Below are 72,089 nucleotides of genomic sequence, written 5' to 3'. Positions count from 1 at the left end.
TATTCCTTATCCAAGTATGTACTTAAAAGTTCAGGTTCAGATTTACTAAGATTTTGCATTGTGGGTTCACCACTTTTTAGTGCAACCACAACAAAAGATGTATTCTGAGAATTACAATGCCATGCGAAGACCGATTTGTCAGGCTTTGCATGGCCTTGTAAAAATATAGTAACGTGAGGCAGGGCATAGTGCTCCCTCATATTGCTTTGCTCTGGTTAGATTGTGGGCTTTCCCATGTATTCCTCCATGTATTTTGATGCAAACCCAGGTTACCAAATGGTGCACCTAATCGATGCTGGCGTAATGAGGATACATAGCTTTACTTCTACACATTACATTCTCTTGGCATGTGTGCTGATTTCTGCATATCACACACAGAAAGGGGAATAAAACCCCACGAAAAAAAATGTTGTCACAAAGTTCTCTCTTCCTGCTTGAAAACTATTCCGACTACAACACAGGCACCTGTGCGTCGTTGCACAAGGGTGCCTGCATTTGCACTAGGCTGCCACAAGTGCTCACGCTCAAGGAGAGTGTAGTGTGTATCTTAATAAATATGGCACATTTCTGTTCTCTCACTTTCAAGCAACGGAACACAGCAATTTCCTTTGATGTGGTGCATTGTGTTAAAGTTGAGTAAATCTGGGGTTCAGTGTTTTGCACTCAAAGCCATTTTAAAAGCCTCCAGTAATCAGTGAAAGGCGGCAGCATTCGTTTTGGCCCACTGCCCGACCCTGTGTGGTGACTGTGTGGACACTATACAGGGATTTGTACCACTGACACTCACTTCTCTGTATATTTCTCCAAAGAAGGTGGATTTCATAGACTGAATGCTAGGAATGAGAGCATCATTATACCATTATCGTGCAGATACATTTTCCTGGAACCTTTCAGCATCCATCTAATGTCAAAATAGACAGTATGCAGTGCCATGCTTTGCTTCTATCATGAGCATGACGGACTTTAATTTCAGTCTCGGTTCATGGAGAACTTGTTAATGTTTTAATGTCAAGGTTATGTTGCATTGCCATTTATGTCATACACTTCGATGTTATTGGAGTGGAGCAATAATAAATGCAATCTCCCTTATAATTAGGAGGATACAGCAAGGAGAATTGATTAGCTTGTTTAATAAGCAAATCCCCAACATGTTGACAATGGGAATATGAAAGACTAATTACACGGCTATTAATCTGAAACCTTTTCCAGCTACTATTGCAGTCATTTTTTTTCTTCCACGGGACCTACATAGGCAAGCCGCCAAAGGAAAGCCGGTGCCAGAAATACAACAAACAATTTCTAGATGTGTTAAATATAAGCTTCCAGGTTACCATACAATGTGCAATGACGTGCTCTGACCATCCTATTCCAGGACGCGCAATGCTCAATAAAAAACAAGCTGCAAACTCGGTGCCAAACTATATTCATTTCAGTTAAATAAGTGGCAGCTTGCATACATTTTGTAACGCTTCAGTGCAATTTTTTAACTACATTTCTGCCATCTAATCTGTGTAAACCTATTTGACAACGAGTGCTCAACCTAGGTTCGTGCACCAAAAATGTCAGTTTTTGCACTAGTTAGTGCAACCGTCAGTGCACAATTGCACTCTGTCACTGCAGTGTGGCACAATCATAAACCACCTCTCAATACATTGAGTACAAGTGTCAAATGGAGAAAAAAAATTAAAATGGAAATCTATTCTTTCCCAAGATACATGTAATGAATGACACACGACAGAAGAAAAATATCTCATTTAAATCACTCTCACCTGTTCATTTTTTCAACACATTACGTTGCTTGACAAGCAATCTGGACCTTTCAGTTAAGTTTACAATGTGCCAAACCTTTTGAACCATTACTTAACATGTAAACCTATTTCATCTTCATGTTTGCGGAGTGTTGATTTACTGTTCATTTATGGAGCCGTAAACTGTCAGTGTCGAACTCCAAAGCCTCCTTTCGACGAGATTAGCTGCCCCTGCCACCTCTCTTAAGCTTGTCGTCTGATTCACCCCTCTGTAGATTTTGAGCATGCAGACTTGTGCCCGTGTGTCCATCAGCTTCTTTACCTTCACCGAAGCTTGTGCACTATGTTCCGCCCCACTTGTTACGTCAACTCAAGACGCTCACCTCAGATGGTTACACGCCAGTGTTTTAAATGGGCCGAGACTGTCTGTGGTATTCTGCTCTGTCAGGATACTTGCCACACGTGGTTGGCCGCAGGTTCGAGCCGGATGCAAATGAGTGACACAGACACTATGTTTTACTGCTCGGCCAAGACCTCAAGCGGTACTGAGCCCCTTTATTTAAACCCTTGGTCGAGCCCACCATCGGGGTGCGTGCGTGCATGTCTTTGAGGCGTGCGTTGACTGGCCAGGTGGCACCGTCACTACATCCCTCCAATCTTTTCGATTTCAGGTTTGTGTTCATTCTTCCTTTGTGCACCACGTAAAGTCTCTCAGTCTCTGGCTGGGGGTTGGGTTCGGCCGGAGACCATACCTCTGGTTCCGGGAGTTCTTTGTTGCTTCTGACCCCTCCACTTCTCTTCCTGCTTGGTGTTCCCTAGGCTCAGGGCTGCCAAGAGGGGTGTCTGCGGTGACCACCCCTTCCTCTTCCTCTAGGTCTTCGGTGGCTGGGTTGGTCGGTGGTGGTCCGCTCACAAATTTCTTGAACCATGAGGTATTCCTCGTGACTACGCGAGTCCCATGCATGGCCGATACCATAGTGCCATGCACATTGACGACCTCTCACACCTCAGGCTCATACGGGGAGCGATACTTCCAGCCCGGGTAATGGTCCTTCACCACTACTCGGTCTCCAACGTGAATGTGTATCGGTTGTGCCCTCGAGCTTGGCTCGCTTTTTCATTGGACGCTTTCCTTCAGGTCTGGGCAGCCTCTTGATCCAATGCTGGAGGACTCCACGACGGGTCCGCTGGAACACTGTCTCTGGGCGCCCTCCGAAACACCAGGTGAGCCAGCACACACTGGGTGGTGCAGTGTGGGGTTTGACCATAGGAACTGAGAAACTGTAGAAGGCACTGTTCGACTAGAGGGGGCACCCAAGGTGTGGTGCCCGACACCTTCTCTATCACCCCCAGGTCCTCCAACTTCTTCAGTTCCTCCTCCATTTAGGGCCGCAAGTGAAACAGCACCCGCCGATGCCTCAGGGCTATAGGCCGGACTGTCGGATCGACGTGTAACTTGGATGTTTTCCCCTTCAGGCAACCAAGGCCCTCGAACAGCATGGGAAAGTCTCTGGGCATCTCTCGAGCATGCAGATCATGTACCTGGTTCGCAAAGAACACTAACTCCAGGTCCTCTGCCATGTGGCAACTGAGGAGGGTGCTTCGTTTTCCCTCGGTGATGTGGAACTCTGTGTTTAGACGATGGCCTTCGTTGGTAACTTCGACCTCCATGACTCTTCGTAGAGGAAATGGCTCATCGCCATCATATGTGTATATCCTTGCTTTGGAGGGTAGGAGTAGCGGTAAAACAGATATGCAAAAGGCACAAAAGAAGTTGGAGGAAAGACTTCTCCGCTGCTAGCAAAATAAAGTACTGTGAAGCAATAAAAATTCATAAAAATGAAATTAAAAACACTCAAGCCCTTAACTATGAGGGAAAATGTTATCGGCAAATTCTCCACGTGAGATTTTCAAAATTGCTAACTCCCTTCCTACCCCCCCTGCTCCCTTTAATGGCTCCAAACAATGCTCAATTCCAGTGTGACCAAATTGCTGAGTTTTTCTCAGGAAAGATTCAAACTGATTATGATGCTTTTACCCCTATCCCTGCCCAACAAATGCCTGCCCCTAGTGATAGAATCACTCCCGATATACCCATCTTCTTGGAAGAATTCGAGCTGATGGACCTCAACAACTTACAAAAGCTGCTCAGAGAGCTTAAATTAGGTTCCCCCTTAGATCCCGCTCCCCTTTCTATCCTCCATAAAATCTCGGAGGTGGTGTCACCAGTTATACTTGATTGTATAAACACTTCACTCAAAATGGGGATCGTGCCACCGCAATGGAAACAAGCTAGGGTGAAAGCTAGGGTGAAACAACTTGGATCCAGATAACTGGGGAAACTGCCGGGCCATCTCTTTATTACCAGGAGTAAGTAAACAGCAGAGAAGTATATCAATTCAATTTTATCTGTCTTGCCTTTCTGGAAGACAATAATTGTCTACACCCTATGCAGATCGGATTTAGACCCCAACAAGGCACTGAGACAGGTATCTTGGCTGCAGTAGAAGAAATTAGGAAGACTCTTGACAATGGAGGCTGCGCTGCTCTTATCTTATTGGACCTCAGCGTGGCCTTCGACACTGTCAATCATCATCTCATGATACATTATTATTATTATTATTATTATTATTATGCGTTCTTATATAGCGCTCGATTACCCGTAGGCATCTCAGCGCTTGCCTTGGGAACCCGTCCTGGCTTCCCCAAGGTGAAAGCCAGGCATCCCGCCGTGGGGGGGCCGTAGTGGAGATTAAGCAGTCTAATGCCCAGAGCTGCAGAGTGCGAACCCGTGATTCGAGTAGGCACCGAAGCGAGAATTATCGAGTCCGTGGATATTTGGGCTCAAGACACATAGACTGCGGGAGGTCGGAGTGACTGGAGTGGCACTAAAATGGTTACAGTCTTTTCTCCAAAACAGGTTCTATACAGTCTTTGAAGGGGAATGCTCTTCGAACCATATTCCGCTGACTTGTGGGGTCCCGCAGGGATCTTCCCTAAGCCCCACGATGTTTAACGTGTACATGAGCTCTCTAGCGTAAATAGTACACCAATTTGGGGTACAGATCATCACATACGCTTATGACACACAGTTAATTATTTCCTTGAAGCAATCCAACCATCGAGACCCTGATCTTGCCAATTTCCTGGAGAAAGTTTTCAACTGGATGAGTGATTCATTTTTTAAACTTAACGGATCCAAGACGGAACTCCTTCTATTGTAGAAATCGGCCCCCCCAAATGTAGATCATCTCTGGCCTAGCTGCCTAGACCCCCCCTGCTCCTAAAAAATGAATAAAGAGTTTAGGAATTTAGATCGATTGCAACCTCAACTTTAGAGAGCAATCATGTAAAGTGGCAGGGAATTGTTATGGCTTACTGAGAAGGTTTAGAAAAGTCCTCCCCATGCTTCCTTTTGCCGCAAGACGACTGTTGGTGCAGGCCCTCATGTTATCACGGCTAGACTACGCTAATGCCATATATCTTGTAGCCCCCCCAGGCCACTATTAAAAAACTACAAATAGTGCAGAACTGGGCGGCCCATATGCTGCTGAACATTCCCAAACGCTCGTCTGCAAGGCCTGCCCTTGCAACCCTGCACTGGCTTCCAGTCCAGGAAAGAATTCAATTTAAGGCTCTATGTATTACCCATAAGACAGTCTCATGAAAAGGTCCACCCCTGATTGGCTCCTGGATCCAACCCTATGCATCTAATAAAGCCCTTTGGTCAGGGAATAAATGCTTGATATCAGTTCCTAAGATTAAACGGGCACGAAGTGGAGGTATACTGTGGGAAAGTGGCTCTATATGTACTGGACCAAAGTAAGGTACAGTGTGCATAGAGTCCACAATCCCCAGAGGTATAACAGAGGTTAAAGACAGGTCTGACTTTACTCTCTAAAGTGGTAGCTTGGTCGAGCATTAAGGCAGTACCAGAGGACAGTGTAAAGCATTTGTTGCACACACTCAGACACCAAAAGGTTTCACACACTCAAGAACTGAACTCTAGGCCAATTGTTTTTATATCCAAAGATATCGTTGTTTTATTTTTAGAATCAACAGGTATCAACATATACTTTTCTCGATATGAGTACTCTCATGTAATTACTTTGCAAAGAGGCAATAAACTTTGTAAACACAATAGGTACAATGGTTGCAGTAGGCAACACAATTTAACATTGAGCTCAATGGGTTTTTCTACATAAATGCAGTTGATTACTTTAATATAGAATACTTTTGTAACTTCATAACTGGACCCTAGATTCAGTCCTGGGGACTAAGCTGAAAACAGTTTAGTAAAAACGTTTTAGTTATTGCAATGATTCCTAAACAATATAAAGGTATTTTAAAAGTTGACACTTAGAAACTTTTTAGTGCAAAACCAGCAATGTTATCCAATGGAAGGAAATTCAAAGCACAGGTAAAGTAGGTTCTCGTTACTTTTGTAATTCAGTACTGGACTCCTAGGTTCAGCACGGAGGTCTCTACCTAAGACAGGTAAGTAATTACGTTTTAGTACTTGAAACGATTTTTAAGGAATATTTGTAACTTTCAAAAGTAGACACTTCGAAGAAATTTCACAGAAAAACAGTCAATGGTTTCCTATGGACGAAATTTAGATTACTAGTAACCACGGTTGTGATTACTTTTGCGGTTAAGTACTGGGCTAAAAGATACAGCACTGGCTTTTCTCTTAATTACAGGTGAGTACTTCGGATTTCGATATTCGGCTGATTTTAGATGAATATTTTAATCCCTCCCATACTCATGACGAGCTCAGCTCGTCAAGAGCCATGGTTCCCGTGTGCTCATGACGGGCAGAGCTCGTCATGAGCCATGGAACGCTCACACGTGGGGCTAATTCCCCTGCTGTGCTGAGCGTTCCATTAAACGGGCGTGGTCGTGACGAGCTCAGCTCGTCATGAGCACACGAGAACCGTGGCTCATGACGAGCAGAGCTCGTCATGAGCACCGGGGCGCTGGGCGCATCCCCTCTCCCACCAGCACAGCAGAGGAATGTGCCCCACAGCCAAGGGGTTAACATTTCAAAACTTCACACTTATAAGAAACTTCGATTCAAACCAGTCAATGTTATCCTTTGGCTGGAAAGTGAGTCATTGATTTTCAGGTGAGTACTCGACTGATGAAGTTAAGGTTCTGGGCATAGACTCAGGGGTCCCCCAGGGTCAGGTAAGTACAGTTGGTACACCCTCAGCGGCAAAGGGGCGGCCGGTTGAAGAGGTAGTTAGGCTCAATGTTATCCAATGAGAGGCAGGAGGCCTTCGGCTGGTGGCTGCTGGATAGCAGGCCACACGGCTGTGGGAGCTGGGCTCCCGGTCACTTGCTCAGGGCAAATGGGGAAGTAGGATAGGACAGGAGAGCGGGGATAGGAGAGCGGGTAGCAGTCTCCACCCAGGGGTCCAGCAACTTGTCTGCTGTGTGGCAGCCTAGGCAGCCTCTCAGAAAAGACGTGGATTGTAGGTTAGGTTTCAGGGGGCATCTCTAAGGTGCCCTCTGTAGTGCATTTTACATTAAATCCCACACTGGCATCAGTGTGGGTTTAATGTGCTGAGAAGTTTGATATCAAACTTGTCAATGTTCAGTGTAGCCATTATGGTGCTGTGGAGGTCATAATGACAACCTTCCAGCACCATATATCACTGCACTTACAGTGCCCAGGAATAGCCCTGGGTACTGTAAGCGCACAGGGCTCAGGCACCTGTGCCCACACCACTGGCATAGGGCACCCAGCTAGAGGGGTGGCAGATGTATGCCAGGGCAGTGGGTTTGTGGGCAGGGCACACAGGGATGTGTGCCATGCCGACTCTTTGCTTAGTTCTGCACCTAGACACTCAGCCTGCACAGGCAGTGTGTGGGTGTCAAGGTACAGGGTCCCTAAGGGTGGCACAATAAGTGCTGCAGCCCTTAGGGTCTTCTCTGGTCACAATGCCCTGGGTACCTAAGGTACCATTTACTGGGGACTGACATGTGGCCAGAGATGCCATTTGGGTTTAGGCTTTAGTATTGTTTTTAGGGCAGGAACACAGGCCCTGGGTCCCTGATTGGCAGGGACCCAGGGCACACCAAGGAAAAGTGCATCATGTATCATGCAAAAAGTGGGGGGGGTACTGCAACAGAAAATCACTTTCTCACACCTACTGTTCACATACAACGCATCCAAACTTGGGAACACAATCCCTATTCATATTCGCTTGGAACCTGACTATCTTAAGTTCAGGAAACTATTGAAAACTTTTCTCTTTCATTAATTTCTCGCACTATCTCCCCTGTGTAACCATGCGCTTTACAAATGTTCTTTCATTCATTCACTGTCCATCATGTTTACTGACACACTGGTGTCTATGAGGGCACTCATAGGAGATCCAGCCATGGTGATGGTGCACTTGGGCGGCGGTCATCACTTTGTTCCTTCCCGGCTGACAAATGACACAAAGAATACATCGTTGTCATCAGCTCCCAGGCCAAACCTGGGTGGGGTGTAGTTCACTTGGTCCACCGGGTTCTCCAGCGTCAGTTGCCTCACTGCAGTTGAGAGTCCACGTGGGCCATGGGCGTTTCCCCTTCCTCTACCACTCCTTTCGACTTTTGAAAAATGGTTCAGTTTCCCACACTGGAAATACGTCTTTCCTCTCGCAAAACACCTCCCTGCCGGTGGGTGATCCAGGCTACAGTTTCCGCACGTGCTTCTCTGGGGAGGTCTCGTGGATCCTCTAGATTGAGATGGCTGTCTCTGAATCGCGCCCACTCTCTCTTCTTTGATCACCGGGGCCCGTGGTGGTGCAGCTTGCAATGTTGGCCGGTTGAGGGCTGCCTCCATCTCGTCTGCACACGCATTGGACAGCTTGTTGGACCTGGCGAGTACAAGGTTTTCATCCAGACTAATGTCCGACGGGCGTAATATCATGTGGCGCAGTGTCACCGAATGACATCCCTGAATGACTTGCACCCTGATCTTCTCCCTCAGGTCTGGCAGTGTGCAGGAGCTCGCTAATTTCCGTAGATGCACGATGAAAACATCTATGGTCTCAGCCTCCCCTTGTCGCTCTTGTCTGAGTTTGAAACGCTCGAAGACTGGGTTTATTTGGGGGTCAAAATGCCTGTTCAAAACCTCAACTGTCCCGTTGTAGTCATCGTCCGACCCAGTGTTGGGCAGTGTCTCAAACAACTCATACAGTTCACCCCTCCATAGCACATGTGGAGCCACCTCTTCACCCTTCTGTCGGTTTCCCGCATACCCACAAAGTAATCTCCAAGGCGACCGATCCAGGTCTTCCAGCGCGTTGCAGCGGTGGCGGGATCCGAGAGTTCACTAAATGGTGGTACGTGGGCAGCCATGGCCTGACCAGGCTGGGGATGATCTGGACAGCTGCCTGCTGGGGTAGTGGTGGCAGCACCACAGGGGCATTACCCCATCTGCGTTTTGCACACTCATTCTTGGCTGATGGCATGTGCCACCAACTCCTGGGGATGCAAACGCAGCAGGGTAGGCGTGGTGGTGCAGGGACGCTCACTGGCGGGCAGTTACAGGTGGCATGCGTGTGGTACAATGTTCCTTGTAGCTGCAGAGGCCAGGTGGGAGATGCTGGTGCATATGGCAGGCAGGTGGGCGATGACAACACTAGGTGGGTAGCAGGCTGCAAACGAGGAGCTTGAATTGCTGTGCTGCCTCTAGGGCGAGATGCCAAACAGAGGTTGCTGGAGTGTGGAGGCCCTGGGTTATCACTGAGGGAACCTTCAGTCTGGTGGGCCACGTGGGAGACTTGCATGAGCGGAGGTGCCATACTCACTTGGGTCCCGATGCACTTCCATTGCACTGCATGCACAGGGGAAGTCTCTACCAACCTGCTGGCTGCGAGCTCAACCATGTGATTGTGGAGGTGTGGCACACAGCAGGACTCGCAGGCGTAGGGGTGCTGGCTCAACAACACAGACGTGGGAGCGGTGTGTCTGGCATGCGCACAGACACGCATCCAGCAGGGCCGGCCCACCTCGACCTTGCTGTTCCAGGAGCATCCGGTCTTCACTCCGCATCCACTGCCATGCAACCCAGATGTTGGGGCAGGCAACCAGGCACTGCAGGGTGGGCACCTGCTGATGAGGTGCGCAATGGTGTGACCTCCCTTGGTGAGCAGCAATGTTGTTCAGGGTGGGCACCCACCGCAATGACACAGTGGGGCCAGCAGGGAGGCAGCGCACCTCCCGAGAGGACCCTTCCTGGCGGCAGCATGCCGCGACCACAGCTCTGGGACAGGGCCCGGTGGGCGATGCACAACCGAGGCGGGGGTGGGACCCGCCTCGTCGCCAGTGTTGTATCCTGCTCTGTCAGGATACTTGCAACACTTGGTAGGCCGCATGATCGAGCCGGATGCAAATGAGTGACACAGACACTATTGTTTACTGCTGGGCCAAAACCCGAGCAATCCTGAGCCCCTTTATTTAAACCCTCGGGCGAGCCCGCCCTCGGGGTACGTGCGTGTGTGTGAGGCATTCGTGGACGGGCCGGGTGGCTCCGTCACTACACTGTCCGTACTGTACAGAGTACCAGCACTTTTTTATTTTGAGACGGAGAGTACCTGCACTTCTCAAGAGTGCCATAATACTTTTAAATGGAGAGAACCTGCACTTCTCAAGAGTGACGTAATACTTTTAATTGGAGAGTCCTGGCACTTCTCAGAAACAAGCAGGTACTCCTGTACTTTTGCACGTAACTTGCACCTGCAATTGTTATAAAGCAGCACGTATCAGAAGGCTTGGGGCAAGCAGGGGATGTCACAGTAGAATAGGCAGCTTCTTCACGTGAGGACGAATGTGTGAAAGAGACTGAGCTGCATGTGGAACACCACCGTGTATTTGACTTGACTTGAAAGATATGCAGATCACATTTCGTTAATAAGGGAATACGTCAAGCTTTTGGAGTAAAACATCCACTGCCATTGTTTCTACGATCTACTATCTATTCATAACAGATGGCCTCAATCTACTATCACAAGAGCATGGGAAGAACAAGAACATAAGAACATACAAAATACGAGCAACTGCTGTTTATGTCGTGTGCGATTTGGCACTTTTTTTAAAGTAAAAAGTGGATCCAGGCCTAAAATTGACATGCAAATGAATTTTACCCAAAGTTGAATAAAGCGAAATTTCAAGAACTGTCATGGATTTCATGTAAGACATAGTTCTGAAACTATGTATTTTGCCCAGCATAATAAACATTTTACTCAGGCATACTCCTTGCTCTGACCTTCTATATTAGCATACTATCACATCTGATATTGTATTTCCTCATGAGATAGCTCTTACTATCTTTTTTTTCAAAATAGGAACATATTATGGTCAGAAAGTCTCCTAATCCCATCCTAAGGTGCAGCTGTGCCATGAAGGGTCTTAAGAAATATGAGCACATCACCCATATCCAGATAGAACTCCACTGACTTCCCTCGCAAGCCCTCGCCATTTTTAAAACCAGCTGCATCATTTGCAAAGTCATTATGACCAGCACGCTTGCTTATCTTGCAGACAAGCTTGCCATCTCTGGTGATTCTCAGCACATCTGCAGGCAGGAAACCCTCAGCACAGACTGCAGACTAAAAAGTGTTAAAAGAAAAAAGAAATAACAAGGTGGCAGCCCTTTTCTATCTGTGCTCACAGGATCCAGACCAACATTCCGTACTCATCATGATGACCACAACGCTGCTCCAATTTAGGAAAAGATTAGAGACACAACTATTTAAGAAACAATGCATCAAAATACATTACCAGTTCACAAACTAGCTACCTCTCCTAACACTCTATTGGGCCAGATGTAGGTAGAACTTATTTACCGATTCTTAATTACCGAAATTTACCGATTCGGTAATTAAGAATCGGTAAATAAGAAGGGGGGGTATGTAGGAACATCCAAATGTTCCATTTACCGAATCGGTAAATATCTGTATTTACCGAATCGGTAAATATCTGTATTTACCGATTCGGTAAATACGGACCGGTAATGCTCCATTCATTCCTATGGGCTTTGAAGCCCATAGGAATGAATGGGGCATTACCGGTCGGTATTTACCGAATCGGTAAATACCGATTTTGACAAGGGTGCAGGGGGTGTCACTTTGACACCCTCTAGCACCCCAAAAAAAGGTTCGGGGGCCATGTGGCAGGCATACCTGCCCTAAGGGCAGGTCTGCCTGTCATATGGCACAGGTGTGCATGCACACATGTGCATGCACACCTGAATCGGTATTTTACCATCAAATTGAATTTGATGGTAAAATACCGAATTTGTAGGGCTTGTGGGACTCAGAAGAGTCCCACCTACATCTCAATTTTACCGATTCTGTAAAAATACCGGTCGGTAAATTTACCGACCGGTATATTTACAGAATCGGTAAAATTACCGAAATGGCCTGTTGCAATCCCCCTACATCTCAAAAGCCAAATACCGGTCGGTAACGGCCGAAATCGGCCGTTACCGACCGGTATTTGGCTACCTACATCTAGCCCATTGACTTTATGGTTGTCTTTAGCACTGTACAGTGTTCGGCTGCCTTTTAGCTTTTTGACTAGGTTTGAGGGGCAGGGGAGATGTTACTACTCTATTTTACATTACAAATCATTGCATTGTATTGTATAATGAACCACGGTCAAAAGAAGGACTAGCGAAAATGTTTGAAGATTATTAGGACCTGACTGCAAGTGCATAAAGAATAGCAGCGGAGCAAAACAGCAAAAGCAAGTGTACTAAGTAGTGTCACCATTTATGAATAAAACCAGTAGTGAGACTACAGTTCTTGCCTTCTTTTCAGCAGTGGTTGGTGCAGGTTACAGCAGTGGGGCGTTGGGGTCGTATTGGAGGGATTTCGAAGGACGATTCCAAGGGAAAATTAATTATTTATTTCATTTTCCCTCGGCATCGTCCCTCGATATCCCCCCATATGCGGCCCCATCGCTGTTACCTGCATGGACCGTGGCTGCATCTTTTGCTCAATGTGATCACTTACCCTGGCATAAAGGTAACTCTACTACTGTGACATCACTTACATATTTATCCCAAAAATGCAAAAGAAGCGCATTCTCGCTCAAAGTATTCAAAGCATACCGGTCAGTTGGTCCCATCTTTCACTTACTACACCCACAAATGTCCACTGACATAATCAACAACAGCCGCAATCATCACTAAACTTTGAGATTGCTAATATGCAAACAGAAGATAAACTCACTAAATATTAGATGCCCAAAACTATGATCTTCTTAACCAGTAATAGATGGTGTTGTCTTTGGAGGATGGTGAGAACAATAATAAAGCTCTATTTACATCCTAAAACATTAAAATATGTCAATCTACCTTTGCAATGGATTCTTGTTTGCCTTTTGTATTCAAGCCTAAGATGTCACTTTAAACTAAGAGAGCACAACATTTGAATAAATAAAACTGTGTGTGTTCAAACATAAGTAAGCAGCATAACTATTTTATTGGGTCATGATTTTGCACCCAAAAATGTGACTTTTAAAAGTTGCACCGTGCACTGGGTTTATGTTTTTGTTTATACAGTGAGTTAGAACTGAGATTTCTGGTTGGCTGAGGTAGGCACCCAGGCGAGGCAGGAACCATCTCTCTAGTCAGGGTAAGCTAAACACACACTAAGAAATCACTTGTGCTCACCCTCTGGTAGCTTTGCAGAGAGAAGTCAGACTTATGAAAAGAAGAAATGCGTAAAATATTTGTGCAACACACACACCATAACACATTTAATATACCAAAAAAAACTCCAGACTGGTTTATAAATATAGATTATTTTATTCTCAACAAAATTTCAATGTATAGAAGTTGAGATATGAATTTTAAAAGAATAAGTGAAAAATTGCACTTAGAAGCAAATAGCGCTTTAGGGGTTACTTGCGGTCGCACTGGATACTGCGATGAAGCACTGGCCGGCTATAGGACCCATGCAAACCCAGGTGAACAAAGTACCTTTCCTGGTTGCAACTGTGAGATGCATCGGGAGATGAGTCCATGTCGATCCTGATCCCACAGGTCGAGGGTCCGTTGATTCTCCTCCACACAGTGATGGTGATGTTTTGGTTCCACAGAGAAATGCACTGGATTTCTTCATGTAGGCGAGGAATGCGTCGATCTCTCAAGCTGCTGCGATGGCAGTGCATGGTTCAGAGCACTAATAACTGAATTTACTGCTACAACCTGGTCGATGCGCCAGTTCAGCTACACGCAGACAGGAGATGCACTGATGCCGGTTTTGCAAGTATCAAGGTCCACTTCCAGTGAACCAGGCACAGGAGCTGTGGTAGAGACTTTGATATCCCTGAGTCTAAAGCAACAGGAGACAAACCAACAAGCCCTGTGAGCGCACTTAGAGTAAAGTCAGCTCTCCTTCAGCAAACTCAAAGAGCAGCAGGGAGCAGGGCAACATACAGAAAATCAGGCCTTCCAGATCAGCAGTCTAGCTGAGTCCTTGAAGAAGCACAACAGGTCTTCTAGGGTCATGCAGTTGATACTTTCTCAGAAAACTGTGCGTTTGTTGTACAACATAACCGTCAAAACTGCACAAGACTGAGTCCGCACACACCATCGGGATATGTTGGCCTTTGTACTGGTTAGCTCACAATGCTCCATCTGTACCTCTATCGGGTTGGACCAGGGCGGGGCCAAGCTGTGCGTAGTTAAGCGGAGGCTGAAGTGTTGCATCGTGACTGGGGCCACGTTCTCACCTCTGCCACCACAGGGGTGCAGCAGCAGTCGCCTCCTCCAAAAGCCTAGTGGCGTAGTCACACAAGCGTAGTAGTGGCCAGCCAGCTCGTGGCCAACGGACACTTACCACATTGGCTTCACCTGTCCCTGCCTGTGGCACCTGGTGGGGGTGTGGTGGGGGTTCGTGGAGCATCTTGGGCAGTGGGTGGTGGCTCTCTGACCCCGCCCCAGAGCTATCCGCACCCTCCTGCGCCTGCACCTGAATTCCCTCAGTGCCTCACCCGTGTACACGGGCTTTCAACTATTGCCTAGGCACGTAAGACATAGGGGTTATTCGAGGCCAATCGGTGGCAATCAGTGTAACTGGTGCAACTTGGTGAGGTGTGAGAACAAACAGTGGTCTGAGTGCAGGGGGATCCTGGGCTAAGTTCCAACATAGCACGACAACAAGATTCCCAATACGTGTCATCACGATTTACACACCAACAAATACCACTACATACGAGGACAACATTATTCAGAATAATGAGGTCAGGTAGGACAAGAAAGAACCAACCACAACTCACGAAACGGAAAATCAAAGCCAAAATGGATAACAAAGGCACAGCCTCTCCCCATAGTAGTGCAATTAATTCACCAAGATACCACGCAACCCTATTAATACCACCAATTTATTTAATCTTTGGCTCAATGAACCCAACTGGTAAATTTACATTTTTAAATGACCCAGCTGCAGCCATTTTCTCAATGCCCGCACAGATTAATGGACTTCAAAAACCACTGACGCTGTATAAAGTAACCAATCAGTTGGATGATAAAACAATCAATTTGACATCAATAATACCGGCGCAACCCGTGCATGATACACTACACACTATTGGAACAGAAGGGCCAAACGTGAGCATGCCAACGCTGCAGGAGGCTGAGAAGTCGCCTAGTTGGGGGAACAACAAGCACACAATCCAAACACAAGTGCAAGTACACGCAAAACCAGGTGACAACGGCCAGGAGCAAGAAGGAGCGCAGTGCAAAAGCCCATACTGTATCTTGGACAGTACTGCGGATAATATTTTGGAGAACCCCTCTACAAACCAAAGTCAAACTAGAGTAACATTAACATCCACACTGCCCTCACTATCAATTAGTGAGACCAACATGGATCAACTAGGGGCAGTATATGTTATGTTATGTTATGTTAACAGTTTGTGAGAGCGCGACAGCTGCCCCAGCAAAGAGGCGTCCCGGCGCTGAAGATTAACAAGTGCCATACCAATAGAGGTGAAAAGAGCTGTGGCAGGCAGTCCATACTTCGTATCAGTTTCATACTTCTAATACCCATGTTTCAGGATGTGAGTTAGGATGTGAGCCAGGTAGAAAGGTTAAAAGCAAATTGGACGTCGACTATAAAGAAAAACCCAATAACCATTCTACACCGAGACAAGAGTCAAGATTACACTGTGAAAAGGAAGAATTCGGTAATAGGGATGAATTCTGTGACTCGTGGATGGAGTCTCAATCAATCTTGAATAATAAAGAGATATTACAAGCATTGAGTGTAACATCTAAATCCAATATACAAATCAAGAATAAAGGAGAAACAAAATCCCAGCCAACCAAATTATTCAATAAGATTACAACACTAGCTAATGACGCACTGGGAAAAAATCCAGCAGGGGGCCTACAAAGTAAACAATTGACGTCGGAACCAAAGGTTAGAAAGGACACAATACTAGAAATATCAAGTTTGACGGAACAGGCAGACCAAGTACCTACAGAAGCACTTATCAAAACATGCAATAAAAATGAACCAAACCTGGAACAAAAGGTCCATACGGATAGGGACAATGCAGTGGAAAACAAAAAAAGCACAGCGAACACACTTTATCCTAATATCAACTGGGGCCAACAGGCAGATAACAGCTTTATTCAATCAGATGAAAAACAGGATTCAAATCTGGAATCTCTAATAAATGTACAAGGAGTTCTAGTGAAAACACTAGAAACATCAATCAAAACTCTGAATATGCAGTCAGACAAACTTGATATCCAAATAAATTTAATGAGCTTAATCGCTGACCACATCTCAGATATAAACAATAAACTTGATACTATGACAAGCATATTCGCAAACCCCCAGGATCAAAATGAAAAGCGGGCCCATTCTTCCATCTGCCCCTGTAGTCCTATACTTGAAAAATTAAGGGACCTACCAACTATACTAAAAAGCATCCTTCTGGAATGTAAACATGTGAACTACGAATTTGAAAATAAAGTACCACACGGTAAACACTGCACATTGGAAGAAAAAAATATTAATAACATCGCCTCGCATAAAGATACAAATAATGCCGAAAAAGAAAAAGTGTAAAAGATGCCCGGAAAAACTCTTCAAAAAATTGATTAAAAAAAAATATGCCTCCCACGACAAATGGAAAAAAAGTCAAAATCAGGAGAACTAACTGAGGAAGTAATAACAACAGATAATCAATCGTTAGAATTGACTAAAAACAGTCATGTTCTGACCATTGAAGTAAATCCACAAACGTATAAGCACATGAGCACAACAAGCAATTAACAACCGGCCTTAACAAAAAGACAAAAAAAAACGGGCTAGAAATCGACTAAACACCAGCAAAACATTCAATAAGCATGTCCAGGATAATAGCCCACTTTTCAACCTCTCCAATGGCACACGGAAACATCTTAAACAACCAGGGGAAGTGGTAGAAAATCAGTCCACTCCTACGGAAGTGTCGCTCCGACCAAAAGTAGCCGTGCCAAGAGTAAATAGTCCAGTCGTTGCACCTCGAAGCACCGAGGATAGCAACTATGATCAATCCACAATACATACACTTAAGGGGAGTAGTATAAACTCCGAGAAGAGCGGCCCAGAATCACCCATAGTAAATAGGCCAGAGGGGAGCCTAACGGGACAACTAAAGGGCATTGGAAAGAAAACAAAACAATCCACCAAGCAAACACAGTTCCAACTTGGACAGATTCCGACTGCACAAGACAATGGCGATACCACAGATAGAAATACTAATAAAGACCTAGGGGTGCGTAGACAAGGATCCTCAAGGAAAATGATAAATAAAATCAATAACCCAAAAAGAATAGCAAGTCCTGCTCAGCAACAAACCATCAGCCCTGAAGAAAATGACCCTTCACAGATAAATCCCAGACCTAATTCCAGCAAAGCCGATACCAAATAAGCTAGGCAAATAACTGTGAAGATAGACAAGAGCATGCGAGATTTGCTATCGGTCAACATAAATACGGAGGGTGATGATGTACATTCCAACAGAAAAACAGAAAAGGAAAAAACTCCAAGGCCAGGTCATTTGATAACCTCATATGACCAAGGCGGAAACAGTAGCACCAGAAGCACAAAGAGAGGCAACCAGAAAGTTATTATGAAAGTAAATGAGCCTCCAGAAAACACCAGGGAGGACCACAATATGAATAACGCAAAAAGTCAGCGTAACAATACAAATGACAAGGACTACGAAGAGTTAATGAGAAATCAGACAGTCAAGCAGACATCACCTTTTCGTATGAAAAAAAAAGAGAAAACATTGAACATAACAAGAAAGATACTATTCACCCCAAATTATCAGTCACAAGGTCCGCAAGACTATCTGAATAGAGGACACATCCTACGATTAATAGCAGAAAATTCAACACTACATCACTTAATGTCCGCCGATCTAATAGCAATAGAATTTGTTAAATCCGGAAACAATACAGGAAATTAAGGCACACTAGCACCTTGGAGGAATGAAGAAATAGTCAAAGCCATTCTACAAGAAACCATTAAATTCGAGGACTGGGGAATTTCACTCTCCAAAGAGGCAATACCACATTATCCATCTCCCTTCCTAAAGTTAAGTGTCTCGCAAGAAAAAATCTTTAAAAAAAAATGTACTGTTCACTCAGTGTTGCTGAGGGCACAAAAACAGAGCATCAGTACAGAATAAACACTGGATTAGGAATCAGGAGGGAGGAATGAAATCATAATATAGTTGGCAAAACAGACCTTGCCTCCATAAAAATTCTATCCTGGAACATCGCTGAAGCAAAAGGTATCCTACAAGATAAATGAAAGACAGAGTCCTGGAATAGACACGAAATAATTGTACTCCAAGAAACGTGGCTAACAGCCCCAGTTGAAGTTCCAGGTAGGAAAGGCTATCATGTAAATGCAACACAAACTCAGCAATATGGACGAGCTAAGGGGGGGCCTGGCTGTTTACATCTCTACAGCACTGCAACTCAAGTCTTCACAGTAGACATCGACAACCCCAGCTATGCAAATAATAAAAATGGAAATGGGACAATCTTCAGGGGTATAGAGGGGGCAACAACATGAACTATTAATTTGAAACGCTTACGGTGGACATGTACCACATTACCACAGATAGCTCAAAATGCCAAAAACTTAGTCAGAAAACCAAATGACCATAGAAACATGGATAACCTTGTTGACAAAGCTACCCAAAGCTGGAGTGTCCACCAACATGATACATAACGGAGATAATAACAGCCATCTTAATAAGGTATCCCGAAGCGTAAGAAGGCGCCTGAGAAAGCCCTTAAGGAAGGCTCAAAACCAAAATCCCCTTTGTAAAGTATGGGAGGGGTTAATTCTGAAAAGGCAACCAAAAGCTTTAGGCTGTAAAACAGGGACTTTCTAAAGTCGCTATTTCTGAACAAATAAGACAAAATACGACTTCAGCATTAAGCCAAATGATATTTAACTATAACAATGAGATTTGAAGTGTTTTCCTAGCTAGTGCCAAACTGAAGTTACTTTTATTAAATTTAATAAAGTAACCAAGTATTTTCTTTGGCACAGACAGTCTTGCTACAGTAAAAAACGGGCTTGGGGCCTTTTGCACTGTAATGACATTTAAAAACAATAGGTACATACGTGTTACTTTAAAACACTATACACCCTGCCATAGGGCTTCTATGCCCTACCATACGGGTGAGTTACCGCTATTTAAAAGGAAGGTTCAAGCCTGTTAAAAGGTTGAGTTTAACATATTAGCAAGGCAGTTTTTAAAACTGCCAAGCTAGGCTGCTGTGGCAGTCCTAGAGTTACGTTTTACACTTTAGTGATGGGTCAATAAGTGCCTCAGACCACTATGCCTTTTAATATACAGACCCTGGGTACACTTTGAACTATATTCTAGGGACTTAAATGTAAGTTAAATATGCCAACTACAATGGTTATGAGTGGCATGTTTAGCAGGGCCACAGTGCACAAGGCTCAAAACCAACAGCATGGGTCAAACAATATGGGGGGTGATCGTGGAAAAAGAGGCCTTTTCTTACATTCTGATTCCTAGATTTATATTGGATTTATTTTGGGATTTGGTATCCCATAATTTTAGCTTATATAGCTGCACAAGTGTTGAGTAAACACAATGCATGTAGTTGAACTTCACAAATCAGAATCAAGCTTTTCGATATATTGTAATGCTGTAAGACAGCACAATATCCTACTTTTAACTATCTATAGCCCTCCACATATTTTTTATTCACCTGCCCTGTTAATGTCCTAGTTTGGAGTACTGCATCACTGTCAAAGCTCAGGTATACAGGATCCACTCCTGGTACTCTTGTCCTCACCAATCACAGATCCAGGATGTCTGCAATATCACATGAGTTCCAGTGTCCCCGTTCAAATAAAAGGCCATACCACTATAAATTAAGGGCCATCGTGACAGAATAACAAACACCCTCTCAATTCAGCTAATGCTCTGAGTAAATGAAATGCACAGGTCAATTATCTGAGTAAAATACTACATGGTTTCATGAAGAAATGTCTATCCCTTGTACAATTTTGATGAAGAAAAGATACCATAAGGGAGTCACTAGCAAATATGTAGAGATGGATTTTGGCCATTTCTAGCTTCTACCCAAATAGTCATTTGCCATTCGTACCAGTTTTGTAACAGAGTTCTAGACTCGGGTATTGTGGATGTCCTGCTAAAGGGTAGGAAAGGGAAATTTTAGAAAATGTATTAAAATAAAAAATATTTTCAAGTTATATAATAATCTAAATTATTTTTATATTTTTATTTTAAATGCAGAATAAAATAAAAAGTTCTCCATCACTATCAGTTTAAATATTTAGTTTATTCAACTAATTAAATTGAATACATTAAAATATTTTTTCTCAAGTTATTTTACAAATTTACACATAATGAAATGTTTATGTTTATTAATTATGTAGAAAAAGTATTGAAACTGTTAAAAGTTAAACTTACATTCATTTTTTATTGAATATGTAGTAACATTTTTAATAACATAATATTCATTTTTTGCAATATATTTAACTTACACATATTTTTAACTAAATTTGGAAATAAATAGGTTTATTTTTAACATTATTTGCTATCGAGTGTTTCTTTAATTCCCTGCCTCCATCATTTTCTATGTAAATACGCTGCATTACATATGAATGTGCATGTGTGGTGCTGAAATTACTTCAAGACTGGGCTGAAGTCTATTTACAAAGGTTTTGTGGCCTTTTAGGCCGTAATACCTTTAAAAGGGCGGTTTATGTTTAACAATGGGCTTAGCATTTTGTGGGTGAGTGTTTGTTTTGGAATGTCCTTCTCTAACCCTCTCCTTACCCATCCCTAAACTTCCCCTTACCAAGCCATAAAGAACTCCTACTCCTCCCTAAAACACTTCCATTTTATACTGTATATTTCCCATATTCCTTCCACTCTCCCTTGCCCTCCGGCATTTACTATTAGATAGTAAACTTACATGTGTGTAGATCTCCTCACAGAAAATTTAGGAGAGGTGGTGGTGGAAATTTGACATTGTAGGTTTGTAAATTGCATTCTGTAATATGTAGGTAATACTACTGTATTACTATTTTGCATGCTACATAATGCAGTTTGTGAATCTGCTCCTTAGTTTTGTAATCCAAAGATGAAACGTCCTACACCAGGGTTTTGCAACGAGTAGCTTGTGAGCTCATGGTAACTCTCCAATTACCTGTAAGCAGGTCTCCAGTTTGCAGCCTAGTATATTAGAAGCTTTTGCTTGGTTGAATTTATATACCTACACCAAAATTGAGAGTGTATATTTAAGACAAAAGTGTTTTTTTTCCAGAACTCATGAGCTGATATTTGGAAAAAATTGTCTGACTTATATTTAACGCGGATATTAGAGCTATATATCATCATGTATCAATGGGGAGACGTGCTACAAATTTTACTACCAGCCGCGGACAGTCCATTGGGGCTGAGGGGCCACGCCCCACCCTTCTGCCCCTCACGAACAGTGTCTGTCAGGCTGAACAAAGGTCACAGTCACTTCATTTTCTGGTCAGACATGTGCTAAATGTGAAGGCTCCTGGCTGCCTAAGCTGAACTTGCTGGACTGAGCGCTTCAGTTTTGAGCCCTGAAGCATCCAGGGTCGAGTGTCAATCAGTGATACTTCATCACAGAGTGGGGTGGCGTCAGCAGTCTCACTGACCCCATCCCACTCTGTGAAGACGCTGGGACTGCTGCCTTCCAACATTGGCTGACCTAGGGTCAGCCAATGAGGTAAAGCAACAGTCCCAAGCTTCCTGGGACCTCCGAGGCAGAGCTGCAGGTAAGTGTGTGTGGTTATTTTAATTAATGTTTGGTGCATGCTTGCATGTATGTATGAATGTTTGGTAATGAGTGTTGTGAATGGGTGTGTTTGTGTGTGCGCACGTGTGAATTCATGGCTATTAGTGTATATGTGTGCATATGCATGTGTATCCCATCCTCCCCCTCCCTCCTAAACTTACCGGCAACCACTAGTTACTACCTTGGAGGCCACTAACGTAAACGTGTCTAATGGGGCCAGTATTACAACACTAATATTATTAGTGGCTCTTGAGGAATATCAAACCTGATGAATGTAAAATAAACAAGCATTTGCAATGCAATAGGTCTGGCATTTGCGAGAGTTTAAGCTATTAGCATTGTAAATGACAATGCCTTCTATTTATGATTTAAAAACCAAAACATAAATAAAAAGCAATGGTCATTTACAATGCCAATAGCTCAAACTTGCGTAAATGCGAGGCCTAATGCATTGCAAATCCTTGTTTAATTTAACGTTCCAACAAGGCTGATGGACATTTTAGAAGGGCAAATTAAAATAACCTTTGGCAAATTCGATTTATCAGGTGTTAATGTTCTAAAGCATGCAAACAGAGACATGAGAATAAAAAATGATGCAGAGAAATAAGAGTCACAGAAAGGGGCAGGTTGCATTGAGATATGGCACAGTTTGTGCATATTTGTGCATGCCACAGTTAGAATGCGGTTCAACATTAATGCCAGGTGTACTGGTTTTGCAAATCATTGTTTTTTTGGGAGTAAAGCCCCACTGCCATGAGCATTCCTGGAAGACAGGTTCAATCCTTAAGAACAATTCCTATATGATTTGATCCCTGTCACTTTCCACGTTCACTTGCCTACATTGAAGGAAGAAAGGAAGAACTAAGGGGGCCATTAGGATGACGGGCAGACTTTGTCCGCCCGTCATCCTACCGGTGATCTGGACCGCCCGCCATAAGGGCGGGAGTCCCATGGCCAGCATTTGGATGCGCCCGCCACAGTGGCAGGCGCATTCAGCATTCCAACCATTGTGGCGGGCGGTGCACTCAGCACCGCCCGCTACAATGGCAGGAAGGTACCCCCCATGTGCACCCTTACCCCCCGGAGTCCTTGGGGGCCCGCAACGGGTCCCCACAAGAAATTCCCGCCTGTAAATTCCCATCTGCAACAGCCCTTCCTAATATGGCTGGCAGTTTCTGATAGACACCGCCACCATATAATCCCTTTTCCGCCCCGGCCGCAAGGCGACTGGGGCGGAAAAGCGGCGGGCGGTGTTTCCGTCCGCCGCGGTCCCCCCGCTATAGTAATATGGCGGGGGAAATGGGTGGCGGGCGGGCAAGGATGTCAGGCTGATTGCCACCGCCCGCATGACGGTGGCGATCCGCCCGACATCCTAATGGGCCCCTAAGTATCAACACATAGAAGGGATAATACAGGGGGATATTACCAAAGAAAGAAGAGTGACATAAATAGGATTAGGTGGGAGAGAGTGGTAAGCAGTAAAAAGGGCACTGGCAAAAGAGGTAAGCAGAGAGAACTAAGACAAATGAAAGGCAGAAACAGCAAAGAACTCAGCTGCAAACATCTTCCTGACCACATGTACGGTACCCTGATGTGTGACTCAGTGGCTTAAAGTAGCTGCTGCAGAGACTTGTGCGTAACTTACTGTTGCAGAATAGAATCCTGATAGAATTATTTTGGGGCTTACTGTAGCTGCCACACATGTCTAAGTTATCCACTATGACATAAGTTGTTCTGATATATGTTTGAATTTGGTAGGACAGACACCTCAGTGGGTTAGTCGGATGCAGATGGTTTGTGTCTGTTTGTAAGTGACTTCCAGCTTATGGATTCCTACACTGTTAATATGTGCAATAGGTTAATGCACCTGCTGCACTGATTTGGACGCATCAATGTGTGCATAAGCTGTAGGTCATTCGACTGGATGCTGGGAAATGTCTTCATTGTGTGCCTGCAGTAGAGACCAGTGTGTAACCCTGGCTGCCAGCTTAGTGGGTTAAAACAATTCCAACAGAGATAAGTGTGCAACCTCTTTCGCCTATCTTTATTTCGTGGTATAAAAGGAAAGATGCTCCTGGCACAGAAATCAGTGTGTATCCTTCAGGGACACATCAGCATTCAGCAACCTGTAGTCGGTGAAACTGGGGACATGTCATTTGAAATATACTGCAGGTGGTGAGTTCTTGGGGTTCAATGATGAATGGATTTAAAATAGCATGTGGGAAAAAAACAAATGGGAAAAGCTCAGAAATTCCAGCTAGAAACAACCAGCTAGAAACAACCATTAAAATACATATGTGTTTTAAGTAGAGATCTCCTTTGCAGCTGCAGAGATTTTAAATCACAGAGTAAAAACCAAGCATTTTCAATGCAATAGGTCTTTCATTTACGCGAGTTTAAGCTATCAGCATCATAAATGACAATGCATTTTATTTATGTTTTAAAAACAAACACATTGAAGTTGAGAATATGTGAACATCGAAGCAGCATTCGATGCAAACGGAATGCGACCAAACTCACCAACCATTTCATTGAACACAATCACACGCCTAACGACATGCAATGGACCGTGGTGGAACATGTTGTGGGCAATGATCAGATGTTGTTCAAAAAAGAACAACGCTGGATCCACCGTTTATCTACCCATCGTCTAGGATTAAACGATGATATACCGTGGGGGTCAGTGCTAAGACGATAACATCCGAGATCTACCTGTATAAACACCTGAGCCCGTTATATAATAAGGCTTCTTGCCCACTATTTAGCACGAAATTACCAAAGCAGTATTACTCGCTGAACAGATAGTTTGAGTAGTTTTATCCCGGGTTGAACTCACCCTTATTTACCATCATAACACAGTAGGTTGAGTTTTAACTTGGAGAGATACAATAGCTTTGTGGTAAAATTCTTTTTGTAAACTCTTCAAATTCCACTTAATGAATGGAGAGTTATCCATTTCTAACTCTGTGTCATTTAAAATATTCCGAATGAAATAACGTATATACAGATTCTGGCACAATAATAGAGAGGTCCCTTTAATTTCCAGCCTATTTTCAGACACAGGGGGTCACGTGGTACTACCACCTGATCGCAACACACACTACGTCTACATGCAGAACGCAGCCTTGGCGTTCTTCCGGGCCGCGATGCAGTTAGACTAGGTAGTCTGTGGGGAGCCGTCTGCATGAATGTAAGTACTGGATATCCTTTACCAATGGACGTCTTGTTTTACTTGAGAGAAAGTGTGACAAGAGCATTGATGAGCGAGCCTCTTTGACTGTCTGCATGTCTTTTTAGATATGCGACGTGAAGAAAACCCGCCATCGCGTCTGCCTATGTGGAGTGTCATTTGGCCTCCCTTTGTGAGTTTATATGCGTGACTTAATTATTTTCCATTTTACGTTTGGGGGCCGTATTTCTAGCCCTATACAAACGCCCTGGTTCTGAGCGACATCCCGGTTTTACTTTCAATCGAGTGTTTAGTTTATTAATTTTAACCACTGAGTACAATGTTTCCGTGAGTTCGTCTTTAAAATAAATGGACTCCTTCTTCCACTAACGAGATATAGTGGATTGCCAAATTTAAAATCTGCCCAATTGTTAGGTATTTCTTGCCATGATAATTACATTTAGCAAGTAACACTCGCCTTATGGGCTTTCACACGTTATCCACCTTACTGACTAACACACGGGTGGATGATTTGGTGTAGGGTTGAATCGACATTATTGAACATTACCCTGTAAAGTGAATAATAGTTCTAATTTGACAATTTTTTCCTTACAGGTATAAGACCCCAGTTATTTACTGGTCGTGTCTAAAACGGCTACTCAACCGTAACTATTGCGGTAATCCGTTACTTATTTGAACATTTTTTTCACACTAATATCCTCACGGCAGGGTGCACCTTAGTGCGTGCACACCACCGGAGGATCACACTATTTGGTCCTGATGAAAGCTGAGCGACTCGGGCTCCTAAAAGCAGAAACATGTCGACCTGAATGTATTGTTTTTTCACTGTGGACTAGGTATCTCTGTTAGATGAGATTGATCCTATGGTTCCACATATAATTGTTTTTAAGCAGTGCCGATTGGACTATTAATAAAGTGGTTGACAGTCCCAATTATGCACTTTTTATCCAATTTTTTTGCACTCACCTAGCACAATTTGGCTTCTGTTTCTACACCCTCAACACACACAAGAACCAGCTACGCTGTAAACAGGCATTGTAGCACACTGGAAAGACGCTAGGTCTTTTCAGTGGGAACCCAGTGATGAAGCATGTCACCACTAGGTTGGTGAGTGAGGGTTCTTAACAAAATTCCATGTTTGTGTGTTTAGTTCTGTCGCCTTTTCCCTCCCTACCACTATAAACCTTCCTGTATTGTTGGTTTGGTCTCTCACTTTTCTTTTGTTTATAAATAATTTACTAGGGGTATGCGAGTGAATGAGTATACCCTTACTCTTCCCTTGTTAAAACGTTAAAAACAAACACATAAATAAAAGCCATTGTTATTTACAAGGACGATAACTCAAAACCGCGTAAATGTGCGACCTATTGCATCATGCCCCACATTAAAATGTATATGTGCCCCCCATGAACATGCAAGTGACAAAGAAAAATAAAAAAACACAACCTGCAATGTTTTGCCGACCTCGGAGGGGCACGCATTATGTGTTGGCATTTATATTACAAGGCGACCTGGCTGCCTCAAGTGAGGCCAGTAAACAGCAGCACCGATGCTGGCGCCTTGGCTGCTGGGAGCGGAGCGGCGGGGTTTGGGTGGCAGAGGATTGCTCCCGAGAGGAGGAAATAGCAAGTAGTCCACAATGGAACAATTAAGCAGCTAAAGCATAAGGGGACTGTAGTTGGCCTCTTCTCCTGGGTCCAAAACGGAAGTGATGAATCGGCAGTGACAACAAATGAGGAGCAACCAAAGAAGACCTCCGCAGGAATCAGCCAATGGTAAGCACAGACGGAATTTCCCCTCCGTATAGTGCGTACAAGAGGTCTTGCAGACGGCGCATGCGCTGTCAAGGTGCGACCCAAGAAACCACCAACTACAAGTGTGAAACTTCTATCAGCAAATTATAAACTTATGTTTCCACCACCAAAAACAATTTCAGTCCCTCTCACTATACCACGTGATGTCTTTATGAATCAAAAATTAGCTAGCATTCGCGCCAAGAATTTTCAATTCTATTAAGGACACCGAGGCGAGGATTATGCTTCTCTTTCTCATATTTGCTACTCACAGCAGCCAATGAAAAACTTTTGTATGCAAATAAAACTACATTTCCCATGATGCTTGCCCATACATCACATCCTGTATAGCCCAATTAGAGCTGCTGTACCCTGTGTCTCCTCCTCTTTCTTTGCTCGAACTTATATAGTCCACACATTAATAAATACAGTCCAATCCACGGAATATGAGTCCCAATAAACATCCTTCAACATGGAAGAACCATCTTCAAACTGGAAAGTTTAGGTCTTCTAAGCCAGAAGAACACCTGCTCCTTCTGCTTTACTTGAAGCTGAAAGGAATGAGACAGGAAAACCCGTAACTTCTGCTGATACAGAATATGAAGTACATGCGGGTGGGTAATTATTACCAATACTGTAATAAACCGGGTGGGATAATCCTCGCCTCCGTGTCCTTAATAGAATTGAAAATTCTTGGCACTAATGCTAGCTAATTTTTGATTCTATTACAGGACCGGAGGCTTCGGATTATGCTAGTTTAACGCTTATCCACACAACTACAGTCTTAAATCTCCCACCGGTACATAATATACTGTTTAAATATAGTCTGAGAAAACCAATCAGTAGAATTGAAACTTGCTAAACAATGGGAATCATCAAAACAAGAATGATAAGTATGGTTCTTTGAACAGACTGCGTCTCACAATTGGTTCTGAACACCCATTCTGGCAAAAATGCCCTCAACCATCGGCTATAATAGCCTCGGACCCACATATAAAATGTCAATAATCATCAACAATAATATGAACAATTATACGCGAAAACCTCAGATAGTAAATCCTAGAATCATTGTTGTAAGCCGTAAGGAATGGGAAGAAACACCCATAAAGTGCATGATCTCGAATTCGTGTGACCAGGCCCTGACCACATGCAGTCTAGACATTGCTTACAGAGCAAACTTCCTAGAGTAGATACTGTATCTGTAAAACGCGGGCTTGAACACCTAAAGGTGGAATGCCTCGTAACACAGCCTGACAATATTTAATGCCCGGTCGACATACTATTATATGTCTATTAATAAAAAAGGAAATCACGAGAATTATTCCGGTCTGGGATATTTACGCCACCAAATAGAACTCGAAAGAAAGACCCGACGCAAGTTCAGCAAACTGCCCTGAACCGAGAGTGAGCCGCAGAAAAACTGCCAAAATGGACGCTATAAGGCAAACGCTACTGATTCCCAGTACATTATTTGGTAAATAATTCACAAATTAGAGAAATCAGTTCTCACAAAGCTGCCACATGGTGTACATACCAACAAAAGCGACCCTCTATTGTTGAAACATATTGCGTGAGTGGAAGGACCCAGAAATACGAAATGAACACCCTCAGCGCGTTCGAAAAACCTGGAAAGTATTGTAGATACCAGAAACTTGATCGTAGATAAAAGCAAATTCGGAATACATACCTCCTTGGGAAAACTGTACTTACCACATTGCCATGTGACGAACCCAGACCCGGGCTTACTAAAGGCAATGATTAACCTGCGAGCCGTAGCTCCCTGGTGAATCATAAAAGCATCTGTCTCGATCTACATGAGTGCTGCTGCATGAGCAAAAAAGGGAAAATTGTAAGGTAAGGCAGGAAACCGAGCCGGCCGCCGCCGACCCAAGGAGCATTGGAAGTACAAAATGGAGACCTCCATGCGCGAAAAGTTGCGACCCCAGTCGCCGGAAAAACCCGGAAACCGGAGGGAACAAATTCATTTCCATCGACTTTCGTGAGACCAGACCTACATTCTTTTCTAATGGTACTGACCTCCAACTGCAACGCCTGTAACTGACAAATCAGTCCTGCCCCGAAAGGATCTGTGAGGAAGAACTCAAAAGGGATTACAATTACTGACTGTCTCTCGGATGAAGTTGCCACCCATAGCCATCTGAAGGTACCCGAGGTACCAATCCTTTACTGTCCTGTATGTTATAGGAGGTACTCCGCAGTAACCTAAATCTGAAAATTTCGGCAGAATGGCCTGAGTCCTGGAACAAGTCCACTAAGAAGGTGCCCTATATGCCTATACCCGCTGATAGTTCTCGCAGTCGAGATATTGCGCATGCTGAGCAGTAAGCCTTAAGAGGCCTGCACGATAAAGAACCCGAATAACTGAAAGATAGGAAAAACTGTTGGAATGACGGTGTCCAACGCACCGCTACTTTGGCACTCACCCGAATGGAAACTCTTGCACTGATACCATCGGAAAATTCTTCCTAGCACTGCAGTTTGGGTCGTACAACAGCTAAGTTGTGTAGGATTGAGATAAACCTGAAAACCTAATCTAAGAGTCACAAATGTATGAAGGTTATAACCGGACTATTCCAGTACATCATAATACGATGTCTGGAAGTGTGAGGCCAAGGCCTGTGACTGTGTTAAGATAGACCTATCCATACATATATATCCCACTAACTCAAAAGGTAAAATAACTTGGTACTTGGCGAGCACTAGAGAGCTGAGAGCTTGGGATAACATATACCTAGCATCCACCATCAGAACCGTCACCGGAACAATGCCAACGAAGGGAAGGTGGAGACCACTAGATGCTCTTCTGAACGCTATATGCCAGAAGCTGCGGAATATGATGGAAGACATATGCAATAAGCCGTGGAATATGATGGGAAAAGAACTGATCGACTAGTAGGAATGTGACCACAAGCAAAATACATCTACCCATTATATATGCAACTAATAACGAATCTCGTCGCAAAGGGCCTACCTGGATCGGATTTCAGGGTGCCCAACCTTGACTCTCGGAAGAGCTGGCGCAAATGGCGTCATACCGACGCGTATCGCCGATCGTGGCTGACTACGACTAGGATATTGATTTGCAGCCTGTCAAGTCTGGATAATCCCTTTCTGAGACGACTAGAAAAAAAAGAAGCCTGGCGTCGCCATCGAGCAATTCTTCAACTATACCCAAAAAGGGGGTCGCAAAGCCCTAGTTTCAATCCCGTCGCACGCGCGCGGCTGCCTTACGTATTGGCGAAAAAGGAAAATAAAAAATAAAATAAAGTAAAATAAAAACAAAATCATGCTCAAGTATTTGTGGTAGAAGAACGATGATGGGCGTCAATCTAGCCCTGTAACCTTGAGTTAGGGAATGTCATACCTGAGGCCCTGTTGACCACACAAGAACTTGGAGAACCTGAGTGGCAACATAATTAGTTCAGGAGGCTCTTGCGCTCCTATCGATTAGTTGTCATCCTCCAATATATATATCCCACCAATCACCCTCAAGGGATATCCGTATTCAATATTTAGTAGTGTAAAGCACAGCACAATGGAGGAGTAGAGGGGGAGCCAGCCCTGTGCACACTAAAACAGAGAAATGAATAATGTATCGGCTCCTCAGCAAAGCTGTAGTCTTTATAGCAGCCCAGTGGGCGTCCGAGTCATAGTAAATACCAGGAGCGTGTGCGCACTCCGAGGGCCAGCCTATTGTTATTGCCTGGAGGCTACCAGGAAATCTGCTTATGTAAAGCACGAGGCAATGTGACCTCGAAACAAACAGGGGACGCGTGCGGCGTGCGTAGGCCAAATCGCCCAAATGAAGCTCAAGTGGGTTACGCACACCGGAGCGTTATGACTCCATAACCGCACTCGGCTACTAGGGAAAGCCTTTGGCGGAGAAAGCGCAAGACCGTGCAATGATCAAAACAACCCTATGGAAGTGACAGGAAATAGTGTTAATTCAGAAAACATTAATCATTGAAACACCTAATCTTTGAGCAAAAATTATATCCACAAACCACAGTGACCCATTGTGTAGCGCTGCAACGCTAGCGCAGTCTCGCAGCTCTTGAAAGAGCGTTTGATTCCGTGTGCGGCCAAGCCCAGGCCTTGTCATGAAGATAAGCACAGGTTCAATCAGGTATGTCGCCGGTATCATCAGCGCGACATTTCCACTCCCGCAGGAGATCGTATTGTGGACTCAGGGGTTGAAACCCACAGCGCTACCAAGCGCACACCAACCATTGTAGTATAAACACTGAAAACATCCAACAGAGTGTCGTAGGTCTAGTTGTTATCAGTTCCCTTGTTGGTCATTGGCTGCGGGGCTCGCGCAGCTGACAGTTCACACTCTGTATAAATGTGACGTCAGCATCATAGCCTGTCACTGACAGCTTCGCCTTCTTCCATGTCGGTCACCTGTTCCTCCCCGCAAGTTCCTTTATTGTAATAAATACTTGTATTTCAATTTCAGTAATTTAGTTCGTATTTATTATTTATATTATCACTACAATATGGCGACGAAGGCGGGACGAAAGTAATATCGGAACTTGTGGAGGAGAAGTTACGGAGGAAGTTCCTTCACTTAAGGCAAGTCCTTGATACTCTTTATTTCCCGAGAGTTTTCATCGTTGTAATTCAAGTTTATTTCTTAGGGTTATGTTCAAGAATTCCCTGAAGATTCTAAGCAGCTGATTGAAGACACGGGATATGAAGTGAATCCAGTGAAGATTCTGACAGCCGAATCGAAGGTATTTGACCCGAAGCGGAGCGATTGAAGCAGAGCGCATTTTGAGCAGCTGACTGGAGAAAATATTCAGGCAAGTTCGGATGTTTTGTGGGGCTGTGTAATTGTACGGATGGTAACACAGTTTTCCTGCATTGCAGTGATTGTGAAGTAACGGTACGCCTGTGAAGAAACGGTTGTCAGGACCAACTGTCATCTGTCAACCGTCTTCGGCATGTTTACGTCAGCGCGTCATTTGCAGATGTATTGAGAGTGGCATCAGCTGAGTGTTGAAGCGTCGTGTATACGTCATCACGCACAGTCTTGTGCGTGCCGCCATTTTGTGAAAAATATTTTTTCTCCTCACAACATCGTCGGCAATTTCTCATTGCAGTTCTACACGTCAAGTATTTCAGAGAAGTAAAAGATTTTCAGGTATTTCAAAGATAACGCTTTTTGCAGGAAGTTGGGAAGTTATTCTAGGTGTAATTTTCATTTATAAAAATTGCGTGGTTTATTAAGAAAGAGACCCTCGAGGAAGACAGTAATCAAATGGCTTATGAAAGCAGTTTCTGCGCTCCTGCACATTTCCTTGAAACTCCAGGCAAGCCTGTAATGTCATGGAAAAATTGGTACATGGCTTTTGACAATTATTTGGTGGCAATAAACGGTAAAAGATTTGAATCTGAACGCAAAAAGGCTATTCTTTATGGGTTGTTAGGTGTTGCCGGGCAGGAAATGTTTAATAGTTTGCCCGAGTATGAACCAGACCCAGGACAATTTATTCCTTTCGACGAATTCCAAGAGGCCATCAAGAGGTTTGAAAGACAGTTCGATGAGGAAGAAAACATAATGGTTGGCAGACATAGATTTGTAATGAGGAAGCAAATGGATTCGGAGAATGTTGAAGAATATATAGGCAGTTTAAGGGTTTTAGCTTCTAAATGTGGTTTTGGTGACAGAGTTGACAAGTATTTACGCGATCAGTTCGTATTTCATTGTCATGAAATTAAAATTCAAGAAAGGTTATTAGCTTGTAAAAATCCCTCTTTGTCTGAGGTCATAGACATCGCTAAAGGGATTGAACGTTCATTGGAGGGTAGAAGAGAGTTGGCCAAATCTAATGTTGCAACAAATGCCAGTATTTCATATGTCAATGATAGAAGAAGAAGAGATGGTAATCGTTTTGTCAAATCAAATGTGGTGACTAATCCTACGAATTTTGTATGTTATAGATGTGGTTCACACAACCACAAAGCAGATTCGTGAGCTGCCCAGCTACAGGGAAAAGATGCACGAGATGCCAGAAGGTAGGGCACTTCGCCAGTGTTTGCGGTAACTTTGGCCACAAGAGAGTAGAAAGAGCAAAAGTAAATGTTATAGAAGAATTTGAAGAAGATATGTGTTCAAATATTATTTTAGCGTTAGGTGACAGTTACAATGATATAAAAGGTCCTATAGGTACGGCACATGTAGGTGAGGTAGAACTCAATATCATGGCAGATTCGGGATAACCCATCTTAATTATATCAGATAAAAAAAATTTGAAGTACTGGCCTAATACTGATTTGTTAGCACCAGATGTCAATCCCAAGGCATTTGGTGAACATGATATAAACATGTTTGGATTTTTTTTTGATGTCTTAAACATTAAGGGCAGATGCATTGAAACTAAGATTTATGTAGCGGAAAAGGGTAGAGATATAGTGGGATGGAGAGATCTTGCAAAGTTAAAAATAATACTCAAACCAGGTGCAGAGGATCCCATTGTACTAGACGATGGTTTTGTATCTCTCATTACCTTACCTACTGAGTCCAAGAGTTTGAATTTTTCGGAATCTGACGGAGAGTTATCAGTCATTTTGAGTAAGTATAAAAAGTTATTTGAAGAACTTATAGGGTGCGTGAAAGGATTCATGCATAGTATTGTATTAAAAAAAGATGCTTCCCCTGTAAAACACAAGGTAAGACCATTACCCTTATCTGTTAAGGAAGAGTTACGCTTGCTATTGGAAAAACTTGTCGAAGAAAAAGTTATTGAACCTGCCGATTCTGCAGAGTGGGTTTCGGGCATTGTGTTAATTAAGAAGAAAAATGGAGAGTACCGTCTGTGTGTCGATTTGAGATCATTAAATAAGAACATATTGGTAGATTGTTTCCCGTTACCTAGGATTCAAGAGCTTTTAGCCAGCACATCGGCATCCTAGTACTTTTCTTTAATAGATCTCAAATCGGCATACCACCAGGTGAAGTTAGATGAAAAATCCAAAATGTTAACTACCTTCATCACTCCTTTGGGAGCGTTTAGATATGTTCGTCTGCCTTTTGGTTTGGCTTCTTCTGCAAGTGTCTTTCAGAAGTTAATGGAGAACATGTTCGGCGAGATTAAGGGTGTGCAGAAGTTCCAGGATGACATTCTGGTTCATGCTGATTCAGAAGGCAGACACAACAAGATCTTGGACACTGTTTTGCACAGATTACAGGAGAGAGGTATGACTGTTTCAAAGGATAAATGTAAATTTTTGAAAACTGAGATCGAGTATTTAGGTCATGTGCTCAGTGCAGATGGCATCAAACCTAAACTTAATCTAGTACAAGCTATAACTGATGCTCCCAACCCTGACAATAAGGATGCACTCAGGTCATTCTTGGGTTTGAGTGAGTTTTATTCTAGATTCATCGAGGGGTATGCCAAATTGGTAGAGCCTTTAAGGTCATTGTTACGCAAAGGACAGAATTTTAATTGGGAAAAGCAACATGAAGTGGCTTTCAATGAAGTCAAAGATGCTATTGTTAAGGCTCCTACATTGAAACCTTTTGATGCACATGGTTGTAATGTCATTACTGTCGATGCAAGTTCAGTAGGAATTGGTGCAGTATTTACCCAGAAAATAGGTAAGCTTTCCCATACAGTGGCTTTTATTTCGCGAAGACTTAATGATACTGAGAGAAACTACAGTACCATAGAAAGAGAGGCTCTAGCATGTGTTTGGGCAGTTGAGAAATTAAAAATGTACTTATGGGGCAAAGAATTCGAATTAGTCACCGATCACAAACCCCTCATATTTTTGTTCGACGGATATGGTAGGGGCAACGGGAGAGCTTCTTCCAGATTGGTGAGATTATTAGCAAGGCTCCAAGAGTATAATTTCAATATTAAACATATTTCAGGCAGATGTAACATCAGAGCTGATTGGATTGCCTACAGAGTGTCACAATAAACAAGTAGTTGAAGAAACAGAATGTGTAGTATCTACTGTAGATGTAATTCAACAGAGCAATATGACCATTTCTAATGAAGAATGGGTAGAAGCTATGGGTAAGGATGTAACTTTGTCTAAGGTTAAAAATTATATGTCTACTTCATGGCCCCCCATACGTAATTTGTCTTCAGACCTTAGAACATTTGTACAAGTAGCAAATGAGTTGAGCATAGCTAAGGGATGTATTAGAAGAGGAGATTTACTAATTCCCCCCACCAGTGTCAGAAACAGAATTATAGACATTGCTCATAAGACTCATTTGGGAGCCACCATGACCAAAAGGCGCATCAAAGAACATTACTGGTGGCCAGGCATGGACATGGATGTGAACTTATTCGTAGAGAAATGTGAGGCCTGCACTAAATCTGATAAGCGTTGGAAATTGAGATCTCATGAGATGCAGCTGGTGTCCATCCCTAGTTCTGCGTGGTGCAAGATTGCCATCGATATGGCAGGACCATTCCATCTGTTGGGACAGAATGAGAAATTCATAATCGCAGCCAGTGATTACTACTCAAAGTGGATATACCACAAATTTGTAAACACCATAGGCTCTGACACTGTCATTGAATTCCTTCTCACGTGTTTTGACATTGAAGGCAGTCCACGTATTATTGTTTCAGACAATGGTAAACAACTTACGTCGACCAAAATAACTGATTTTTTCAAAACTCATGGAATCACCCAGGAGAAAACGCCTTTGTATTCTCCCAAATCTAATGGGCAAATTGAACGCGTCAACAGGTTCCTCAAGGAAGGTATCCAACTTGCCCTGTCATCTAATTTACCTGTGAAAGAATTTATAACAAAGAGGGTGTTTTCGTACAACACAACTCAAAACTCAGTCACAGGTTTCTCTCCGTTCTTTCTGTTGAGGGGAAGGAGATGTGACCAGGACATTACTCCTAAGTTTCTGTCATCAGATAAGGATTTGCCCCCATCCATTGTTATTGATGATGATATACTGCATGTTAAAAAAAAATAACAGATTGTCAATTGAAAAGTAAATTATACCATGACCAAGTGCATAGGGCCATATGCAAAGAGTTCTTCAAAGGAGATTGGGCGTTGGCCACCAAGCCCGGTCATCAGGTCAAAGGAGAATCCAAGTATTTTGCCCCTGAAGAAGTAGTGGAAGTCTCAGAAAGTGCTGTGCGACTTAAATATGCAGGATGGCGTAATAAAAGTGATGTTATCAGAGTTAGCAAACAGCAGGCAGACGTTTGGAACAGTAATCAAGCGGGTGGAGGAGGCTTTGACGAGGGGTACTCATGGTTAAACACATTAAAGGGCAATGAGGAGTGCATACCCATTACCAATGCAGTCAGATCTAGAGTTGGAAATGAAAGTCAATTTGATGGTGAAAGTAGAAAGGAACACAGTTATTGTGATAATAGTGATGTTATTGAAGTACCAGTATATGACACAGAAAACATTGACCAAAGTAATACTTTTGACACTGCGTACAGTGATGTTCAACGTTCAGAGATTGCAAGATCTTCCAATGAGGATTGTATACATGGAGGGTGGCAATGAACATGTACCAAGTCGGGCAGGATTGCAAAATTACCTAGTATGTACAAAGACTATGATGTGAGTTAGTTCTTCTTTTAAAAAAAGGGAGATGTCGTAGGTCTAGTTGTTATCAGTTCCCTTGTTGGTCATTGGCTGCGGGGCTCGCGCAGCTGACAGTTCACACTCTGTATAAATGTGACGTCAGCATCATAGCCTGTCACTGACAGCTTCGCCTTCTCCCATGTCGGTCACCTGTTCCTCCCCGCAAGTTCCTTTATTGTAATAAATACTTGTATTTCAATTTCAGTAATTTAGTTCGTATTTATTATTTATATTATCACTACACAGAGGAATATCAACCCTAATTTGTACCTTAAATATAATTTAAATAGAATTTCGTAATAGTAAAAGAAAAAACACAACCTGAAGAAGCTGGGATCGAACCCTGAACCTCTTGGCTGGGAATCAAAGGCCTTGCCCCTAGGCCACGATGTCTCTGTGCAAACCAAAACACGTAACCTGAGAAAGTCTGTGAAGGGTAGCGCGGCATTTGAATTTGTGAGGTCAGCGGGGACACCATTAAGCATAATTAGGTCACCCGCGGAAAAGTTACACCGCCGTAACCACTGTCAAGAAATTTAAATCAATGCAAATGGCGGTGCGCGCCTGCCTGCTAAGGATGTAAATGAGCCCTGAAAGCAGCGCGGCACTCAGCTGCAGCAGGGAGTGAAGCTCCGCACGGGGCAGGAGTGCAGCACCATTACGCCGCTGCAAGCGGAAACAAGCATTTGCAATGCAATAGGTCTCGCATTAAGAAAGTTTGAGCTATTGGTATTGTAAATGACACATTTTTTATTCATGTGTTGGTTTTGGAAATAGCGAAATTAATAGCTTTGTTATTTACAATGCCAATAGTTTTAACTTTTGCAAATGTGACACCTGTAACATTTGTAATGCAATATGTGCTGTATTTACGTGACTTAGATGTATTAATATTACAAATAACAATGGCATTTTTTTGAATAATACTTAAATAAAAGCTATTGTAATTTATAATGGCAATAGCTAAAACTTTTGTAAATAACTTTTGTAAAGATAATGTTCAGTGTATTTTATTGTGACGAAAATTCAAGAACAGAAGTGAAATATTAACATCTTTTTGTGACATTTGTAATAAAGCTTGAAACATTGAGAGGACATATTTGAACCAGTTGTTGTTGAATGGTTACACAGATTGATGCTGTGGTGGCGCTGAGTGATGTTGTGGTGGTGATGAGTGGATGCCTGACGCTTGTGGATGCCTGACGCTTGTGGATGCCTGACGCTTGTGGATGCCTGACTCTTGTGGATGGCTGACGCTTGTGGATGGCTGACGCTTGTGCATGCCAGACCCTTTTTGGATGCCTGACGCTTGTGGATGTCTGATGGGTGATGCTTGTGGATGTCGGATGCTTGTGGATGTCGGATGCTTGTGGATGCCTGATGCTTGTGGATGCCTGATGCTTGTGGATGCTTGATGCTTGTGGATGCCTGACGCTTGTGGATGCCTGACGCTTGTGGATGCCTGATGCTTGTGGATGGCTGACGCTTGTGGATGGCTGACGCTTGTGGATGGCTGACGCTTGTGGATGGCTGACGCTTGTGCATGCCAGACCCTTTTTGGATGCCTGACGCTTGTGGATGTCTGATGGGTGATGCTTGTGGATGTCGGATGCTTGTGGAAGTCGGATGCTTGTGGATGCCTGATGCTTGTGGATGCCTGATGCTTGTGGATGCCTGACGCTTGTGGATGCCTGACGCTTGTGGATGCCTGACGCTTGTGGATGCCTGACGCTTGTGGATGCCCGACGCTTGTGGATGCCCAATGCTTGTGGATGCCCGACGCTTGTGGATGCCCGACGCTTGTGGATGCCCGACGCTTGTGGATGCCTGACGCTTGTGGATGCCTGACGCTTGTGGATGCCTGTTGCTTGTGGATGCCTGACGCTTGCGGATGCCTGACGCTTGCGGATGCCAAACGCTTGCGGATGTCTGACGCTTGCGGATGTCTGACACTTGCGGATGTCTGACGCTTGCGGATGTCTGACGCTTGCGGATGTCTGACGTTTGTGAATGCTTGACGCTTGTGGATGTCTGATGCTTGTGGATGTCTGATGCTTGTGGATGTCTGACGCTTGTGGACGCATGATGCTTGTGGATGTCTGATGCTCCTGGTTGTCTGATGTCTGATGCTTGTGGATGCCTGCCGCTTGTGGATGCCTGCCGCTTGTGGATGCCTGACGCTTGTGGATGTCTGACGCTTGTGGATGTCTGACGCTTGTGGATGTCTGACGCTTGTGGATGTCTGACGCTTGTGGATGTCTGACGTTTGTGGATGTCTGACGTTTGTGGATGTCTGACGTTTGTGGATGTCTGACGTTTGTGGATGTCTGACGTTTGTGGATGTCTGACGTTTGTGGATGTCTGACGTTTGTGGATGTCTGATGCTTTTGGATGCCTGACGCTTGTGGACGCCCCACCACCAAACGCACAAGATCAAGGCAACTGAGACACAGGCATTGGCCAACTAAGCAAGAGGCCTGGTGGCTAAAGTAATTGATGTAGGCAAACAATTACACCAACTGCTTAATTTTACCTGCCTTGTAGAACCAGAGCTCAAAATGTATCATACGTAAGTAGTGCACACAAATGAGAGAGATGCTTCCAGGATGGAAAAAAAAGCAGAAAGTGCAAACTTTTAATCCATTCCAGCAGCAGCGAGTAAAAGCAGATTGCAGTTTCCTGTTGCGGATTTGTAAAAGAAAACACAACCTTTTAATTGACACTTCTGATGTTGCTGTAATTGAGCTGCAGTTGGCATCTGTAGTTTCCAATGCTCAAGATAATTCACAAACAAGGCAGTAGCCCAAGACAGAAAAATGGCACAAAAAAAAATCAGGCATTGGAAATGCAATAGGTCTCGCAATAACGCGAGTCTGAACGATGAGCATTGTAAATGATAATGCCCTTTATTTTTGCGTTCTGGTTTTTGGAACATAAATAAAAGGCTTTGTCATTTACAAGGCCTATAGCTTATATTTGCGTTAAAACGAGACCTATTGCATTGCAATGGTGGTGGTGCTGCTGAGTTTTCTCTGAATCTGCATTCTGAATCTGCACTCTGAATCTGCACCCACAATCTGCACCCACAATCTGCACTCTGAATCTGCACTCTGAATCTGCACTCTGAATCTGCACTCTGAATCTGCACCCACAATCTGCACTCTGAATCTGCACTCTGAATCTGCACTCTGAATCTGCACTCTGAATCTGCACTCTGAATCTGCACTCTGAATCTGCACTCTGAATCTGCACCCACAATCTGCACCCACAATCTGCACCCACAATCTGCACCCACAATCTGCACCCACAATCTGCACCCTGAATCTGCACTCTGAATCTGCACCCACAATCTGCACCCACAATCTGCACCCACAATCTGCACCCACAATCTGCACTCTGAATCTGCACTCTGAATCTGCACTCTGAATCTGCACTCTGAATCTGCACCCACAATCTGCACCCACAATCTGCACCCACAATCTGCACCCACAATCTGCACCCACAATCTGCACCCACAATCTGCACCCACAATCTGCACTCTGAATCTGCACTCACAATCTGCACCCACAATCTGCACCCACAATCTGCACCCACAATCTGCACCCACAATCTGCACCCTGAATCTGCACTCTGAATCTGCACTCTGAATCTGCACTCTGAATCTGCACCCACAATCTGCACCCACAATCTGCACTCTGAATCTGCACCCACAATCTGCACTCTGAATCTGCACTCTGAATCTGCACTCTGAATCTGCACCCACAATCTGCACCCACAATCTGCACCCACAATCTGCACCCACAATCTGCATCCACAATCTGCACTCTGAATCTGCACCCACAATCTGCACCCACAATCTGCACCCACAATCTGCACCCACAATGTGTGAGTGGCGTTGCGTGTGTGAGTGGCGTTGCGTGTGAGTGGCGTTGCGTGTGTGAGTGGCGTTGCGTGTGTGAGTGGCGTTGCGTGGCTGAGTGGCGTTGCGTGTGTGAGTGGCGTTGCGTGTGTGAGTGGTGTTGCGTGTGTGAGTGGCGTTGCGTGTGTGGGTGGCGTTGCGTGGCTGAGTGGCGTTGCGTGTGTGAGTGGCGATGCGTGGCTGAGTGGCGTTGCGTGGCTGAGTGGTGTTGCGTGGCTGAGTGGCGTTGCGTGGCTGAGTGGTGTTGCGTGGCTGAGTGGCGTTGCGTGTGTGAGTTGCGTTGCATGTGTGAGTGGTGTTGCGTGTGTGAGTGGCGTTGCGTGTGTGAGTGGCGTTGCGTGTGTGAGTGGCGTTGCGTGTCTGAGTGGCGTTGCGTGGCTGAGTGGCGTTGCGTGGCTGAGTGGCGTTGCGTGGCTGAGCGGCATTGCGTGGCTGAGTGGCGTTGCGTGGCTGAGTGGCGTTGCGTGTGTGAGAGTGGCGTTGCGTGTGAGAGTGGCATTGCGTGTGTGAGTGGCGTTGCGTGTGTGAGTGGCGTTGCGTGTGTGAGTGGCGTTGCGTGTGTGAGTGGCGTTGCGTGTGTGAGTGGCGTTGCGTGTGTGAGTGGCGTTGCGTGTGTGAGTGGCGTTGCGTGTGTGAGTGGCGTTGCATGTGTGAGTGGCGTTGCATGTGTGAGTGGCGTTGCATGTGTGAGTGGCGTTGCGTGTGTGAGTGGCGTTGCGTGTGTGAGTGGCGTTGCGTGTGTGAGTGGCGTTGCGTGGATGATAGTGGGCTTGCGTGGGTGTGAGTGGCGTTGCGTGTCTGTAAGTGTTGCTGTGTGGGTGAAAGTGGCACAGAGCCTTTGATGTGGCCTGGCGCAGGAGAAATGCTGCTGCTGCTAATTAAATACAAGAGTGGCCGGGAAGCGGCCGGGAAACACAAGTACGGCTGGCCACATAATTAGGGGAGGAGAAGCCGCACAGCACACGCTGGGAGAAGCCCTTTGATGAGCTGTGCGGCCGCGATGCGCGCTCCAAGTTTTGATGGACTCCTGGACCGAGGTCTCTGGCACTGAAAAGGTCAGTGTCGGTGGAGAGTGAGGTAAATGGTGCGGCCTAGTGAAAGAAACAATGACAACACTGAAGGAACTGCGTGAAAAGGGGTAATGTCTACCTTCAGAGAGCGAGAAAAGACAACTCTAATATTAAGGCGGACTCCGGTGGTTCCTCTCAGGCTTTCACGAACTACTGATGGGGCAGAGGGAGGGGTAAGGAAGAGGCAATGAGCCGAGCATGCGACCATAATGATGAAGCACTGCGATGGGGAGGGGAATGCAGCGGGTTCCACGAAATAACCTACCTCTTACACCAATCAAACAGACACCAATTGAAGGTTTTAAAATTCTGGCACTATTGCTCTCTTTTTAAGAGAACCGAGGTATCGATGCAGTAATGCACCACTCTCATTTTTTCTTAACAGGTATTTTGATTTCCTCCACTCGTTTATTTATTGTGACTGTGATATGAACGACTCTTCACAGAGATCTAGCAGCAGCTAATTTAAGTGGATGTCCGTAATATTATTTTCAGATATATATTTTCATTTGTGCTCTGCAATTTTTTGATCACTTCAAGTTATTTATTTTCACTCATTCTATGCTTTGTAGAGAGTTTGCTAAGGGTTGTGTGAAATACACAACTTTTCTTTAATAATAAATTACCCTTACAAATACCAAGACGCACCTGCTTTAAGCAGATACTTGCATACTTCATCTATATTAGTGTCCTTCAAATAAGCATTTTCGTGAACATCATTCATGTCGGTCTCCAAAGTGCTATCATAATACTATGCTTGAAACGGCAATAGTTGTGATTTGCTTTTTTTTTGTAGCCCATAATTTTTCATTCTTGAACTGCTTTTTGTAATAAATTCGTGTCATATTATACATTAAAATATAATATAATTTGTAATGTGTTTTAATATAATACATACCATATATTGGTATGCTAACCATATTGAAAGAAGATGATGTCTGGATAATGTACTCGCTATATCTGTATGCTGCCATGACTGACAGGAGGGAATACCTGGGCCTTGTATTCGCTATATCTGCATGGTAAAAAGCCCTAGGGAGATGGTTTGACATTGGCCTTGCATCGCTGTTCCTGTAAAGTAATCTGACCAGGGCCGACAGATGATCTTCTAGACCGTTGATTCCCTATAGCACTATTGTGATCACTTCGAGGCAGATACACTAACACTACACTCCACGCAGTGCAGCAATCACACTTGCTGCTCTGTGTTTCTGCACAATTCTGCTGCCTACCGCCGGTCACACACCTTTGCCCCAATAGTGAAAACGTTTGTGAGATATGTCTTGTACTGAAATGGTACCCGTCTTGTCAAAACAGTGTACTGTGTCTTGTCCCATTTTATATGTGTTCTGTACAGTGAAGCACACAGGCAATGTTGAAGTTTGGAGAAAAATAAACTTATCTCCAACTTTGTGCCTGCCACAAGGAAGCATATATTTCTAATTTCATCGGTGGCGGCATGGAACGTCCACGTACCTCCAATGAAATACGCCCATGATGCAAATACATATAAAGTAGAGCAAAGCTCTGTTTTCGTTACTTTTAGACAACTTTTCCGCACAGAAATATGTTGTGCTGGAAAAAAATGGTTTATTAAAACCTTGCACAGTTTTGCCTAGCTTTTTGTGACTCAAAAAAGCCTTGATAACTCTTACCATAGCAGTTAACTCTGTAGCACATGTGGAAAAGAACATAAAACGTACACACACGTAGTTTGTATGTGCTTTAAATGGCTATCATGGAAAAAAAACTCCACCACTTCTTAGACGGAACACTAAAGAGCTCTCTAACCCCAACGCCGGAAACAACGACATCACCCCTTCGCAAGACCTCTGCAACTCCCTCGCCTCCTACTTCCACAACAAGATCGCGGACATACACAACAGCTTCAGCACCCAACCAACGCACGCCACGACTGAACCAGCGCCCCCCACCACCACCCTTCGCGCCTGGACCCACATCAGCACCGAAGACACCGTCCGCACTATGAACTCCATCCACTCCGGATCTCCAACCGACCCATGCCCTCACCACGTCTTCAACAAGGCCGATGCTGTCATCGCACCCCACCTGCGGAACATCATCAACACCTCCTTCGACACCGCTACCTTCCCGGAGAGCTGGAAGCACGCCGAACTCAGCGCTCTACTAAAGAAGCCATCAGCCGAACCCACCGACCTCAAGAACTACCGCCCCATCTCGCTCCTCCCGTTTCCTGCAAAAGTCATCGAGAAGACCGTCAACAAGCAGCTGGCCGCCTTCCTCGAGACAAACGGATCCCTAGACCTCTCCCAGTCTGGCTTCCGGGCCAACCACAGTACCGAAACCGCCCTGATCGCAGCCACCGAGGACATCCGAGCCCTGCTCGACAACGGAGAAACAGCAGCCCTCATCCTCCTAGACCTCTCCGCGGCCTTCGACACTGTCTGCCACCGTACACTAGTGCAGCGACTCAGCAACGTCGGAATCCAGGAGAAGGCACTAGAGTGGATCATCTCCTTCCTCGCCGGAAGGACACAGAGAGTCCGCCTCCCCCCGTTCAGATCTGAAGCCACCGAAGTCATCTGCGGCGTTCCTCAAGGCTCCTCGCTCCGTCCAACCCTCTTCAACGTCTACATGAGCCCCCTCGCAGACATCGCACGCCAGCACAACCTCAACATCATCTCCTACGCCGACGACACCCAGCTGATTCTCTCCCTCACCAACGACCCCGCCACCGCCAGAGCCAACCTTCACGAAGGGATGGAAGAGGTATCCGAATGGATGAAGAACAGCCGTCTGAAACTGAACTCGGACAAGACGGAAGTCCTCATCCTGGGATCCTCACCCTCCGCCTGGGACGACTCCTGGTGGCCCCCCGCCCTAGGCAGCGCACCCAAACCATCAGACCACGCACGCAACCTGGGCTTCATCCTGGACTCCTCCCTCTCCATGACCAGACAAGTCAACGCCGTCTCCTGGTCGTGCTTCAACATCCTGCGCATGCTACGTAAGATCTTTCGGTGGATCCCCACCGAGACCAGGAAGACGTTCACCCAGGCCCTCGTCACCGGCCGTCTGTACTACGGCAACTCCCTCTACGCCGGAACCACCGCCAAACTCCAGAAGAGACTCCAGCGGATCCAGAACGCCTCAGCACGTCTCATCCTGGACATCCCCCGTCGCAGCCACATCTCCGGACACCTGAGAGACCTGCACTGGCTCCCGGTCAACAAGAGAATCACCTTCCAACTCCTCACCCACGCACACAAAGCCCTACACAACCAAGGCCCAGGATACCTCAACAGCCGCCTCAACTTCTACGCTCCCAAACGCCAGCTTCGATCGACCGGCCACGCCCTCGCCGCCGTCCCCCGCATCCGAAGAGCCACCACAGGGGGGCGGTCCTTCTCCTACCTCGCCGCCAAGACATGGAACTCCCTCCCGACCCACCTCCGCCTGACCCAGGACCACCTCGCCTTCAGGAAGCAACTCAAGACCTGGCTGTTCGAGCAGTAGCGGACCCCCCTCCCCCAGCATCTTGAGACCCTCTGGGTGAGTAGTGCGCTATATAAATGCTTTGATTGATTGATTGATTCATACTCATATAAAGTTGTACAGATTTACCACTAAGGCCCTTGTAAATGAATGGGTCGATACATGCTGATCCATCCACAAACTCTTGTTTTGGCAGTAAGTAGAATTCCAAGAATAGTGGGCTAGATGTAGGTAAATAAAATTTACCGCTTCATAAATACCGAATTTTACCGATTCGGTATTCATGAATCGGTAAATCTGATGTAGGTATTCATTCGGTAAAAAATACCGAATCGGTATGATTCGGTATTTACCGATTCTGTAATTACAGAATCGGTATTTGCCATTGATTCCTATGGGCCTTGAAGCCCATAGGATTCAATAGCAAATACCGATTCGGTATTTACAGAATCGGTAAAAATACCGAATTGCAAACGGGGACAGGGTGTCACTTTGACACCCTGTTGCACCCCTATAACTGGCTTGTGCGCCATGTGGCACACATACATGGCCTTAGGGCATGTCTGTGTGCCACATGGCACAGGTGTACATGCACAGATGTGCATGTACACAAGAATTCGTTATTTACCATGCAATTGTATTACATGGTAAATAACGAATTCTAAAGGCCCTGTAGCACTGTTAGAAGTGCTACCTACATAGGAAAATACAGATTCGGTAATTTTACCGATCGGTAAATTTACCGATTTGGTAAAATTACCGATTCGGTAAAATTACCGAATCTGTATGTTTTCAGTGCCCCTACATAGCAATGTCAAAATACCGGTCGGAAACGGCCGAAAATCGGTATTTTCGGCCGATTCCGACCGGTATTTTGACACCTACATGTTCCTTAACACAGACTTGCAATTTTCCCCTAATTGATTTGGTGATATTAAATCAGTCAAAATGTCTGGGATGAAAATCATGTAGTAAAGTCTTATACATGTAGAATATTTTTGTGTAAAGAACCAAATTCCAAATGTCTTTTCTCATTTTCCAAAGGAAGAAGATGTTTACTGCACACTGCACTATCATCACAGATGCATCAATAGCTTAATCTCTTATGGCCCAATGGTAATCAGCACCATAGATAGATATCAGCATGCTCATAGTATAATTCAACCATACTATTAACCTTCACAATTAGAACACATCTAATTAGAACTTAAAGTACCCACCCAAAAGTTGAATGTCAAATATGGATACCATAAAAAAAAGATGAAATATCTGTTAGGCCCCACTCGGGTGACCCTAGGGCAAGCTACTTGGCCTGGATTTTAAAAGTTGTGATCATTTGCAACCTGGGACAAGTTCAAATCCTTCATCATTTTACTAACTGTGGAAGTGATAGTCAGCAGTGACCTGCTTCTCAGTGAGGTTGTTTGAAGGCGCAAGAGCTCAGGACTCAAGTATCTCACAGCAATTAAGTGTCCAACCCACTGCTTATTGTTTAAGAAAACATGTAATGCGCACTAGAATAGAATATTAGGCACAAACAAAGGCAAAGCACAATTTAGTGTCTTGGGCACTTATGGACAGGACTGCATCTCTATCTGCTATCTCTACCCCATCCCCCCTTGTGGTCTTGTGGCCTAGACATCTCCCCGGGATTAGACCATAGCATACTTATGACTCACCTTCAGATATCCCTCATTTGTGCTCGGTCTCTTACAGTTTAGTAGTTTTAGTTCCCATACTTTTTCGCTGCTCAGTTCTTAACACCTTCTGTGCACAGTCTTTTTAGACAGCCACTCAACTGCGTCTCAGTACTCCCACATCTTCCCACTACTGGAAGGAGGTACTCTCACTCACAACTACGTCTGGGGTCTCCTCACTGGCTGAGGTTCCCACCCAGCAGACCTGGATTCAGTGTTCCTGCTTCTGCAGTTTTGTCTTGGTTGCTGGTGGTGGTCAAGCAGGCAGCAGGCAATCCCACCGAAAGGCTTGATCCTGGCATGGAAGAGGTGAGATTTGCACGGCAGTTATTCCCTCTTTCATAGGGCCATGCATAAGACAAAGTCCCTTCTGCTGGGGTGCAACTACTGGCCTATCTCCTTCTAGGCAACACAGACATACACAGTTTGGTGTTCTTCTGGAAAATACGGAGCACATCGGACAATTGTTTTCTGCGAAATACTGCCATACACAGGCCAATTTAGATTCTGTTTACAGCCCCAACTTAGCTTCGTCAATATCGGAGTGAGTCATAATGGAACCACTTACGGAGAGGTTGTAGGCCTGCAGGCACCTGGTTATTCGGCCTGGTCTCCTAGGTCCTCCTTTTCTAGAAATTCCACCAGCAAGGGATACCACTGCACCTCACTTCTGGACAGTTAGTACTTCCGTTATGTTGTATTATATTGATTTGTATAACGCACTAATCAGCCAAGAGGATATCCAGGTGCTTGGGCAGGTGTGTAGGTATGTGGTCCCCAAGGTGCGTATACGAAGAGCCAGGGCTTCACCTTCTTGCAGAAGTCAAGAAGTGAGGAGGTGGTTCCAAAGTTTTGAGAGAAGTCTTTCCATGTTTAGGGTGCAATTTAGAAGAATGGGTGACCTCCAGTTTTGCTTCTGCGGATGCAGGTAATGTGTACGAGTGAGAGTGAGGCAGAACATAGCTGACTGGGGGTTGGTGAAAGTGTATGCGGCTGTTCAGGTTTTCTGGTTCTGTGTTGTGTAGGGCTTTGAATGTGTGTCTCAGAACTTTGAATTTGCTGCGCCTCTTTTTTTTTTTTTGTCCTCATATGCCAAAAGATATTTGCGTAGATCCTTCCCTTGTTACCAACGACTGATACCGAATGTAACCAGGAATGATCATATCCTCCGAAGATCTTATTTGGAAGCACTTTTTGTAGATTCCCCTCCAAGATACATCAATTCATTTCCTCTAACTGATCACCATAGAATGATCTTGGGGTACTTTAAACTACAAAAAGGCATAATCATTGGACCATATTCTTAAAGCTTACAACTTGTCCAGCCAAGATATACATGGAGTCCAAAAATGCTTTTTTCTCTTCCAATTTATACTATCTAATTTCAATGTATACTTTATTGTATTAATCCAATCCAAATAAATCCGTGCGGTATCTTTTATCCATAATTTGCATATTTCTCTTCGAGCTAATATAATTAAATAAACAGCAACTTATTTGTCTCTCGTGAAAGGAATTCAAAATTCAAAGCAATACCAAAAAATACGAGTAAGGTACTAACCTGTATATTTAACTCCAATATACTTTCCATACCTTCAGATACCGCACACCAATACTTAAGCAAAGCAGGACATTTTAAGAACATATGGAGATCGTCTGCTTTTTCCATCTTACATTTAGGACAACAAGGAACAATCTCCTTCGAAAATTTAGCAAGTTTAGCGGGAGACCAATACACTCTGTGAAGAGAGAAAAAATGGTTGTGTTTTAAATTGGAGGGAGAAACTGTGGTATGTAGTATGTCAAAAGATACTTGCCATAACTTCTCCAAATCGACATCCAAGATAAGTTCTCCCCACAGATGAGATGGTAAAGTGAACTCGCCGTCTTCTGCTTCTAAGATGGCCCAGTACAAGGTTGATGTCTTTATCTTCCCTCTAGTTCCTTGAAGTAGATCCTACACGGTGCTTGTGGTTCCTACTTGCAGTCCTTTTGCCTGGCTCCAGCTTTTTATTTGAAAGTATTTAAACTTATATATGTTGTAATTAGTGACATAAGAGATCTCTTCCCAAGATAACAGTGCACCTTCCATCATTAACTGAGACCAGTGATTAATGTCCGCTTCCCTTAAAGGCTTTGCGAGACTATCTTTTGCCCATTCCGGGAAACCAGGGGACTCCCAATTAGGAGACATTGCCGTGTAGTATGTAAGTTTCAGGGCCTTCCTTAGTCTGTCCCAAGTGAACGCCAGATCCCTCAAGATTTTCAATCGCACCTTTTTAAAAAAGCGGGGATCTCCATATTTATAAAGAAAACCATTTGAGCTTCCATGAATCCCAATCAACATTTCATTGAACATTGTTCCAATTTCTAACCTGTCTGGACACTTAAAAAGTAGAATTCCTGCTTTCAGTAATAAGGTCCATGCATATATTTTCACTTCCGGAGCGCACAAACCGCCTTTACTCTTTTTTCTGCACAATTTCGTCCACAAGACTCTGATACCCTTTGAGGCCCATACAAAGGAGTTAAATTTAGCTTGAATTGATCTGAGCTTATCTTCTTCAAAAGCTAACGGAATGTTCTGGAACAAGAAAATCAATTTGCGAAGCAACATCATTTTTATGATGTTCACCGTTCCGATAAGTGTAAGGGGGAGAAGAGACCACCCCCTTAACGACTCAGTTATTTCCTTTACTGCTTTGTCTAGATTTCTATCTGTTAACTTCTCAATGTCCTGAGTGATTTGGACACCTAAATATCTTAGTTCCTGTTTTACTATAGGGAGCCGAACTTCGATATTCCAGAGCATACATTCCGTTTTGGACGGATTAATCTGATACCCAGACAGTTGGCCAAACTGGGTCGCAGCGATATATATTGCCGGAATTGCTTGCATTGGGTCTGACGTGTAAATAAGCATGCCGTCAGCATATAATGAGACTTTTTTCCCAATTCCTGCATTTAAAATGTACTATATTTGTGTCCTGTCGAATCCTCTCCACCAGAGACTCAATGTGTAAGTTAAAGAGCAGGGGGGAAAGGGGACATCCCTGTCTTGTCTCCCTTTTAATGCATATGGGTGCTGATAAGTTCCCATTAATCAAGACTCTAGCTATGGGATACTGATAAATTGAACAGATAGTTCTGCAAAAATTCTTCCACAAATTGCATTTCTCTAATACCCTATTTAAAAAGACCCAATGTACCCGATCAAATGCCTTAGCGGCGTTGAGCGTAATAATGGCGATAGGCTATTTATGTAATGATGCTAGATCTATAGCTCCCACCAATGATTAGATCAGATTCTGTAAATATCGCCCTCTGACAAATCCCTTCTGATCCTCATGCACCAATTTATCAGCAACACCATTCAGTCTCTCTGCTAAAATCCAGGCAAAGATTTTATAATCCAGATTTAGCAGAGAGACTGGTCTGAATGAGTCACATGACGCCTGTAGTTTTGACGGTTTGAGAATTAACACCACCGTTGCTTCGTTCCATGATGCAGGAATCTCTCTTTCCCTCTTCAAAGATTGAGGAAAATACCCTGCACAGAATTGGGGCAACCACTGGAGACAGAATTTTATATAGCTCTGCAGGTAGCCCATCCAGGCCCGGAGCCTTACCCTTCTTACTTGAATTAACTGCCCCAACCACTTCCCTCAAATCTATTTTCCCACTTAGATTGGTGACTTCTTCGTCCTCAATTCTCCGGATGGCATATTGTTCTAACCAAGCAAGAATCGAGGAATTCTGTGGAAACAGATCTTCATTGTACACCTGTTCAAGTGCGTTATCGGAAGTCTCCCGCATTATATCCTTCTGTATCTCTTTGATTCTATTCCTCGATTGGTCCTTTTTAGTATTCCAAGCCAAAAGCTTCCCACTTGCTTCTTCATATTCGAAATGGGAAAGGGAGCTAGCCTGCCATCGTTTCCTTAAGCCTAGAGTCCAACACATCTTCTAATTCTTGTAAAGCAGATGGCTCTAGTTGGTAATTCTGGGCAAATTGCTCTTGCTCTAACCTAGCTATTTTACCCTCTATATCGGAAACCTTAGCCCTGAATCTTTTTTGTGAATACCTAGAATCACCCCCTCAAAAAGGCCTTATAAGCATCCCATACAACTTCGATTGGGGCAGTTCCCAGATTTAGCTCAAAAAAGCCTTCGGACTCGTCTATCAACTTGTTTGCCACCTCGTCCTCCAACAAAATAGTACGATCCAGTGTCCACCTCTTTATGCATGGCACACTAAACAATTTTAAAGTTAGGGAGACTGCTGAATGGTCGGATAAATGGCTCCCTACATGCTTGACCTCCTTCACCTTATCCCCCAATTCTTCTGTAATTAAAAAGAAGTCTAGCCTTGATCTATCCCCTAACTTCTGATAATGAAACATGAACTCCTTCTTTGATCCCCATTTCTTTCTCCATATATCTGACCAACCCAAATGGTGCATAGCAGTTCGCAAGAGGTTGCGAGTTTTGGAATTATATACGATCTATCCCTATATGTTTTATCTATTTGTGGGTCCAAAACTGAAGTCGCCCGCTTGGATTAGGGGATCCTTAAACTCTAACAATTTTTCCATCAATTCCCTTAAGGGAGGGGGTCTTTCAGATTCGGGCCATAATATCCTGCCACTGTAAATTTATGGAAATGGTATTTAATCGTGGCTATCGCCCATTTGCCCTTTTTGTCTACCCTGGACTTCTCTACTGAAACATCTGGATTCGTTTTAACCAAAATCGCTACCCCTCTTATAGTTAGTTGTTGTGAGGTACAAATCACCTCTTGGATCCATTTCTTTCTTATTACACACCTCTCACAACTCTTCCTCTGTCAAATGGGTTTCTTGGAGAATAAAAACCTGCTCCAGTGCGTCTTTTATGTATTGGAATAACCTTTCCCGTCTATGCACTACCCTTAGACCATTTACATTCCAAGATAAGACCTTCAGATATATGTCCTGGGTTAACCCAACCTGGACCATTGGCAACAATTATAAATACCTACATCTCTTTGGCAACTCAGACATTTTTTTTTCTTTTTTTCCCACATGCTCCCCACCCAATGTGCCCGCTCCTCCCACCCCTCCACTTCCCCATCCCAAGTGCTCCCCTGGAGAACCCCCCTTCTACTTCTTGGCCCTACTCTGGCCTTGAGGCTCCTCCCCTGACTCCCGACGGCTATTTACATTTTTACATAATGAGTTGTCTCCCTTATGTGCCCCTAATTCTCGTTTTGCACTTAGTTATATATCTATCAATCTTCACAATGTTAGAATACTAAAGGAAAGGGAGAGAGAAACTAAAAAATTCCAAAACTCCATAAAGAGAGAAAAAAAAAACCACAAGCGTTAACCCGACCCTGTCTCCTGAACAGAATCTATAATTAACTGTAAATAGCTTCAGCTTCCTCCACCCTTTTAAAAATTCTCATCTTGTTTTTAAACATGATCTTTAAAGATGCCGGGAACTGTAACTGTGCTGTCGCCCCTTGCTGTCTGAATGGATCTAATAATTTTCCAAGCTCCCACTGCCTGGATGCCGTAATCGATGATACATCCGATCTGATTTGAGAAGTAATCCCCTCTGCTGAGAGAGTATTACTCTTCAGAGCCCTGTTCAGGATCTCATCCTTCAATGTGTATGTTAAGAAATGAACCAGAATCTTCCTTGGCCTAATCTTATTTGGTTTCAGCCTATATGGGTCTCTATGTACTCTCTTAATTATATCCGATTCTGGGATTTCAATATTCGTAGTCTGTTTGATTAACTTAGCAACAAACAAACTCCATAATGTTCTCCCCCTCTGCCCCTTCTGGTACTTTCAACAAGCGAAGATTGTTTCTTCTCTGAGCGTTTTCGATTGATTCCAGTTTTTCCTAGTGCCCCTGCTCCCGCTGTCTTATATCGTCTATTTTCTTTGAATGTTGTGAAGCTAGCTTTCTTAGATCCATGACTGTAGACTCTAAATCCGTTGTTCTAACAGCAAGGGCCTCATATTTCTCCTCCAATTTTTCACAGTACGTTTTGATTTCTTGCTGGTTCTGCTGTGAGACCTTAAACCTGTCCCTCATTTCCTTGCCCAAAGACTGCAACATCCTCAAAACTGACTGATCATTAGATGTCATGTCGTCATCCTTCGATATTTCCACTCTTGTGCTAGCTATCCTTATATCCGGACAATATATAGTTAGTTGTGGCCCTTTAGTTTCTTTACGAAGTACTCCTTCGTTGCTAGATTCTACTATCCCGATTTGCGAGCTAGATAGGTCCTCACTTAACCCTGTGCTCTGCATGTCTATTATATCCTCCTTATCTACCAAGGGCTGATATCTATTTGGGCTCAACAAATCCACTGGGAACTCCAAGTCTGCCCCAGTGAGGCTACCCCGTATGGGTCTTAATTCAAGAGTCGGGGATACCACCTTGAAAAATTGTTTAATGGGAGGGAGCAGGCTTTTTTTAAATTTTTTATTGTTTGAGCTTGAGGGGGTAGATTTGTTAACCCGTCCCTCCTCTTCTTTGATTTCCCCTTAGAATTGAGAGGCAGGGGCAATCTATTTAAAGGCAGCGAGCCTTTATTTTTCGATAAGATTGTATCTTTTTTCACATATGCAGAAGTGCTTAAGCCCTTAGACCCCTCCTCGTCTTGCTTCGTGCTTCTCAGGCAGTATTTACAACCCTGTTTGCCTTGCAAATTATTCCCTAGATTGAGAGGAGCTTCCTCTGCTCCTCCCATGCATAAAGTGCTCTCCTCCTGACTTTGTTTTACTGCCCCAATGGAGTCTGGGAGTTTGAGTTTGTGCATATAATTTGCCCCCCTGCCTCTACCTATTTGCGAGATTCTTGCCACAGCACTGCGCCCCCTCCTTACTTCAACCACAGCTCTTGTCCACTGGACACCCCCCTTCCCTGAACTGCAGCCTTGTATTCTCCTTACCTCCTTTGCTTTATTCGGCACCTGTAAGTCCCCTTGTGGGCTCCCACCAACAATGGCGGTGTCAGCCCGGATAATAGTATCTGCCTCCACCAGGACCTCTCACCCCCCAGGCGTTTGCCCAGGGACATCCACCAAGACATCCAGTAAAATGCTGAGGAACAATTCTGTCCCCAAAAGCAGCACGTGATAATGTCTCTCAAACCCTGCACCGTGTATAGCTGTCCCGGCGTCTCTCTGCTCACTTCCACATTCGCCTTCCCCTCGCTGCCAAGCCTGAGCACGGACCTCCGTTCTGCCCGAAAAACCGCCCCTCTGCACCTTACAGTGCCCGCATCCTTTGTCTTCTCCGTTCCTTTCTGTAGAAAGATTCATGTATTTTTCCTGGGAGACATGAGATAAAAGCCGTCTCCGGTCTCGGCCATGTTCTCCATCCGCCAATTTGCTGTGCCTATGTATGTGTATGTGGAGCCAGTGAAGCTTCTTGTTGTGTGGTACGATGTGTGTACGTCATGGGAGGTTAAATATGAGTCTTTCATCATGTGTGTTGGATTAACTGGAGTCTGTTTATGAGTTGTTTAAAGATTCTGGCAGAGAGTGTTGCTGTAGTCCAGCCTTCTTGTTTGATGGTCCACCTGGTTTTCTGAGGAAACCAATTGAAGATCTTTTGTAGCATGTGTAGGGTGTGGAAGAAGACGGTGCACACTGCACTGACTTGAACCCTCCTGTTGTACCTGTTGTCTAGGAAGATTCCTGGATTTTGTGCATGGTCTCATTGTTTGGGTGGTGTTCTCAGCTCTGATGGTCCCCAGGTGGACTCACGTGGGGGGGTCTTGTTGCAGAAATTCAATATTTCCATCTTGTCAGAGTTGCGCATGCAGTTAGTTCGATCCATTCTGCTACCATGGTCATGCAGATGATGAATTTGGTTTTGGAGGTTGTTGCATTGTCCATCAGGTAGAGGATGAGTTGGGTGAGATGACAGTGATAGCTTGTGATCGGATGATGTTGGCAAGCATTGTCATGCATATGTTTTGGAGGGTTGCCTGGCCCCTTCCCTCTCCTACTTCAGGAGAAGTATACAGCTCTTTCAAAAAGTGGTAAGAATCAGGTGATTTGATATCCCCTCTCCTTTCGGAAGCTGGTGTCTGTTAGGCAGATAGCAACTCTGATTGCACAGCAGCCATGTGAGTACCCTGCGGAAGACTCCCTCACTTGGCTATAAAGGAATTAGAACTGAGTAGTAGAGTCCCACATCTATGCAGCAAAAGCAGGCAGGAGAACTGTATCCAGTGTCCATACTTTCTGGAACTAGTGAAGGATGGATCTCCTTTCCAGTGTTCTTTCCAGGCTTCTCTCCAGGCACAGACATATTGCAGAGTAATACTGCTCAGAGCAGGATTAGCCCCAGCCTCTAGGATCCCCAAGAGGCATACAGAGTTGTGAGGTTTCAGCACCAGCCAATTCAAACTGTATTCAGATAAAGATAAAAGGTGAAATTCCACCTCAAAGATCCCCTTACCTTGCACAACAAATTCTGCAGTCCAGTCCTTTACTCCTACCCTCCACCACATAGTAGTTCAAAAAGACTAATCAGCAGCTCATTGGTCAGCAAAAGTCCTAATTGAATTCCTACAGGCTCTTTATCTCCTCTTCCATCGCCTCAGTGTCTACATATCCTCCCTCCAGCTTCTGAAATGTCAGCAATACTTTTCTAATAACTGGGAGAATCACCTCACCTCCACATTGTTTAAAAGATCAGCCAAAGAGAGCTAAAATGGATTCCACAGGACTCCATTATTTCAGCTAACTCACACACACTATGCATGTACCAGACAGACTAAATACACAAGCAACACAACATACACTGGGGATGTTAGCGCTAGTATTGGTGTATGTGCATAGTAGAAGAACATTGCAAGAGTGGGACAGTAGGCATCCACTCAAGTGGCACAGTGTAAAACAGCACAAGGAATATATCCACTAACATGTCAGGGTAAAACATAGTTTTGAAATCTTAAACCTGGGCTCAACCCCTACGTAGCTGTGGTATAGAGCACACAGACTTAAATTAAGAAAATGTGCAAAATATTTAGACGTATTAATTCAGTTAATTATTAGAAAACTGTAATGAGTGAAATGACACCAAGTTGACAAAAATCCAATAAGGGAAAGGGAAATAGAGATAAGAATTTCTAAAGATTTAGGACATCAAGCACAATGAAAAAATATAGCATCAATCACTAGTCCCTGATGTGATGAACCAGGACCTACACATTATTTCAGGCCGAGATGGAGCGCTGGTTGGATACACTAAGCATGATTGTTATGGGTAGGGATTTTACCTTCTGACTGAGGGCCTGATTTAGATGTTGTTGGACGGGTTACTTCGTCACAACGCTGATGGATATCCTGTCCACCGAAACATTAATCCCATTATAGCCTACAGGATTTATATATCGGTGGAGTAGATGGCTGTCACAGTTGTCACCGAGTAACCCATCTGCCAACATCTAAATCTGGGCCTTAGTCTCTGAAATTGAAGTCAAAGTTCTCCAGCATGGCATTGTTACAGGCTTTATATGCCGAAGTCTCTCAAAGCTGGATAGCAAATGGACAAGGTCCATTTGAAGCCATTGCTGTTGGTGGGAAAGCTTTGAAGCCAGAGATGTTCAAATCTTGTGTCCAACAAAGTCTTTGTGTAGGACTGATAATTTAAAGACATTCACCTAGTCAAGATTTCTACCTCCTGACTCAGACTTTTTCTTATGGTGTTCAAAATTCTACAATGGGGGAAGCCTGAAGGTGTATCCCATGTAATCATTTCATAATCAGACAATTTTGCTGAGAGGTGCTGCTGACGAGCTGCAGTTCATGGAGTATCTAAATATATTCTAAGTTCTAGTTCCTCATATTTTCTTGAGCAGATCCTCTTAGTCACTACAACGGCTCACAGGAGCTCAGGGGTAGCATTTAGAGCCTAGAATACACCCCAAAAAGGTAAATATCAGGATCCATTCCACTTTCATTTGCTACCAGTCAGCTGGGCACTTTAGCAAAATTGACTTTTGCAGCCTGTTGTGTCCCTGTAGCAACACAGAAGGTCAGCCAACTACACTTGGAGTTCACTTCTTAATCCTGAGTACAAGTGAGAGCAGATCCAGCTCTTTACAAGGGTCTCAGACAGAAGGTCAAGTCCTCTTTTGTTCTCCTGCAGGACCAGGGAGTGCTCTGATGATCTAGGATTGCAGTGCTACTTTTGTGGCATTTACTAGCCAGTGGGTGTGCTGACTCCTGGACATTTTCTAACCAATAAGGAAAAGGTTACCATGAGGAGACAGTCCCATTTCTTTAGCATATCCTTTTGCCTTACTGCAAACAATCCCACAGTACACTATTTTGTAGCATATCCAACGTGTCAGAATCTTTCTGGCCCTGGGGAACGTTTCCCTTCCCACAGGTCTGATGCCATGCTGATGACAGATGGCCATGGTAATACAAGTCTTCCCTTTGTTGGGTACACCTGGGAACGTTTCCTGATCCCTTTCAAGTTAATTAAGTTCCTTGACCCTCCCAGTTACATTTCTTGGACTTAGAATAGTGATATTGTTCTCCCCCCTTCCTCCTGACTGTTGGACCTGCCTCTTTCACAGGTTCTTTTCCAGATTTTTGCCTTCTGTTGCTGAATGCGTTTTTGTTGCCCTTAGGGTTCTGTGCACTCTTTCCCTGCTAACCAGCGGTAACGTGTTTTTGCTCTATGCTTTAACATGGTTAAATTGGGCGTATTACTGATTGATACATTACATTTATTTATAAGGCCATAGTAAAATGGTACTAAATGTACCCAGGGCTTGTAAATTGAATGCTACTATTGGACCTTCAGTACTCATTGCATCACACAGCATCACTTTTTAAACAGTCGTAGGTCTGCCATTGCAGCCTGTATTATAGTTTTAAACTGCCTAGTCAACCTGGCAAAATAAACATTTTTCCAGGTTTAAACCTTTCTCTTTAATTGATATGTCAGCCCTAAGGTGGGCCTCTAAGGCAGAGTGCACTGGATGTAAAAATAAGATTGTGTATTTGGGTTTAAGTTTTATGAGCCCTGCTAGTGGAAAACGTGTTAATTTATTTTTCACTAGCGTGAGGCCTATCTTTGCAATACGATAACATTAGTTAACTTTAATTCCTTTACAAAGTGCTTACTTTTGATTAGGAGCAGGTAGAAATTCCATGTTTGATTTAAAGGAATTGTATTATAAAATCAACTCTAATGGTAAAATCTGATTCTCAGTAACAATTCTGAAAATGGCACTTTTAGAAAGTTGTGAATTTCTTGTGCTAACCATTTGGTGCCTTCTGTCAGTGTCCTGGGTAAAATGAATGTGAATCACTCTGCAGTTGGGGTTTGTGCATTCCTCAAAGAGAGTGAGACAAAGGTCACTGTGTGTAGGCAGGGTGGGCCATCCTGGCCGAATGGCTGCGATGGAGCCGTTCCCTGCCTCACTTAAAAGGGCTTGTCCCAGGACACACAAACGAAACTGGCGCCAGCCGTTTGTACACCTAGACTTATTGGAACTTTGGCAGGGGAAAGGAAGAACTCTCCAGAACCAGATGTGATTATAAACTCGGATGTGCCCCAACTTCAAAGGCTGGCATCAGGAATAAATATTGGACTCTAAAAGCCAAAGTTCAACACACTCCTGGACCTGTAGATACTCCCAAAGGACTGCCTTGTTCTCCTGGGAACTGTTCTACTGCTTGAGGCCTGCCTTCTTCCCCAATGGCCTGCCTGCTGCTACCAGAGGACTGCCCTGCTGCTTGAGACTTTCCCTGCTCTCTCAGAAGAAATACTGGACCCGTTTCATTCATTCCAGGCTATTCTGAGTGACTCTAGAGGCTGGGTGGCAGATCTCGGGTTCTGAGCTATAGCGATACAACAAGCTTCAGAAGCCTCCCTGCAACTGCCCCACCGAACTGCTGCAGCTGGGCCTGTCTGACCCCTGCTGGCCTTTGCCAGAGTGAGCACCTCATCCCCAAGAGGGGCCTTCCAGGTCCTAGACCCTTGGATGACATCAGAGTGCAGTCCTCTTCAAGAAAAGGAGAAAGGCTCAAGTTTTTGACTCTTTGCAACTGCAAATGGGCCTATTTGCACTGAGGTTTTGCCCCTCTCAACAAATGCCAGCAATGCAAGATCTGCATTTTGTGCTACATCAATGAAATACCACGGTGACCACCATCATGAATATCCAGTAACGACCCTCTGCATTGCCCGACTGGATCTACGCGGTGTATCATATACTATTTGCGATACTGGTCCTGCTCTTTGTTCTACAGCCAAAACCATCTGCGGTGCTCTCCTAGCTCCTTCAAGTCTCCTCCATAATGAACTTGACTCTTCTCATCGGGCTTTGAGTAGCTCACTTTTTCAGTGGGGCTAACCTGGTCCCTGTACCTGGCCCACACTTCATTGCGGTTGGTCTGAAGTTGTGACTTTCCCCCAGTCTGGCATTGGCAAATGACTGCGAGTGGCACGTATTGCTTTTAGGCACTATACTTATCTAACAATTTTGATTTGGAAATCTCAGGTTCTACTTATTGGAATTTGATCATTTGTATTTCATTTAATTCACTAAAGTTTCCTATATTCTAAATTGGTTTGGGATTTTGCATCTAACTTAAGATTGACTGCTTATTACCAAGCTACCGGACAGTTAACCACAGGTTAATTAAGTGACATTTGTAGTTAATAGGACATGGATTGTGGGTGGTTTCTGAGTAGGGCTCCCACCCTCTCAACCAATAACCAAATGTTGTACACTGTCTGGTGGATATGTTCTCACCCTCAATATTGCACCATGCTAAACTTAGGCCATCAGAAATGACTACCATAAAAAATATTATTTATTTCTACTGCCCAGTACTTGTATCCTCAAAATCCATGTTGTCTCAAAAGGCATTCTCTAGATACCCAAAATATATAATGAAAACTGTCCTTTATTCAAAAAACGTCTAATTGTCACCTCTATGTTTTCTTTCCAATATCCCTCTCATACATTTTATCCCTTGCATACCTTCTCTCTGAGCACAATTTTCTTTGAGGCACTTGACTGCCTTAATCTCTAATAATGCCATCTGCATAACGTCCAATGACTCATTTCAAAGATCACAACCTATCCTTTGAAATCATACCACTGCCAGTTAACAAAACCAATTTCCCACCAGTGCATCAATTAGTGTCACCATTCCACCTGCATAACCACCCCCAAAATTCTTGCCTAACTCTTCTTAATCTAATCTACCACACAAAACATTGTCAATGCATGGAATAGTTTGAGTGCACAAGACTAAGCCTAATAAGCAACAGTAACCCATAAAACTGGATTAACCACTAACCGTGGGTTTTGGCGCATCATGATGCCTAGTGTAAAGTGCTTCAATGCCTCGTCAGGTGCTATATAAATGCAATTACAATTACATCTACCAAAGCCATCTGCTTCATCAACCTCATCGCTCTCCAGGTTATGAACTTTAGCATATAAGATGCAGAGAATGGCAGTTGCTAATCAAGTGAACAGTGAGAGGGAATGATATTCCTGGAAGGACATATGGAATATCTATGAGAAAATTAAATACTTTGAGGCAGGATAATTCAATATAGCCTTTTGATCCGTTATGTGATCTCTGTTATCCTTGGTCTTTTTGTTCCCACTTGAACAATCATGTATAGAATTGCAGAAAAAAGAGGTTTGCTGTCATCTCAGCATTTCAGCATAACCTATGTACGAAAACAACATATCACGTGTACCCAGGTTTATCCTTGTGTGTATCTTGTGTCATTTGAGCAAGATCTTCCCTAGAGGTGTGGGAATATTTTGGTCTCAAATGTCATCAGATATTTGGTAATTGTTGCCACCAGCTGTGAATGCAACACTGTAAACCACTGAATTATTAAGATGCAATCAATTTTGTAGCAGCAGCATTACTAAGTAGTATCTCCACCCCAACAACTGTAACATCCATAAATCATAACAGATGTTCTAATATTGTTAAGAATATTCTATTTGCTATCGCCCTGACCCTGATTCTTTGTGAGGTATGATCCTGGAGATCGTGAATCAATATGACCAATACTCAGTCTTGCCTATTAAGTGGTCCAAATCAGTGTGAACAGTGCTATTTCCACTAAAGAATAATCAAATAGAGATATCTGCTAGATTCCTGTCTAAAGAGTTACAATTATTTACAAACAGTGAAGCCCTTGGCTTAAACTAAAAGGAATTAGGAGCATAATTTTCCTGAAACTCTCAATTACACCAAAGTCATGTAAAACTCAAAATAGATGAAACCTCAACTTGAGGTATAAGGCTTCTTCTGCATCTAGCATCATGACATTTCTGGCATACGAGATTTCAAAGCTTTCCCAATATTATGACATTTATTACTTGTATTATTCCACTAAATCCTACTTTCAGGAACCCTGGATGGCTGTCTAAGAGGTTTAACTGCATTTTAATTTAAATGTTAACACTAGAAATGATTTTGTGTTCTTGAGTTCCTTACCAACATTAGGTCTTTCCCAAGTCCCCCGTAAGATTTTACAATGTATGGACTGTAGACAGTGGGTGTGGAGCTCAAGCCTCCAGCCTTGCCAGGATTCATACACTTGATAACATCAATAACCAATTTGGGAAAATGTCTGTATTTCAAGGACAAAATGCAATATGTGAATGGGTGTTAGTGTAATTTCAATGTATTATTAAGAATTTGCCAAAATTGTGAACTGTTTCTCCAATCTCTAAAGTCTCTCCACCTAGAATCCCCGTGTGTAATGGCTAGCACTCTCCCTCCCAAATTTCATGCTGTTCATTATTTTATTGTTATATTTTTCCACCCTTATGAAACCATTGGGCTCCCATATAGAGGTGGGTGGTTAACTAGACAGTCACCAAACATTTGTACGGGTTCCACATGCCCACCTCTCTCATAACGTTATTTTTTAGAGGTATGGGAAGGGTGGGATTCTCTACAATGGAGCATTCACTCTTGTCGCCATCAGAAACTCCTAATGGTAGATGTGCTCCCCCCAAATATAGTGTTGGAGGAGCAAACCTATTAAGGTGGAACTCCAGAACCATGCCCGGTGGTTGTTTCCCTCTTCAGAGAAGCCATTTACACCATGGTTGCACTTGAGGCCTTTTTTTACAAGAATATAGAGCTAACGCCAATTGACTCCAGAATATGGCATAGTATCTATAGACAAGTATTGATTTACCATTCCTTACTTCACATCTACATACCATGAGGATGTCTATTGATTTTAGGTTTCGATAATGTACAATTACCTACCTATATACTCACCTTGACCTTGTAGTGGTTGATGATATTCTCGAGACAATATTTGTGCAGGTAAAACTTTGTGACCTCCATGTTTTTATAAACAGCCCCAGACAGTGAAAAACATAGAAATGTACCTCATAGTCTGAGAGATACCTGTAGAAAACATTTGATTTAGTGGTTTATCCTCAAACAAAAATGTGGCAGCATTTGTTCTTGTTATGGAAACGAGAGTCTCTTTGAGAACTAAAAAATGCGGACCTTGGAGGAAATTTTTATTAGGTGGGACTTCTGCAGCTGGGTAAATAAAAAATAATAAATGTAAACATTTGTAAAGCGCACAGCTACCTCTGATGGAGGTATCCCAGGGATGGGGGCTGTCGGGAAGATTAAGCAAGCTATAGCCCAGAGTGACATGGCGCTGGGTTAACCTGGCGTCAGAACCGGGGATCAAACCATGAGCCCTGCGGTGTGGAGTTAGGCACCCTGGCCACTGCGCCACACCTCTTCCTTGATGACTATGCCACCACAGACATTAATCATCCTTATGCTAATCAACCCAAAAAGACCACACTCTACAGACGAGTTTCTGAGTTGATATGTAACTCTATGGTCTTGATTCGTTCTTATCGAAGGACCTGATGTTTCAATTAAATTCATTATTTATGTCAGCTATGGAAGATACAACAAAGCATCTTATATTGGTTTTAAACGATCCTTATTGTTCAATAGCAATTTGTCACTAATGCCATTTAGTATGAAAAAAATATATAACATTTGTTTGTTTCTTGGCTCTGGGAAAATATTCTGTAATTTTCTTTTTTTTTTAGAGTGGTTATGCTTTGTTTGAAAATGTTGCCTTCAACAGATTGAGTTGAGGAGAAAAGGTCTTGCAGGAACTGTAAAACTGATGTAGGAAGGTGACCAAAAGAAATGTTCACCACAATCCAGTCTCTTCATGGATTCTTCAATTGCTATTTCGTGCCAAGAATGTGTTTGTGTATAGTGATCATGCACAAAACCAGAGTAATGCAATTTGCGTGGTGAGGAGTGTCATGAAATATTTCTACTGGTAACTAAAAACCTTCCACTCTGACACATAATATGAATCTTATTTATCTATATTCTTCCACCGAGTAGATGCATCAAACCTCTCAGAGCAACTACACTCTTCATTTCAACTGTTTTCTTCTCCTCCAGCTCCATCGCACCAGACCACTTCATCGGCTTGAGGCACAGGGAAGTTGCTATCAAGGGAACATCCTCATGTTCCTATGAGACACACATAATACAACCCAACTTCCACTTAATGTAGAAAGTGTAGAGACGACACATATTATAAGATAACAAATATGGAATACACATTCACAAACAGCCAAAACATTCAACATGCATCACAATTTTAATTACATAACAGAAAACAAACTCCACAGTAGTGCTTGTATTAAAAACATTTGGACCAAAAGAAGATTTATAGTCTGATCAAACAAAAAATATCTTGCATAATCCTTCATCCACACTGGTTGTGTCCTGCATCGTTTCCCATTATGCTGTGTTTCATCAAAATTGATCTCCTGCCTTGTGGAAATTGGCAATGCAAATAATGTTGGAGGTGCACCACCAGAATTAGTTATAATGTCAATAAACTCATAATGTGAAACAAGTGCCATTACAGATTGGTCCACCATTTTACCCCTCCTAAATAAACAGCTGTCTTGGATATTTTAGTAATACACTATTCAATATCGAACTTGCGTTCACTCTTTCTGATCCTTCTGGGAAGTTTCATTTTAACATTGTCACCCACTCTAAATTCCTTATTCTGAACACTCTTTAACAGATGGTATATTCAGTGTGATTTCTCATGCCTTGATTTACTCAGTCAATGACTTCCTAACTTTTACACACATTACACATTTTCTCATTCAATGGCTACTATACCTACTGGGATTCTAGTATTGTGAAAGAGCCTCACACAGAAAAACACCTATCGTAGTGTGAGGAGTTGCATAATATCAGTTTAACATAACATGTAGATATTTTTCAACTTTCAGTCCCCTAGACATCGCTCAATCAATCAATCACTCAACGATTTATAGATCACTGCTTATCACCCGTGAAGGTATCCAGGTGCTTGGGGTGTTGGGCTGCTGCTGGGAGTTGTCATTTGAACATGCAGGTTTTTAGTCCATCTCTGAACTTCTGTAGAGTGGGTGCACTCTGGAGGTGGAATAGAAGGCCATTCCAGTTCTTGGTGACCAGGTAGGAGAAGGTGCAGCCACTGCTTCTGCTTTTGTGGAAGTGGGGCATGTGGGCGAGAGAGAGGGAGGCAGAGCGTTGCTCTCTGCCAGGTTGGTGGAAATTCAGTCTGTGGTTATTTGTTGTGCAGGGCCTTATCGGTATGGGTGAGCAGTTTGAACTGGCACTTTTTTTGACCGGGAGCAAGTGGAGGTGGGGAATGACACGGTCTCTTCTTGGGAGGTTGAGGATGAGCCTGTCTGCAGTGTTTTGGATGGTGTGCAGTCTGCTCAGTAGTTGTGAGGTGATGCTCACGTAGAGGTAGTTTCATTAGGCCATGTGGCTGGTGATGAGGGCTTGGGTAATTTGCATCTAGTGTTGAAAGGATGCCACTTTCATGTATTTCGGACTATGCTTAGGATGAGGTAGCAGTCGGAGGAGAGAACATGTATCTGCTTCTTCATTGTGGGCTTGTTGTCGAGTATGATGGCGGGGTTCCTGGCATAGTCTGTGCGAGTGGGTGAGGGACCTTTTTCCACTGGCCACCAGCAGTCATCCCATGGGAAGGTGTTGCTCTCAAAGATGATCACCTCTGGATTGTCGGTGTTGAGTTTGAGGCATTCGTTTTGCATCCAGCTGGCTATGCTGGTCATGCACCTGTGGAAATTAGTTTTGGTGTTAGTGGGATTGAGGATAGGAAGAGAATGAGCTGAGTGTTGTCAGCGTATGATATAATGTTCAGACCATAGGATTTGACCAGTGTGGCAAGGGGGCCATGTATTTGCTGAAGAGGGTTGGTCTCAATGAGGACCCTCTGGGAATGCCAAAGATAAAGTTCTTTGGACCTGAGGTGTAAGGTGGGAGGCAGACTTTCTGGTTCCTTCCAATGAGTAAAGAAGTTATCCATTTAAGGGCATTTCCTTGGATCCCTATAAGAGTCCATGAAGGAGGGTGCAGTGTGAAATAGTGTCAAAGGCTTAGGAGGGGTCAAGCAGGATCAGGGCTGCGGTCACCACCTAGTCTAGGAGAGATTGGATGTCATCTGTGGCTGCGATTAAGGCATTTTCTGGAGGTTGTTAATCTTGAGGTGTTTGGAGAGTTGTCTGTTTACTGCTTTCTCCAGGACTTTAGCCGGGAACTGGAGCATGAGTATAGGCCGGTAGTTCTTGAGTTCCTCTGGGTCAGTGGAAGGTTTTATTAGCAGAGGTTTTACTTCTGCCTGTTTTCATCCTTTTGGACAAGAGGCAGAGATGATGGATGAATTGAGGATGGTGGTGAGTTCCATACTGATGGAGTGGCTCCCCAGGTTGAACTAGTGGTGGGGGCAGGGGTCTCTGGGTGCTCCTGAGTGGATGGAGCTCATGATGATAGTGGTGGTGTGTGTGGTTAGTTGATCTCATGCAGTTATTATAGTTTTTGAGTTGGAGTCACTGCTGTTTAGGAGTTTGTCAAAGTTGTAGCTAGTTGGTTGTTGGTCAAAGTATTCTTAGATGGTGCAGATTTTATTATAGAAGAAGTCTGTAAGGATGTTGCAGAGCTCCTGCGAGGGGGTTATGGTGTGCTTGGTTGCTGAGGGGTTGGTGAACTCTTTCATGATGCTGAAGAGTTCCCTGCAATGGTTGGAGCTAGCTTTCAGGTGTATGTGATATTTATTGAGAGCCAATTTGAAGTTGGCTTGGTCACTGGGTGTTTTGTTGGTGCACCAGATTTTTTGTAGTTGTTTGCAACTGTGTTAGAGGCTTTTATTTCAAGAGTGAACCAGCTGGTATGTTTTGTGGGTCGGCCTTGTTTTGAGGGGTGCCACTATGTTGGCGCATTTGGTGATCCAGGTTTTGAAGGTCATCTTGTGGTCAGCAGTGTTGTCTTGGGGGAGGTGAGGGTGTTGGTCCATAGATTTTCAGTTACCTTGTTCCAGCTTTTATGGGTGGTGCTCATCTAGTTGTTGGCGGTGTTGGGGGGGGTGGAGACAGAGAAGTGGGTGGATGAGTTATCGTACCAGGTGATCTCAGAGGAGTGACTGTATTTGTTTTTGTTTCTAGCTGTGAAGATTGGCTCCAAAGTGTATCCACTTATGTGTATAGGGTTGATGATGATTTGGGTGAGGCTGAGGTTTTACATGCTCTCTATTAAGTTTGCAGTGTTACCATTGCTTAGGTCATCGATGTGGAAAATTAGGTTTCTGAGGAAGATAACGTTTTCTAAGTGTATGGCCAGTTTGGCTAGGAAATTGGAGATGTCCTTGCAGAAAGCGGGTGTAGACCTGTTGGCCTGTATGCCAGGGTGCCCCTGATGGTGGGCTTGCTATCTGTGATGAGTTTAAATTGAGGTGTTCCGTTATGTGGGTGGTGTCATCAGTGGATGCTGTGCACTGGAGGGACTCTTTTTTGATGATGGCTACGCCACCTCTATGTTTGTTGACTCGTCTCGGTGTATGATCTTGTAGCTGCTAGGAATGGCAGTGGTAATGTCCAGTAAAGAAGTAGGATTGAGCCATATCTTGGTGAGGAAGAGGACATCAGGGGTGAAGGAGGTGATGGTATCCCAGTTTCTGTGTCGTGTTTGTGGAGTGATCTGGTGTTGATCACGAGACATTGGATTTCTCTTTTGTCAGTAGGTATGGGCTGGGTTCCGAGGGGTGCTGAGCCGACATTGCAGGACAATCAGCAATATCAGCAGGAGAAGGGTCCTGCTGCTGATCGAGGGTAAGTGAGGCTGCAGAGATCGCTGCAAGGTCTTGGGATCAGGGCAGTTAACTTGGCTCTGGAGTAGCTGTAGGTGGTTAGTGAACATTGGGTCCTGGTGCCGGGCCTGCTCCAAGTACAGACAGGCGTAGATGGGCCTGCCTTTGGTGTGCCAGTGGAATGCCTGCTGTGGCCTCTCTTAAGTAGGTTCCTGAGTGGGGTAAGGAGAAATGGGAAGCAGGAGGCAGAAGAGTTTATGTTTAGGTGGGAATCAGAAAACCCGGTTAGGAACAAAATGCAATGTTACAAAACAGAGGAAAAAGTGGAGGGAAATAAGGTCACAAATAGGCTGGAGAAAAAGAAGGTTATGGAGGCAAAAAGGAGGCAAGAGTTATATTAAGCGGGAGGAAAACAAGGTTTTTTGAGGCAAAGAGGTGGCAAAAAGGTTACGTTTAGGAAGGAAAAAGACTGTTCATGGAGGCAAAATGTTACGTTTAACAGACAAAAACGTCATTTAGGTAGCAAGGAGGTAAAAGGTTAAGTTTAGTTGGGAAAAAGACTGTTTATGGAGGCAAAAGGTTAACTTTGGACAGGAAAAACGACTGTTTATGGAGGAAAAAAGGAGGCAAAGGGTTAAGTTATATGGGGAAAAAGACTGTTTATGGATGTAAAAAGGAGGCAATAGGTTAAGTTTAGGTGGTTAAAAAAGACTGTTTATACAGGCAAAAGGATATGTTTAGGTGGGAAAAAAGACTATTTACGAAGCCAAAAAGGTTGAATTTTGGCAGGAGTAGAACGAGGTTAACGGGAGAGTTTGAGATCAGCGGGAAGATGTCTGGCTGACAATGTTACTTGCTTGAGCAGGAGCTCAGCCTGCAGCAGCAGGGGGAGCTGGACGAGGGACATGCCACCATCTCTAATCAATCTGTTGGCCCTCATGATAAGTTTATTCACCTGAAGGTGGTACAGACTAGTTGTCTTGTGTTCACTGCCTGTTTTATAAGGAAGACACGCATCTTATTAAAATTGGATGCCATTGTCAGTTACAACAGCCTGGGGAAGGCCATCATGGGCAAAAATGCCCTCTATAAAGTCAATAACATATACAGTGTCTCTTCACCTCTCAAATACTATGTCAATTCATTTGGGCCTGTAATTTAGGGGAACAACAGCAAACATTGAGTGCAAACCTTGCAAAAAGCCCAAAGAAATCTAAACCAATGTTGCCCTTACATTTTGAGGATATTCGACAGATACCATAGGAGAGTTCCTGATAATAGGAAGTTTGTCAGAATCCTTAAAAATATTGCACCGCCAATCAAGAATTTTACATTTGAATTCATTGTACGTCACCAGTATATTTCAGGGAGTCTCTCCTTGTTGAGTGTCATCCCTAAATGGCCAGTGTTGGGCTGTTCAAACAACCTGCTTCTAAGCACACAAAGTGAATCCATTTATCTCCCCTGCTTAGCAACCAGCTTTCAATAGATAGCTCTGGAGAAACTTTGGAAACAGACTGACGATCAACACTTAGCTATCTCCTATTGTAGAACTTTCGGCAAAGTGCTGTGCTGTGCATGGATTGTTTCCAAGAAACTTCAGAAATTCAAGTCTAGGATTCATAATCAACTTTGGTAGCAATACACTTCATGTCTCCATTCTCTAATTCTATATCACACTCGTCTATAACAGGCTATGTAAAAATAATGTTGTGCTGTTGTTGGTCCATTTAGGGAATTGTTGAATGCAAAAGTTGAACTCCGATAACTTTGTACTGAGCCTTGCTAACCTTGGTGTTAATATCTCACAATGTGCTCATGGCTAAGTATGGGCGAAATTTGCAAATTTGCAGTACGCGAATTGGCACGAAAGCGAATTCGGGGTCCGCGAAATCCGCGAATTTTCTTTTTTTGCGTGTTCGCGAGGCTTTTTGCGTGTTCGCGGGGCTTTTTGCGTGTTCGCTGAGTTTTTTGCTTGTTCGCGGGATTTTTTCAGCGCGACTATCGCGAGGTTACCCATGCGGTCGTACATGGGCTAGTTGCATGCTCGCGTTGTGCAATTGCGTGTTCGCGTCTGTTTTTGCGTGCTCGCGGACAAAAAGTCTTGCGACCAAGCAAAAATATCCGCAAGTTTGCGAATTGTGAATTTTTGACAAATTCGCGCGATTCGCGGAATGCGAATTTGTCAAAAATTCGCAAATTCCGCGAGCGGAACGGATTTTACGCCCATGCTTACTCACGGCCTACTCAAAATAAAAACTAGAGCTTTGTGGTCAGTCTTGATTGTAAACCATGCGCTCCAAAGATAACTTTTAAATCTCTGAACAGCCCAGGAGTATGCTACCAATTTCTTCTCGATTATTTCTAACCCTGGGCGAAGCACTACGCTATGCTCGCGTAGTTTGCGAAGTTTTCGCAACTTCGCACTACGCGAGCTGCACGTAGCACAGTGCGAACACGCGTTGCGTAGCGTAGCGTAGTGCAGCGGTCATTTTTTGCTTGTTTGGGGTCCTCAATGACATGTTCGCGACCGCGAGCAAGCAAAATGACATCCCGGCGAGATTCTCAACGCAGGGAGGTCAGGTTTCTCATTGCGATGAGAAACTACCAGTCCGGGTTGAGAAAGCTGCCGCTCGAGTCAAAATCTACTTGAGCTGTAGACAACTACAGCTTGCACTGTGCAGATGCCGATTTCAATGATTGCACAGTGCCGGATGCTTGTCTGCACTGTGGAATCATTGAAAACGCATCTTGCACAGTGCGAACATGCTACTATGCAGCTCGCGTAGTGCTACGTGAAGTTCGCGTAGTGCAAAGTGCACTTCGCGCAGCGCTACTTTGCGAACTACGCCCAGGGTTAATTATTTTCCATATTTCATTAAAAGTGAGCTCATCAATACACTTATAATACAGCAGTATCCTTAAAAGTCAAATAAAACATATGACACAGTTCTACTTACCCCTAACTAACTATTGTCAGAAAATGTTGGGGACAGAATTGTATAAGAATGTATATGAGATTTCTCCGATTTTGTGTATACAGTCGTATTTTTTTCTGACTCTAAGATTAAAATTATGAAGTTCCACAGCTGTTTGGTGCATGCCACAATGGAATAGCAACTACCAAACAACCTAAATGAGATTGAGAATGGTGGAGTTTAGAGTTGAAGGTACATTACTTTATGTAACAATGTAGCTTTATTTGGTTTCCCTTTTTGCAGTATCACTTTAGGTGCTTTTAAGTACTTAGATGGAAAATATCAGGCATTCATCTAAGGTCAATCAGTGATTAGGAAGAATTAGAGCATTCATATCAGGCATGGGTGGAATTTCAGTTAATACAGTATAATCAGAATAATGTAATTAATTTTATAATACTATTTAATGCAGATTTACTGACAATTATGCAATTACTCCTGCTTGCATAATTTGGGGGGGGGAGAAATCCTTCCATGAGAGCTCATTTAGAGAGTGTAAGTAGCCATTCGCTAATCATCTTCTGCTGCATTTAGTACTAATAACGCAAAAATTCACTTGCATCCAAAATAGTGCTAAATGCCTGAAGTAAGTTGAGTAAAAATTATTTCCCAAGAGCACATTTAGGAAGAGCGAGTGGCCGCTTGCAAATTGTGTTCTACTTCATTTAGTGCTATTTCTTGGTACAAAAATGCATCCTTGCATCCATTTTGGATGCAAGAGGGCATTATTGTGTGCTTATCACTAAATGCATAATTACTATTCTTGCATAATTCTGCATAATCTTGCAGAATTCTTGGGTAATTCCACATGATTAAGCTACACAGAAATGCTTGAGTGAATTCATATACCTCACATTTTGTGATGTCTGTTTACAAATCACTGACAAAGAGAGCTTAAAAAATGTTTTAATCCAGATTTAAATTGCTCAGTAGTAGGAGGTTTTCCTAAGCTCCACCAGCAGTCTATTTCAATAGGAAAATCGACGACCACCCTGGTGGGTCACACACATGGAATTGGTCTTAAAGTAAAATCATCATGACTAGCTCAAATGTTATGATCTCATGAATCTGTGTGGCACATAAAAACATTTTCTCCTAAACATATGCTTGGTCCAGTCCATGCAATTTAAAATGATGCAGAGTACCTTGGGCCACATTCTGAACTGCAGAGTCTAACTGTCAGACAATCAACAAAAGAAACTGTCCTGAGGCCAGTCATACACACGTTTATTTTCCTTAATTGTAAAAGGATACCCTTACACATCCTTGTGAGAAACACCTCTGAACTGAAGCCAAGCATAGATCACCCAAGCCACTAATAATTCAAGCTGGGATATGACTGCGATTTTCCCTGTTAGATTTATTTAATGCATTTGGTCAGTTTTGAAAATTCAGTAATCTCATTTGGGCCTTGCTTTATAGCATTGATTTTTGACTGAACAAATGTTTTAATCTCCTCATTGGTCATGCTCAGGTCTGGTAGACACGGGGGACTCTATCATATATAAGAGGGCCATAGAATTTTATATGAAATCCAGCAGTTTACAGTAACAATAATTGTCTTTACTGTTGGAAGAAATTTAGTTGTTGGTTAACTGGGGTATTAGGCCTGGTCAAGCAGCAACCACAAACCTTCTCATGGTGAGACACAAGCCAAAGACGGAATGAAAGACGTAGCAGCCTAGATGAGCCTCGGAAACCACCACACCCCAACGGATCATGCTATGATCCTCGGCATCATCCTTGACTGCTCCCTCACCCTGACCGACCAGATCAACGACATCGCATCCACCTGCTTCAACATCCTCCGCATCCTCTGTTAGACCTTCAAGTGGATCCCCCCGAATGCAAAATGACCATCACCCACACACTCATAACCAGCAGACTGGACTATGGTAATGCCCTCTATGCCAAAATCAACAAGACCCTGATACACAGGTTCCAAACCATCCAGAACACAGCAGCCAGACTCGTCCTCCAAACCCCACGACACAAGCGCATGACCCAGCATCTACAAGACCTCCACTGGCTTCCCA

The sequence above is a fragment of the Lissotriton helveticus genome, chromosome 7 (assembly GCF_964261635.1).
Source record: "Lissotriton helveticus chromosome 7, aLisHel1.1, whole genome shotgun sequence".
Taxonomy (NCBI): Eukaryota; Metazoa; Chordata; class Amphibia; order Caudata; family Salamandridae; genus Lissotriton; species Lissotriton helveticus.
Note: the sequence above shows the minus strand (reverse complement) of the source record.